Source organism: Ruditapes philippinarum, unplaced genomic scaffold (genome assembly GCF_026571515.1).
Source record: "Ruditapes philippinarum isolate M1 unplaced genomic scaffold, ASM2657151v2 ctg11601_1_1_1_1, whole genome shotgun sequence".
Classification (NCBI taxonomy): Eukaryota; Metazoa; Mollusca; class Bivalvia; order Venerida; family Veneridae; genus Ruditapes; species Ruditapes philippinarum.
Genome location: NW_026854279.1, coordinates 13,635 through 76,905, shown reverse-complemented (window position 1 = coordinate 76,905; position 63,271 = coordinate 13,635). Strand labels below are relative to the sequence as shown.

The window sequence follows — 63,271 nt, the reverse complement described above, 5'->3', positions numbered from 1 at the left end:
AATTATCATGTCATTGTTATGCAAGCATTGCTAGCATTTCTTTTTGAATCAAAAACTTAGAAATAACATAATTTAGCATGTTGAACAGATTTACTTCGGCCAAGTATCGTTTTAAAAGATACTTCTTGTTTCCACTGTATTGTCTGGTTCAGATGTATAATCAATTACACAAGTGACTCAGCGACATTTCTATAAATATCCTTCGGATTACATCGTTATCGTTCAATTAATAAATTATTGATAAAAATAGAATGGCAGTAATATTTTAGGCATCCTTAACATTTTTCATTATCAGTATTATTATAGCTTTTAATGCCACTTTAATAAGTATTTTAATAATAAATTCATTTTTAGACATAGAGAGAAAAATATTGTTCAACACATTTTTTTTTCCTTTCTTTATATTCAAATTTAATATAACGCTTCCTCGCCCCTGAAAAGAAAGATATTATGATTATTTTTATTTGATAGATAAACAACTCGAGCATCGAAATCGATGCAAAACTATCGATAGCTGCCGATGAAAGACCTATTCAAGAAAATATCCGCCAATTTGGAATCCTTCTACGAAAACTTGTTTTAAAATGTGAAAAAAGATTTGAAATAATGTGTGAGACGTAAAGGATAGCAAAGCAAGCGGTTGTTACTTTATTACAAATTAAGTAACGTATTTTTTATTTATTACTTTTTTTAGAGAATTTAGTTCGTTACTTTGTTACAAATTCAGTAACTCATTTCGCAATCACTATTTCGTTACAAATTCGTAATTTATTTTGCACTTGTAATTTAATCACAAATTTAGTAACATTTTTAATTTGTTATTTTGTTACAAATTTTAATTAGTAACATATTTTGACTACGATATTTTGTTACTAATTTAGTACATGTAAAATATTTTGTATTCTTTATTTTCCATTTGTTACTTTATAAGAAAGTTTGTTACATATTTGCAATTGTTATTTTGTAACAAATTTAGTAACGTATTTTTCATTCGCTACTTCGTTATAAATTTTGTGACATATTTTGCATTCGATATTTTGTAACTAATTTAATATATTTGCAATCGTTATTTTATTACAAATTTAATTAAGTAACATTATATATGCATTGTTCTACAGATAATGGGAAAGAAATTATTATGTATAATCATATTATTATTTTATTGTATAATTATATTATAATTATCATAACAGAAACATTACCATTTGTCCGTTTAAACATGTAAGTGCTGCTGTGTATTTATGAACATCGTGCTAATCCACAAACATCGTGGTAACCTACAATACAAATTCGCTTTATACAAATGTTTACAGCTGCATGTTTCCAGATGAGCCAAAAAAATTCAAGAAAATAAAACTCGAAAAAAATGTTCTATGATTTTAAGAAAAGTAAAGATATTCACAATTTCAGACATAATTTACATTATATGCTATCATGGCTGATTTTTCAGTATTCGTCATAATATTTTCTTCTATTGCGTAGTTAATGCAGTAAAGATTATGATCTATTGTTTGGTAATTTTCATATATTTTAAGGGTCATTTGCAATGTGTTTATTTCTTTCTTTGTTCATTTGACAATATTTTACTTTTTGATATTTTTTAAAAAAAAAATCATGAAAATTAGCATGAATTGGGAGACATGCTGCTTAAATGAACTAAAAGTGGTATTTTTTTATATTTTCTAAAACATGTCAACCGCTTCTTCTTCGTCTTCCGTTTCTTTACACATATTTGTATATGTTCAATAAATGTTCACGGTGTTGTCGATACATGTATTTAATAGTGTAAAATAATGATTGTTTAATGTTTTAAAGTGTTCTGTTCTTAACTTAAATTATGATGATATTAACTCATTTAATATGTTTCAATTGACATTGTTAAAAAGAAATACAAATGTTATGTCGAGTATTTATAAAATCACTTTTTATGTCACTTAACGTTATCATGGTGTTATCAAATTTTAATTATTTATTTCAAATTGATAACCAATTTTGACTAGATAATAACAAAATATGATTTATTCACATTTTACATTTACTTATGAAATACAATGTTCAATGTTGTTTCCATAAACTTTGTTGAAGATATTTCACATACATTTATTTATGCATTTATAATCATTTTGTTTAAATGACATGTTATTATCAGTGTTGTTACTGTAATGTCTCAAGGAGGGGAGAGGTGGCTTTGTAGGTCAAGATCTACTTCTCGCAACCTAGGAATCATGGAATCGAATTTTACTCCAGTCTTAAAATAACTAGTACGATCAAGAAGGCGGAATCAAGAGTGATTTAAACAAGACCCAAGCTTTTATTACACTATAGTTCAAAAATTAAATATGTTGTTATATTTTGCAATTTAACATTAGTTAAAGTTACATGCCTCCAGATGAGCCAAAAAATCAAGAAAATTAAATTTGAGAAATAAAGACCTAAGACTTTAACGAAAGTAAAAATAAAATTCAAGTATTATTTGACAGGTTATACGCGATTAAGGACTGGTTTGCACCAGCGTTTCTTACGTTTCTACTCCGTTACTTACGCAGCAAGGGCTATTTTGCTTTTTACCTGTTTTTGGTAATTTTCATGGACTGGAAGTGCAGTTTGCAATATGTTAATAATTTTCTTTTTTTCACTTCATAATGGTTGTCTTTTAAATTCGTTTTTAAATTTTTTATGAAAATTACCTTGAATTTGGGGGTATGTTGTTTTAAATTATTAAAGTGCTTGCACGTAGTTTTAAACAATAAAAGTATACTATTAATTAACTTGTTGTTTGTATCAGAATATCAATATTTTAATGAAAGATTAGTATGTCATTTGTAACTATATCGAGATGAATATGTTTGTTATATTGTTCCTACACTCAGCAACATTTTCCCGGATTTCAACATTGTGCGGAACGTTCACGCATTTCTGCGACGATAGATTCGCACCCTGACGACAGCATGACTTACTTTAAAGCGAGATTTGTCGCTGAAAATAACCCGACTCCGCTGGTTGCGTGTCCAGCGTAAGTGACAGTGTGCCAAGGTCAACCTGGCGACCCTTTGGCGGGGTATCAGTATATGACCAGTATATGGTTTGCGCGCACGAATTTGAATCTGGGATTGCATATAAAATTTTGATAGTTTAGGCACTGACACGTAGCTACCGAGCAGTAGCTGTAACAGGCAAAACCGGTTGCAAAGGTGATTCTGCTTAATGACCTGTCGCCTCTTAATTACGTCACACGAGGTGCACCAGATCTCGGACGATCATGAACGAATACAGTACTACCAAACCGTGTATTAAGATTATGAATAGTTTGCCTAAAACAGACAAAATGTTGTGTAGCATCCATTACCCTAGCACCCGCTAGCAGCACCCAAATAACCTGATTATGTTGATTTTCAGAAGTTTTTAGAACGTGGACTAATTCCTCTAATTTTCCTTGCATGAGATCTCTTAGACTTGGAGCCTTATATAGCTGTGAAGAAGATTCCCTTAACTAATAAAATCTACTAGATTCTTTTTAAGTACGTAGCGTTCATTTTGTAATGGCTATGTGTACATGAGATCAAATGGTTTTTAAACAGTAGGCTCGTGAAAATAATGTTTTTCCCGAAATATATAGGGAAAGACCAATCACCGGTCCAAAAATGGACAATGCTACGCGAAAATTTTCTAGACATTGTACTTGGGTTAGGGCTTCGGGCTTCATAATGTACAAAGAAAATACTTCACTGATGTACAAAATCGAATTTGCAACGGAATTGGTCAAATAGTTTGTGAATGGTAGGCTCGAGAAAATGGTGGTTATTTTTTTCGAAATTTTAAGCACTTTATATACAGAAAGAACAAGTCACCGGTCCAAAAAATGACCATGCAACGCGGAAATCTCATAGAGGTACTGCTTTGATGAGAGTTTTAGGCTTTATTATGTGCAACGTAAACCCTCAAAAGATGTACAGAAACGAATTTGCAATGGAATTGCTCATAAGGTTTTGGAACGGTAGGCTCGTGAAAATGATGTATTTCCTGGAATTTATATAGAGAAAGAACAAATTTCCTGGTCCAAAAATGACCAAGCCATGCGAAAATCTCCTTGGCGTATTGCTTAAGTTAGGGCTTTAGGCCTTATAATGTGCAAAGAAGACCCTTCAAAGTTGCAACGGAATTAGTCTAATGGTTTTTCAACAGTTACCAGGAGGAAATGATGCGGTTTTTACGAAATTCTTAATACTTTTTATGATTAAAGAACGAATCGCAGGTCCAAACAACGGCCATTGAATGCGGACCACTTGCTCTTATTTTCCTTGCGTTAGATCTCTGAGTCATTGAGTCTTATATAGCCGTGAAGAAGATCATCTTAACGAATACATTCTCCTAGACTTTTTAAGTACTTAGCGTTCATTTTATAATGGCTAACTATACATGAGATCAACTTTGGTCATTTTTAGGACCGGTGATTTTTTCATTCTTTATATAAATTACGGGATAAAAATCATTTTCACGAGCATACCGTTCAAAAAACCATTTGATCAATTCCAATGCAAATTCCATTTTATACATCTTGAGAGGCCGTCTGTGCACATGAAAAGTCTTAAAGCCCTAATCCAAGTAATATGTCCAGGAGATTTCCGCATAGCTTGCTCATTTTTTGCACAGTTCTATATGCAAATTTCGGAAAGAACAACATATTCACGAGCCTACTATTCTAAAACAATTTGACCATTTCCGTGCAAATTTTATTTTGTACAACTTGAGAGGGCCTTCTTTAAAAAGGCTTAGAGCCAAGGAAAATGTCCAGGAGATTTCCACATGGCTTAATCATGTCTTGCACCTGCGATTTGTTCTTTCTCTATGTAAATGTCGGGAAAACCATCATTTTCACGAGTCTACGATTCAAAAACCATTTGATTAATTCCATTGCAATTTGATTTTGTACATTTTGAGAGAGTTTCTTTGCACATGAAAATGCTCAAAGCCCAAGAAATATGTCCGGCAGTTTTCCGCATGACTTTGTCATTTTTATGTAAATTTCGGGAAAAACATTATATTCAAGAGACTAACATTCAAAAACTATTTCATCAATTTTGTTGCAAATTTGATTTTGTACAACTTCTGAGGATCTTCTTTGAACCTTGTAAGGCCTAAAGCCCTAACCCAAGTTATATGTACAGGATATTTCCGCGTGGCTTGGTCATTTTTTGCACAGGCGATTTAATATTTCTCTCTATAAATTTCGGAAAAAACATCAATTTTACGAACCTACCGTTCAAAAGCCATTTAATCAATTCCAATGCCAATTCAATTTTGTACAACTTGAGAGGGTCTTCTTAACACATGAAAAGGCTTACCAACCAAACCCAAAAAATATGTTTTCAGGATATTTCCGCATGGCTTGGTCATTTCTTGCACCGGCAATGAGTTTTTTCTGTATATAAATTTCGGAAAAAACATCATAATCACGAGCCTACCATTCAAAAACCATTTGATCAGTTCCAATGCAAATTAAATTTTGTACAACATTGGAGGGTATTTTTTGCACATGAAAAGACCCAAAGAACATGTCCAGGAGATTTCCGCATGGCTTGGTCGTTATTTTGCACCTGTGGTTTGTTCTTTCTCTATGTAAATTTTTGGAAAAACTTCATATTCACGAACCTACCATTTAAAAACCATTTGATCAATTCCATTGCAAATTCTATTTCGTACATATTGAGACAGTTTTCTTTGTACATGAAAAGGCTTAAAGCCCTAACACAGGGAACACATCCAGGAGATTTCCGCATGTCTTTGTCATTTTTACGTAATTTTCGAGAAAAGCACCATACTTACGAGCCTATTGTTCAAAAACCATTTGATCAATTCCGATGAAAATTTGATTTTGTACAACTTGAGGGGGTCTTCATTGCACATGAAAAGGCTTAAAGACTTAACCCAGGTAATATGTCCAGGAGATTTCCGCATGGCTTGGTCATTTTTTACACGGGCGATGTGTTTTTCTCTATGAAAATTTCGGGAAAAAAAATCATATTCACGAGACTACCATTCAAAAACCATTTGATCAATTCAGTTGAAATCTTAATTTTGTACAACTTGAGAGGGTATTCTTTGCACATGAAAAGGCTTTAAGCCCTAACCCAAGGAACATGTCAAGTACATTTCCGCGTGTCTAAGTAATTTTGCACCGGCGATGGGTTTATTCCCTATTTCAATTTCAGAAAAAAATCATCATATTCCCGAGCCTACCATTAAAAAAACCATTTGATCAATTCAGTTGAAAATTTAATTTTGTACAACTTGAGAGGGTCTTCTTTGCACATGAAAAGGCTTAACTTGAGAGGGTCTTCTTTGCACATGAAAAGGCTAAAAGCCCTAACCCAAGGAACATGTCTAGGAGGTTTCCGCATGGCTTTGTCATTTTTATGTAAATTTCGGGAAAAACATCAATTCACGAGCCTACCATTCAAAAACCATTTGTTCAATTCCGTTGTAAATTTAATTTTGTACAACTTGAGAGGGTATTTTTTGCACATGAAAAGGCTTAAAGCCCTAACCCAAGGAATATGTCCAGGAGATTTCCGCATGGCTTGGTCATTTTCCGACGATTTGCTCTTCCTTTATTGAAAGTGTATAAATCTTCGGGAAAAGACTCATTATTTCGAGCCAACCGTTCATACAGTGGTCTTATGACTTCATATAAATGTAAATCAATGCTTCTGTGTGTGACAAACACGCGCTTGAGAAAGCTCGATCTTGCAGGAATTTACCTCATGTACAGTAAGCCATTACAAAATGAACGCTACGTACTTAAAAAAACAACAAAAAACAATCTAGTAGATTCTATTAGATAAGAGGATCTTCTTCACTGCTATATAAGACTTAAAGGCACAGAGATTTACTTCATAGAAAATAAGAGCAACTAATCGACGTTCAAAAGCCACTATTAGCACCTGCGACTTGTTCTTTATTTATATAAATTCTTAAGAAATTTCGTAAAAACGGCATCATTTTCTCGTGTCAACTGCTGAAAAGCCAGTTTTCCGCGTGGCTTGGTCATTTTTTGCACCGGTGATTTGTTCTTTCTCTCTATAAATTTCGAAAAAAACATCAATTTTACGAGCCCACCGTGGAAAAGCCATTTAAACAATTCCAATGCAAATTCAATTTTGTACAATTTGAGAGAGTCTTCTTTGCACATGAAATGACCTTAAGCCCTAACCCAGGTAATATGTCCAGGAGATTTCGGCTTGGATTTGTCATTTTTTGCACCGGCAATGTGTTTTTTCTCTATGTAAATTTCGGAAAAGAAACATCGTATTCACGAGCATACCATTCAAAAACCATTTGATCAATTCAGTTTAAAACTCAATTCTGTATCACTTGATAGGATCTTCTTTTCAAATGAAAAGGCCCAAGGAACATGTCCAGGAGATTTCCGCGTGGCTTGGTCATTTTTTGCACCAGCGATTTGTTCTTTCTCTATATAAATTTCGGAAAAAACCTAGTTTACGAGCCTGCCGTTCAAAAGCCATTTAATCAATTAAATGCAAATTCAAATTTGTACAACATGAGAGGGTCTTCTTTGCACATTAAAAGGTATAATGCCCTTATCCAGGTAATATGTCCAGGAGATTTCCTCGTGGCTTGGTCATTTTTTTGCACCGGCGATGTGTTTTCTCTCTATTTCAATTTCGGAAAAACCCATCATATTCACGAGCCTACCATTCAAAAACCATAAGAAATAGATAGATAGATTTATTTCGGCATAGGAAGCGTAAAGATAGTTTACAACATAACATAGGATAGAATAATGAGCATTTATTATTAAATACTATATCACATACGAGAAAACTATGACATGCTCACCAACACCAAGGATAACACAAAAAAAGGCAAAAAAGCTCTTATTTCCATTTTGGTCCTTTGTATTGGCGGCATAACATAGAGGGGCAGACCTGAATATAATCATGTTTAAAAATACTAATAAAGTTATAAAAAATGTATATCACAGTCAAATCTTGTTTTAATGACATTTCTGTTTACAGCTAGGATTTAAAACAAATTACTAAAATTGTAAAAATATAACTATCAGACAATTTAACATCCTGAGCCGAAATATGTAAAAACATAGGAAAAATAATTAAATACTGTTCATAATATGACTTTTGATGGTAACCTTAAAACTGTGTAACCTGTTGATCTCCATTAACTCTACAGGTAAAACATTCCATAATTTAGTTCCAGAGAAAGCTAAGGATTTAGAACCTTGACCTTTGACCTAAGGTAGACAACACCCACCGTTTTGACTAAGTCTTGTACTATAATTAAATACGGAATCTTGCGAAATAAAGTGTTCAGACATGTTATCCGGAGACAGACCATTTTTTATCTTAAAAACGTGACACAACCTTATCTGTTCAACTCTTCTGTGGACCGGTAACCAGCTAAGGGACTTAAAGTGGGATGGGTCGATATGGGCTCTGGAATCCAAGTCAAGTACAAATCTCATTATTTTATTTTGACAAGTTTGATATTTATGTTTTAAAGACTGTGTCAGTCTATTATTCCAAACAGAGCATGCGTAATCATAGTGACACTGAATAAGAGACATAACCAGAAGTTTCTTGGTATGCTGAGTAAGAAACTCTTTATTGCAGTAAAGAAATTATAACCGAGAGTTGGCCTTCTTAAGAACAGACTCAGCCATGACAAATGAAAAATTTTGGTATATAGTAATCCCAAGATACTTGATAGATGAAGTTGATTTAATGGATGTACCAGAATAGGTTATATGCAGGTTAGATTGTGACCTAAGCTTTTGCCTGGACCCAAATAAAATTGACTCGGGTTTACCCAAGTGCAATGACAATTTATTGTCCGCTCATCATTGGCTGACCAATTCCATATCAACTGTCAATGCCTTTTCAACAACAGATAAACTTTTACCAGATACAAGGATACCAGAATTATCTCCATATACAAGCAATTTATTTTTGACCACAGCTGACATATCATTTACATAAATTAAAAAGAGAAGGGGTTCAAGGATTCAGCCCTGATGGACACCACATGTTATTTTGGAATTAGAAGAATAAGTACCAGAGACATCTACAAGCTGCTGTCTATCTTATAAATATGCTTTGAACAAATTTAGGACGTCAATACTAAAACCAGATGCTTGCAGTTTCAGTAAAAGAATGGAATGGTCGACTGGGTCAAACGCTTTCTGCAAATCCAGCAACACCATACCAACAACATTACCTTTATCGTTTTCATACATGATAAAGTCTGTATAGTGAATCAGACAAGCATCAGTAGAGAAGCCACTCCTGAAACCTGATTGAAATTTAAACAGCAGATCTTTATCCTTAAAATAAGCTTCAACCTGGTCATAAACCACCTTTTAAAGGATTTTAGATACAACATTTAAAATGGACACAGGCCGATAATTACTAACAGACAATTTGTCGTTCTTGTTATAGAGGGGAATAACTCTTGCAGATTTAAGATTATCTGGGACTTGACCTTGGATAAGGGATAAGTTTATGATATGAGCTAATGGACTAGCAATAACTGGGGATCCATCTCTGATAAAATGTGAAGGTATACCATCTAAGCCAGTAGCTTTTTGACACCTAATAAAGTTAAGTATTTAAGATAATTACTTTCAGAAACAATGGAAAAAGAAAGACTGTTTGCAAAAACACCCTTATTTGCATAAAAAGTATTAACAAAATGCGTACCAAATTTCTGCACACTTTCTGGCAACTTTTCAACAAGTTTACATGCAACTGTTGTATAAAATTTGTTAAATGATTCAGCAATAAGTTTCTTTTCAAAACACACATTATCATCGATATTTAATCAAATATTTTAACCGGTTGAAAATGAACCCTTCTTGGAAGGCAAACCAAGATTTTTAACAGATTTCCATAAAGAGGTTGTGTCATTTTTGTTCTCCTGAATGTATTAGTAAAATATTCCTTTTCTGCTTTGACAACAAGATACTGAACTTCGTTCTTGAGAGTCTTAAATGAGTCATAATTATCACAGTTTCTATTACAATTATATTTATAAAAAGCTTTATCTCTTTCATTCATCACAATAAGAATGTCTAAGTCAATCCATGGTTCTGTTCTCTGTTTAATTCTGGTCTGTTTCACAGGAGCTATATTGTCTATCACAGATAACAGTAACTGTTTAAATATATTCCAGGCATCATTTACACTATCACTCAGCAGAACAGGAGACCAGTCAGAAGCTAGAAGACAAGCTTGAAAGTCATCTTTGTTTTAATTTTTCAAAGATCTTAAAGTGACATTGTTATGAAAACAAATAGGAATTTTACTGACTTTTCTTGTACAAAATATTAAGCTACGATCACTAAATGAAGTATGAATTACGCCTGACAGAGTAATTTTATCATTATCAGACACCAATATCAAGTCAATAAAAGTTGCACTTGTAGTACTAACTCTAGTAGGTTCTGAGATCAATTGTTTGTAATGAAACATATTAATAAATGACTTAAAACATTGCAAAAGAGGATAAGACTTAACTAAAGACACATCTGAATTAAAATGTCCAAACATTATAGATTCACATTGTAAAAAGTCACTACTTGACGAGCATAAAGAGTCTAAAATTGTATAAAAATTTTGTTGCACAGGAGGTCTATAAATAACACCACATAAGATAGGTTTTGATTTTGGCAAAAGTACATCAATCCATACAGCTTCTAATTCTTCATGCTTGATATCATCGCGTGTGTTGTAGGATACATCCTTCCTGATATAAATACAAACGACACCCCCTTGTCTGTTTCGATCCCTACGCTGAATACAATAGCTGTCGATGCTAATTTACCAGTTCATATTAAATGTTGAATTCTGCTTAAGCCGGTGCTATGGGGCGTGGACGGTAGTTTGCACTTGACAGTACCGTCCATGAAAAGGCTCAATCAAACCGAGCCTGCAACATTTTCAATTTTGCCGTGTTGGGCTTTCTTTAGGGATTCTTATTCTCTATATTTCAGAATCTGGAACTGAGTCATCTAACCAGGTTTCGGAAACACAAATACATGCAGCTGTAGATCTACGAGCTACATAATTAATTTCATGTAATTTTGGTAAAAGACTTCTAGTATTGACATGAACAAAATGAAGACCACGTTTATTGAAAACTTTAAATTATATGAATTCCGTTGCAAATTTGATTGTAACTTGAGAGGGTCATTTTTGCACATGAAAAGGCTTAAAGTCTTACCCCAAGGAATATGTCCAGAAGATTTCCGCATGGCTTGGTCATTTTCCGACGATTTGCTCTTTCTTTATTTAAAGTTATTTTCGAGAAAAGACGCATTATTTCGATACAGTAGTCGTCTGACTTCATATGAATGTAAATCAATGCTGGTGTGTGTGTGACAAAAACGGGCTTGAGAGAGCTCAATCTTGCTGGTGTGTGTGACAATCTAGTAGATTGTATCAGTTAAGAGGATCTTCACTGCTTTTTAAGGCTTAAAGGCACAAAGAGTTACTTCATGGAAAATAAGAGCAACTAGTCCACGTTTTAAAGTCGCTATTCGCACTTGCGATTTGTTCTTTATTTATATAAAGTCTTAAGAAATTTCATCATTTTCTCGTGTCAACTGCTGAAAAACCAGTTTGCCAATATCGTTGCAACTTCGATTTTGTACAACTTTGGAGGGTCTTCTTTGAACATTATAAGACATGAAGCCCTTACCCAAGTAATATGTCCCGGATATTTCCGCGTGGCTTGAATTTTAAGTGAAGAAGATTATCTTAACTAATACTTTTGAGTCTACCTTTCAAAAGCTATTAAATCAATTCCAATGCAAATTCAATTTTGTACAACATGAGCGGGTCTTCTTTGCACATGAAAAGGCCTGAAGCCCTAACCCAAGTAATATGTCCAGAAGATTTCCACGTTGTTTAGTCATTTTTGTGCACCGGCGTTGTGTTTATTCTCTTTCTAAATTTCGAAAAAAAACATCGCGTTCACGAGCCTACCATTCAAAAACCATTTGATCAATTCCGTTGCAGATTAGATGTTTTAACACTTGAGAGGGTCTTCTTTGCACATGACAAGGCCTAAAGCCCTAACAAAAGTAATATGTCCAGAGAATTGTGGCTTGGTCATTTTTTCCACCAGATATTTGTTCTTTCTTTATATGAATTTCCGGAAAAAACATCAATTTTACGAGCCTACCGTTCAAAAGCCATTTAATAAATTCAAATGCAAATTCGATTTTGTACAACTTGAGAGGTTCTTCTTTCCAAATAAAAGGGCCTAAAGCCCTAACCCAAGTAATATGTTTAGGAGAGTTCCGCTTGACTTGGTCATTTTTTTTTGCACCGGCGATGTTTTTTTCTCCATATAAATGTCTAAAAAAACATCAATTTTAAGAGCCCACCGTTCAAAATCCATTTTATCAATTCCGATGCAATATCAATTTTGTACAACTTGAGAGCATCTTCTTTGCGAGTGAAAAGGCTTAAAGCCCTAATCCAAGAAACACATCCAGGAGATTTCCGCGTGGCTTGGTCAATTTTTGCACCAGCGATTTGTTATTTCTCTATATAAATTTCGGAAAAAAAATCAATTTTACGAGTCTACCGTTCAAAAGCAATTTAATCAATTCCAATGTTAATTCAATTTTGTACAACTTGAGAGGGTCTTCTTTGCATATGAAAAGGCTTAAATCCCTAACCCAAGTAATATTTCAAGGAGATTTCCGCGTGGCTTAGTCATTTTTTTGCACCGGCGATGTGGTTATTCTCTTTTTAAATTTCGAACAAAAAAAAAATCATTTTCAGGAGCCTACCATTCAAATACCATTTGATCAATTCAGTTCAAAATTTAATTTTGTACAACTTGAGAGGGTCTTCTTTGCACATAAAAAGGCTTAAAGCTCTAATCCAAGGAATATGTCTAGGTGATTTTCGCATGGCTTTGTCAGTTTTATGTAAATTTCGGGAAAAACATCATATTCACGAGCCTACCATTCAAAAGCATTTGATCAATTCCGTTGCAATGTTGATTTTGTACAACTTAAAAGGGTCTTCTTTGCACATGAAAAGGCTAAAAGCCCTAACCCAAGGAATATGTCCAGGATATGTCCGCATGGCTTGGTCATTTTTCGACGTTCTTGATCTTTCTCAATCTTGCAGGAATTCATCTCATGTACAGTTAGCTATTACAAAATGAACGCTACGTACTTACTGCTCAACGTTCAATGGCTGCGATTTGTTCTTTATTGATAAAATGTCTTAAGAAATTTCGTAAAAACGCATCATTTTCTCGTGTCAACTGCTGAAAAACCATTTGGCCAATACCGTTGCAAATTCGATTTTGTACAACTTTGGAGGGTCTTCTTTGAACATTATAAGACCTGAAGTCCTAACCCAAGTAATATATCCTGACGATTTCCGCGTGGCTTGGTCAGTTTTTGCACCAGCGATTCGTTCTTTCTCTATATAAATTTGGAAAAAAAAACATCAATTTTACATCAATTCAACATCGTTTAAAAGCTATTTATACAATTCCAATGCAAATTCAATTTTGTACAACTTGAGACATGAAAAGACCTAAAGCCCTAGCCCTAATTAAAATTGTGATCCGGTATTCATGAGGGTGAAAAGTCTCCACCGGTTTTTCGAACTCGTCGCGAAAAGTCTCCACCGGTTTTTCGAACTCGTCGCGAAAAGTCTCCACCGGTTTTTCGAACTCGTCGCGAAAGATAATTTTACGAAATCATATATTTTTTACAGGCTTTTGCAATATATAAATATATTGACAAATAATTTAATTATTGAATTTCACGCATTCACCCGGTGACAGCGGACTTTGTGTTTCTCCTGGTAAAATAATTAGTTATATTTTCCTTAATTTTTATAAACACATATTTGAAATTTCATAACATGCAGCACCATTTATCACATGTGCTAATATTCATTTTTTTGTCATAATACATGTAATTATGATCATTACATTTGAGGAATTTGCATGCATTCATTTCTTATTGAAAAATTTGGCTTCGAACTTATCAAAAATTAATTTTTAATTATCTCCCTTTATTAACATTAAATGTAAATTAGGTAATATCTTTACAAATTATGCTGTTTGGAACTTACAATATTGATAAATCTTCATTTAAGCATTATATTTATGATATAAAACCATAAAAAAATTGAGTTACAGAACTTCAAACTTTAGATATTGCGACTCTTAATTATATCCAAAGTGAAATTGTCTTTTTTACAGTTATCTATCAATGATTTGGATCACATGGCTCTTATATCTGAAGTCAGCGGTGCAATGTCTATGGTCTGCTGTGTCTTCTTTGCTTATTACCGTAAGTACCGTATTTTTTTTTATAATAATCCCCCTTTGCTATATTACATTTGCAAAAATGCAAAGTACCGTATTTTTGTAATAAGCGCCGTTTAACTATGGTGCATTTTCAAAATTGCACAGTATCGTATTTTCTATAATGAGTGTTCTTTACTGTTTGCAAAGTACCGTATTTCTTATAATAAGTCTCTTTTACTATGGTACATTGTAACATTGCTATAACTTACACAAACGTTTTGCTAAGTACCGTGATGTTATAAAAGGTGCCCTGAATAAGATACTACTGCTAATAAAATTGTTTATTTAACATCCAATATATAATTGTTTTGGAGTAAAAGACTCCTGTCTTAAATCTAACAGACAACAAAACACGTTGCGAAAATAAATGCAAGAATTGTATAAATATTACCCAGAGATGAATAATTCTTGCTCGTGAACGGTATACTTGGTTTATAGCATCCCAGTAGCGACAAGATTGTTTGGCGCCCCCAAGAAGAAGCAGAAGAAAAAAAGAGAGAAAGAGAAGAAAAGAGAAGAAGAAGAGAAAAAGAGAAAAGAGAAAGAAGAAGACAACAGAAGGAAGAACAGAAAAAGTAGAAAAAAGCCAAGAGAAGAAGAAAAGAACAGAAGAGAGAGCAGAAAAGAAAAAAAAAAAAGAAAAGAAGGAAAGAGAAAGAAGAAAAAGAAGAGAAAGAGAAGAAGAAGAAGAAGAAAAGAAGAAGAAAAAGAGAGAAAAAAGAACAGAAGAACAAAAAGAAAAAAGAAAGAGAAGTGAACAAAAAAGAAGTAAAAATGAAGAAGAGAAAAAAGGAGCAAGCAGACAAAAGAAGAAGAAAGAAGAAAACAGAGAAGAAAGAGGAAAGAAAGAAAGAGAAAGCAAGAGACAGAAAGGAAGAGAGAGAAGAAGAAAGAGAAAGAAGATAATAGTAAGAAAGAAAGAAGAAAGAAGAAATTAAATTTAGAAGAAAGAAAAAAGAAAGACAAAAGAAAAGGAGAGAGAGAAGAAAAGAGAAACAAGAAGAGAAAGAAAGAGAAAAGAAAGAAGAGAAAAGAAGAGAAAAGAAAGAGAGAAAGAACATTTTTTCTAAAATTTGAATTTGAAAAAAAAATCAAGACATTCTTAAATTGATAAAACTAATTCAAAATGTACATGAATATCTTAAAGTTTGTGGTTTTGTCATGTTTTGTGTCATAAGCCTTATTTTACGTCCAGGACCAAAAATGCTCAATCAAGGTGGCTCTCAGCGGTTACTTCCCCTGATTGTATTTTTTTCGAAGAAAGAAGGGGAGATCGCTACATGCAGATTGGCTAGACAAATATAATAAATGTTTATTTCAGAATACGGAGTGATGGAATGTTCATCACAAGCAATATGTGTGTTTTTCTGATTGCCGCACAAATTTCATTCATCGGGTCAGAAAACACAGGATATCCTGAACCGGAAATTTCTGAATTACCTCCCTTTTAAAGAACACATGACAATATAAGCCATCGCATTTTTTCAAAGCTGTCAAAAGTTACGGTTTTTGAATAATCAAAATAACTGTTTAAATTAAAATTAATTAATTAATTTAAAAACAGTGTTTATAATTATGTTAATTTTATCTTTTAGTAATTGTACAAATTCAGAAATTTTCTTTTTCCGCCAGAAAAAGAAAAGTAAATTTTCTAGCAAAAAAAAATTAAAAAGTCGTAACTGGGCTAGCTCACGCCAAAGCAATTTATTCGATATGCATACAATGACGATTAATTTGTTCTAGTTACTTTAATATACTCTGCAATATTTCAATTTCCAACTTGCAGTAAATCAAACTTTGATTTAACATTGCTTTTATCAGTCACTTTGGAATAGATTTTATTCAGTATGTCTTTTATCGTGATTTGCTGAATGCCATGATGTTTTGCCAATATTACATTGACGTAAGCCTTGCTCTAGTGATGCATTATGTTAAGCCATTAAAAAGTGTTGCTGATAGAATCGACATGATTTATATTTTACTCGTACTTTTCCAGTGTTTAAAAGTATTTGCTTGTTATTTGAATAGGAAAAAAAAAGAAATCACTCGTCTTACATTGAGGTGATTTTTAAACTCACCAAAACACCGTCATATTTTAATAATTATAGATAAAACAAGCTCATATTCTGTACATTACTATTATTCTTATATTATGTGTTTTTGTTTTCAGTATATGTGCAAGATAGCCACTTGCGTCATTCACTACTTCTTCATGTGTGTGCATTTTTCATCGTTTGCACACGCTCTCCACCTTTGGTCAAAGGTATGTCAATTAAACTAACCTCATTGTCTATGACAAGATGATGGCCTTTTTATTAAGGTGATGTCTTAGCAAATAAACGAGACTAAGACATTTAACGTGTTTTTGCACTGGTTAAGGTTTTCTAAAAAATGCCAAACGTATGTTTAAAAGTTTAATTTGAATAATGAATTTAGGACATTTTAGATGTTTAACAACTGAATAAAGTAGCGCTATACGTGCAATAATGTGTCAGAAAGGTAACAAAATGTAAATAAAGTAGTATACCCATGCACTGAAAAATTTACTTTTTTTCCAATAGTTTGCACCTATGTGTGTAGAGACATGCCGACGAAGAGGAGTGTATGTATTCACTATCTGGATTGTGCCGGCATTAGTCGTCATTGCTACCACAATGTTAAGCGGAGACTTGTATGCGTCGGAGGAAAGGTAAAGTTGACCTTTACGGTAAAAGTCACGATTTTCAATTCTCTTACAAAACGAATGATTTCGGAAAATTGTGCCACTTTCCGTTTTATTGTACGTTATAAAAGGGGCGCGTTGACACGGGTTGTCATGATGGCTGATTTAATACATTGCACGTTGCGTTGTCGATAGAGACAACGCAACCTATATCGTTATCGCCTTTTTGTCTTGTCGCTGTCGTCTTGTTGTCCTGTCTCTAGCGAAGCACGCCAAACAGCGCGTTGTCGTAAGGCGCGATGTCGCCCTGTCGCTTGGCTTATAAGCCAATCCTTCGATTTGGCGTTTGGCGTACATCGTAAGCGACAGGACGTCAAGACGAAAGTCCGACAACGCGCCGTTTGGCGCCTTGTCCTGTTGTCGCTAGAGCCAACACGACGCACAAAAGCATTCCAAATCAGCCACCATATGTTTTTCTATCTCATAGCTCTAACATAGACGCTGTATGATCTTTATGAGTCACAGGAAGTGACATAATAATCTGTAGGATCATGTACAATCGTAAAATAATTAATATATTTTTTCAAAAGCTGCAAAATGTTGCCCCGTATTTGTCTCAATGTTTTATAGTTTCTGGTCCTTCGTGGTTATTGTTTTTTATATTTAAAGTGTTTGATAGCGAACACTGCTTACATTAACCCGATGCTAGGGGAGGTAAGAGTTGTTGCGCAATTCAAAAACAAAATGTGCGCTCATTTGTATTGTTCATTGAACTCTGCTAGAATAGCCAGGCTTGTGGTTTCTCGTTGTAATATGGCCATAAGAAAACACGTTTAAAAATAATTCATATCGTCTACACTTAATTCATAATATTTATAAGAATGCAAGACCATTTTTGGCGACACTCATTGCAAAATGTCTAAATTAGAAAGAGTTTTCTAAATAAAAACTTATCGTATTTTTGATTGTTATATAAAATCAAATACTCAAACAGATCAATTGTTCACTGTCGCAACATATGCTACTAGTATTTACAATGATCATAGAAACTTGACTTTCTATGGCATTTCTAAGTGCAACATAGTAACTGTTAAAATGCCAATGTACCTTAATACAAATGAAGTACAACTGAGATGTAGGAGTGTTGAAGTGAAAAAAGAAAAAAACTTATCAATTTACTTTCAGGTGTTGGCTGCCATCCGAAAGAAACACGCGAATGGCGTTCCTATTTCCTGTCTTTCTGATTCAAGTGGTAAATATATATTTTAATCATTTAATGCTTAAGATTGAATTCCGCTTTTAAAGCTGGTGCTAATGGGTGTGAGAGATGTCGCACTTAACATTATCTCCCATATTAAACAGACTGAAATAAAATCGAAACTGCAATTTTCATTTATTTTGTTTCTGCTTATTGCTATCGCCGATGACAAATTTTCACACTGTAGTTTCTAATAGGGGTTTACGTTCTTTTGTATGACGCACAATGGTTATCCAACGCTGCTCTGTATTGTATCGTTTGTCACGATACAATATAATTTTTCCAACAAAAAAGAAAGAAATCATCGGTTATCTTTAGCAATCCTTTAGTCTGACAATCATTCTAACAGCCATTAGTATAGGAAAATAACCATAACCCATTAATAATTGATATTAAGTTTGTTTGTATAAGAATAGTCTAATTGTTTTGCATTTGGTATACCTTTTATGCATAATAGCAAGATCTTATGGAAATGTATGTAATGTAGTGTACTAATAGACTTTTAATTCTATTTACACATGTCCTTCAGTCGCGGAACATATAATTTTTGCCATGAATAGCAAGGTCAAATTAAAAAAAACATGTAATGAAATGTATAAATAGACTTTTTACTCTATTTAAACATGTAGGCCCATTTCAGTTGCGGAACGATATAATCCCTCAATTCATTTTCAAATGATTCCCCTATTTGCCCTTTTTTCTTGATTTTGTTTTGTAGTATTCTTTTGTGTTTGTTTTAGGCGAATTGGATCCTGTTTGTCATGATACTGCGTGCAGGGATTATGTTGGACATGACAAAAGGGAAAGACAAACGAACAATTCTGAGGTAAGATTTATTTGAAATTTGCACACCGAATCTTTAAAAAATTAAGCCTGTGATAGAATAAAAAAACTGTAGTTGATTTAAAGCAATTGATTTTATCTAAGTACAAATAATCACACATTGCACTTTGCCGAACAATATCGTCATATCTTGAGGATGTATGGATTTTATTCAGTCAGGTCATATCTTATTAATCTCGCAAGCTTTTGCATATGATTTATATATATTGGCCATTTATTTTTCATTTTTCAGACATATCTGCCTCTCTTCCCTGTCTATGTTCCCTGTCTTTGGACTGCAATGGACTCTTGGCTACGCTGTCACCTTTAACCTGCCAATCGCATTTCAGTTTGCGTTTGTGGTTCTTGCATCAGCACAGGTTAGTACAAATCTCTTGCTTCGACTCTAATGTCATGTGCTGTTTCTCCGCTATATGCTTTGCTGAAGTCATCATCTCCAATATTTTATCCATATATGTTGAGTCATATTAAATGGTATAAGCAATAACTACAACAATGGTATCAGCAATAACTACAACAACTTTATGATCTTCATGAGTATCATCCCTTTTGTTGACAATAAAGTTAAGACTTGAAACTTGAAAATTTGATTAAACGCCTTTTTCTATGTGCAAAACATATTCAATAGCGCTGTGCAATATCTTAAAAACATTAACATTAGTGCATAAAATACACACAATTATACATTTACATCATGGAATAAAAAGTATAAAAATGTGTTCGTTGAACAATATAGATACATAGAACAATACACGAAAAATCGGAACGAGTCACGCCGCAACCGGGACTCGAACTACGGGTCTCTGGATCATTAAAGAAAAAAGTATGTACAGTACTGAAATTATATACAACAATTCTTATCAAAGGTCAATATAACATAAATACAATATATACAATAACTAAATCCATTGCATCGAAATATCCATTGATGATCGGACCTCAAACGATATTATTTGATTAACCCTTTTGTCAAAGGGGACAATGTCAATAAAAATAATTACAAGTAATTATCAATGGCAGGATTGTTCCTCTGCTTTTGCTGATGTCACATTAGAAAAACATCATTTTCTTTACAGTAAGGGTTTTTGGTGATTTCCCAATTTAAACAGGGTTGCTGGCTTCTGGTTGTGTCATATTTTGACAAACAGTCAGATACAGAAGGGGGGCTTTGTTTCAAAATAGCCGAGAAAGGGCCCGCGTCACATCGTTTTCCTTTGCAACAGCGCAAGCGCCCCAAAAACAAACTGACTTTGCACGTGAAAATTCAGGGTTTTTCCAAAAACTAGGCCGTGGTGCAGCTTTGGATTGGAAATATACTTGAAACTTTGAGACGGTCAGTACAAAAAGGCCATGCATAAAGAGGGCCAATATCTGGACACCACACCGAATATCACACACAACGCGTGTTGGCTTATAATTTTACGAAATGTACTCAGAATTCATTATATAATAGCTATAAAAATGGGTAGGTATTTCGAGTAAAAATATGACAACGAAATGGATGGCAGTTTGTAATTCATGTATACCCTGATTCTACCGTCATCTGAATCGTTCAGTTGTTTAAAAATATACCTTAACTTGTGTCATATTTCTTTGCGTTGGTCTCATTAAAAACAAATTACAGGAAACAGAATGGATATTTCATTATACATAATAATATTTTGAAACTGGACAGTACAAAATGACATTACTCAATATGCGACTGTCATGTGTTTTCTGTCAATAAACAATGGAGCAATAAATATGTTTTCTGTGTTTTTTCTTTACAATTCAACGTGTCCTCGTGGTCAAGTAGTAAACACGTCGGTCAAGTAATCTAGGGATTGCTGGTCGCGAGGGTTCAAATCCCGTCATGGGTCAAGCCGTTGTTTCCGTGAGCGAGAAACTTAAAACTCATTGCATAGTTTTGGTTGGTTCAATCTTGAGTGTTTCAGTAAGCCACAATCGAACTAACAAAAATTAGTTTAAACTAACGAGTCTGAAGATCATGCTATATTTTTCTATAATTTCTATAAGTGACCATATTCTGCTTATCATAGAATGCTACTTACATTGACGGTTCAATACGAACGCATCTGCGAATGTTTGGGTTTTTTTTTTAATTAAAATTTTTACCTTATTCTGTTAAATGTTGAATTTTTGAAGCCGTCGCAAAAGGCGCGGACGCTAAACTATCCAACAAATACATAAAACCCACTTGATTAAAGAAACTTAATTATAGTATTTATTTGACGATACTAGTACATCAATATCAGCTCATTTTAAATACTTAAGATTTTGTGCATCTCTTCTGCGCTAGTATATAGTAACACACATCGAATTTCAATGGGGTTACACTTTTTTATAAAAAAATAAATAAATAAATAAAATATTTAAAACGACAACAACAACAACAGCAACAACAACAAACAAGCAAAAATATAGGAATGAATGTGTTTGAAACATTCAAACATTTTTTTTCTACTCATAATGTCACCATTTTCAAGAACAATGTATCAGCTTTGAGATATTATATCACATTAACGTTGTATTTTTAAAATATCTAACTGTATGAAATAAATCCAAGTTTGCGAACATGTTGACTGAGATTTTATGAAATAAAAAGTTTGAATTTTATAGAAAATAAAAATGTTTAATTTTAATAAGATAGCTTTTCCATATCATTCCCTTTTATAAATTTCTTCAGCTAAGTAGGTTATAAAAAAAAACATAAAAACATTTAAAAAAAAACGTATCACAATTCTTTCTTATTTTTTTACACATTACAATTACTATATGTTATTTCATGCTTTCCAGTGTTTTACTGTAATATATCAGATAAATATATTCTGATAAAACACAAATGAAATTTATAAGATATAATTTTCTAAAGTACAATGTACTTGTCTTATAACATTAAAAATGGGTGTTGATTGTTGAACAAGTTTTCAAAAATTGTCATTAATTTTAAATTGATTATTATGTAAGTTTGTGTGATAATTGTACTGTAACAGTAAATGGACCCAATTGAAAATAAGCTTTTAGCTTAATTGGCAATCCTAGGGTAACATAGAACATACTCATTATTAATCTTATAATTATTTTTCTTGCATTTATATGTGTGTTTTTATACATATGCAAGTTGATATATGTGAAAACATTGTATGTGTTTATGTCTATTCCCTGAATAAATCGATACGAACTATATTTCAAACATGATAATGGGACGTCATGATGTGATGACATCACAAAGAAGAATGCGCGACGTTGCGCGGCAAATGTAGTAAAACAAGAAATGTCGAACGACACATTTGCCCCCCCCCCCTTTCTAGCCCTTGACTCACATTTGTAGTAATTTCAATAGAGAAACTTGCCATAAAGGGGTACATTGAAGTATTCAATTATGGAAAAAAAGATAAATAATGAAGACTTTGCGATAAATAGTTTTCAAGATAATGAGAAATTTAAGGCCCCTGTGACCTTGACCTTTGACCTAGTGATCACAAAATCGATAGGAGCCATCTTCTAGTTATGACAAATCAATATGTGAAATATGAAGACTTTGTGATGAATACTTTTCAAGATAATCAGTAGAAACCATTCTGACATTTAAGGCCCGTCTGACCTTGACCTTTGACCTAGTGACCCCAAAATCAATACGGATCTTCAATGTACTAGTTGTGACCAATCACTATGTGAAATATGACGACTTTGTCATCAATATTTTTCAAGATAATCAGCAATAAAAATTGTCATTATGGCCCCTTTAACCTAGTGACCCCAAAATCTATAGGGATCATATACTTGGTATGATCAATCAATATGTGAAATATGAAGACTTTGTGATGAATACTTTTCAAGATAATCAGTGGAAACCATTCTGACATTTAAGGCCCCTGTGACCTTAACCTTTGGCCTAGAGACCCTTAAATCGATAGGGGCCATCTACTAGTTATGTCCAACCAATATGTGAAATATGAAGACTTTGTGATAAATAGTCTTCAAGATAATCAGCGGAACCATGTGGTCTACCGACGGACAGACCGATGGATGGACAGACAGACCGACAGACAGATAGACCGACATTATCAAAACAATATAGCCCCTCTTCTTCGAAGGGGGCATACAGTCAAATACTTAAAATCCCTTAATTAGCATGGGATAAAAAGAAAATTTATTTGTTTTACATATAAGATTGAATAGTATTTCATTCGTGAACATCAGTTTTTCTATTTTCACTCGTGGCTACGCCACTCATGAAAATATTGCATCTGGTGTTATCACTCAGTGACATTATATTCAAATCTTACATGCAAAACAAACAAATATCCTCTATATATCCAAGGCGGTAGTTCGGTTATCTACTGACAAGTATGATTTATGGGATAAAAAGGAAAGTAGAAACAGGTTTGTATGTTTGTCTTGTTTCTGCCGATTGGTCATATCTTGGCGGTTGGTCCACCTTGCAGGTTTTCGGTAACTAGCCTGTAAACAAATTTCATAGTTCTTCTTATAAGTCTCACTTTAGGTGAGAGACAAATGGAAGCCGAAAACAAATGTTAAAATGGTTAAATGAAGCTATTAGAAAATGTATCACATTACGCGATGCTGAAATATCATTTCAGCAAATATCATATATGAATTATTAAAAGAGATGGGCTATGCGGTTGTGTGTCCAATAAAAAATAACACGAACATGCTCAGGGACCATTTCATTAAAGATATTATTGATAATATATCAAGTATATTTTTTACACAAATATCACCAAATATCACCAAATTTGGAGAAGCAAAGCAATGCACGTAATGCAAATGTCATATAATTATGATGTTTTAAAACACATTAGAAATATCCCCAAAACGAAAAACATTGCACTTGACAGTTGACCAATGCATATGTTATATAGAATAATTATTCTTAATTGCTAGATAATGTCAATGCTTGACATTTATGGCTTGTCTCATATAAATGCTCGTGCACTGCTAACCAAGCTCTGTTTACTTGCAGAAAGCGGCATACCAAATTTATCCGCGGACATAATAATAAATAATTTTTGCTTTAATTAATGTTATACAAAAATTTGAAAATATGAATTGAGTTTTGTGTAATTTGACAATTACCTTCAACCGGCATGGATCTGAAGTGGATCGTCAACTTCATTTTTGTCATCTATGTAAATAAAGGTTAGTGATTTAATAATCTATTTGAAAGTTTAGTATAAAAAACTATGCCAACTTCAGCATGAAAACTGCGCAGGAAGGGGTAAATGAAAATAAATAAATATGAAAGAAGGGGTAAATGAAAGTTGAAGAAAGCTTTATTCTTAGTGTTTATTAAGTTTATACAGAAAGAGAATTTCAACTAGTGGACAAATATATCTTTAACTTTGCATCGATTAAGGTATTAGCACCCTAATGCATTACCTCCGCTTTGAAGAGTATTCAAATAGGCTAGAACTACTGTTAACTACATTGAAAATGAGGGCCATGGGTTCAATCCCCAGAAGGGTCAACTTTTTTTTCTTTCTTTTTTTCTTTTAACATTATTTATGTATCTCTCATGTGGAAAGAAAAAGTGTTTAATTTTGATTTTTTAATTTATATAGGTATTTATTGGCTAAATTATGCTAAATATAGTAATAAATATGGTACCTGATATTTTCAAAGTGTAATATAATCAAAACTAGACGGTAAAAGTATTTCATATTTTACAAGATCAACCAATATACCTTTTTAAAAATTTAGGGAAACTTTGAGAACAGGCACTCATTTGGGTGAATTTTAAGATTTTTTTAAATTAGGCTCCCTAAGTAGAAAAATGGTCAGACACGTGGTAAAAATGGTTGGGGTAGGGTAACATTTTTATACAGATTTCATAAATTTTAAGTAGAAACCATAATTTTGCTTATTTCAATTGTTAGCTGAATGGTACTATTTGTTTCTTACCAAACATTAATGGGAAAACATTTTTCATTAGAATTTTATTGCAGATTATTTAAAGGTTCCTACTTTCTAAAAAAGGGCCCTCATAACATCCTAGCTTGAGTTCAAAAAAGTGGCCATAACTTGATTTCAGTATGGTAAACTTTGTTTAAATTTTGCATACAGGTGTACTTTAAGGTATACATCTGACTTATGATGTCAATTTTTTAGTTCCTGATAGTGCCCATTAGGGTCCTAATACCTTAAGACAATCAGAATTATTAAAAATTATGAAAGAAATAGCGTGGTTTATATCTACCATCTTATTGTTTAAGTTTTCTACTCCTGAAAATAAGATGTTTTATTCATTTAAGTCATTTACAATGTATATAAGGAACATCACATTTTTTAGCTCACCAGAACAGAAGGTTCATGGTGAGCTGTTAGTATCCAAGGGGAATAGTCCGGCGTTCGTCGTCCGTCGTCATGCGTCAACAATCATCTTCTTCTCTGAAACTGCTGGGCAGATTTACCTCAAATTTGGTCTCCTTATGACAGTCACCTTTAAATTTGCTCAGGTCATTTTAATTGGCCTCTTTAAGGGGTCAACAGAGCTAAAAATAGAAAAACCTTTAAACACCCTTCTTCTACTAAATTAAATGACGGATGATCGACAAGTTTTAAGTTTGTCTGTAGCATTCTTAGGTAGTCTTTTATCAAATTTGCTCATATTATTTTGATTGGATCATGTTAGGGGCTGCTAAAGCTTAAAATAGAATTTTTTTATCGTCTTCTTCTACTGAACTAATGAGTGGATGAAACTTTGTCTGTAGCATTCTTAGGTAGCCTTATACATGTATCAAGTTTGCTCATATTAAGTTGATTGGCCGCTTTTAGGGGCCGCTATAGCTAAAAATAGTAAAACCTTAAAACATTTTTTTTGTACCGAACTAGTTAATGGATGATCACTAAACTTTGTCTGTAGCACTTTATCAATTTTGCTCACTATTAGTTTGATTGGCCTTTTTAGAGCCTGTAGAGCTATAAATAGAAGCACCTTAAACATTATCTTTTACTGAAGTAAATTATTATGGTCAACAATTTTTGACTGTAACATTCTTATGTAGTCTTTATCAAATTTGCTCATATTAATTAGATTGGCCATTTTTAGGGGCCGCTCAAGCTAAAATGCCTCAGGCCATGCCAGGCATTTCTTCAAATTATAGTTAAATATATACTTTGCTCATCCTTGCGTAAAATACTTTTATCACAGAAATATATTGAAATCTATGTTATTTTTACCCAATATGTCCAATTTGAACACAATAATGAAAAAAATATCCAGTAAAATTGGTCTTTTCTTTAAATAAACTGTCAGTACATTCATTTTGTAACCACCTATAGTGTGTAGAATTCAAAGCAGCACGCCTCCAGATTCATGTGAATTTTCATGAAAAAAAATTGGAAATGTATTTAAAAGTAAAATAATGCGAGGTGAACAAATGAAAGTTATTTACAAATAACAATCGGCACTAACAATCCACTAAAATTACCAACAAGTGGACAAGATATGAACAGCCTTTACTGCGGTAATACTATGTAGAAGAAATATATAGAAAACTACTGCAAAATCAGTTTTAAAATAGATAAATACAGAATCCCTAAAGAAAGCCCAACACGGCAAAATTGAAAATGTTGCAGGCTCGGTTTGATTGAGCCTGTTCATGGACGGTACTGGAAAGTGCAAGTTACCGTCCACGCCCCCTAGCACCGGCTTAAGCAGAATTCAACATTTAAACGTGAAATAGTAAAATTTTGAATTTAGAAACATCCGTAGATGTGTTCATACATAAACCGCACATTGATGTAAAATATAACTTGGACGTTGAATGTTCCATAATAAAAATGTTTATATGCATTCCCTCATGTATGTTCTTTAAGAACTACAGTGTTTATACACCTTAAAGACCAGATGACTCTTCTTCATATATATTCCATCACTACTAATGTATATTTACATCTAGATGGTTCCCTGCTTATCTAACATTAACCTCTAATGCATCTTCTATCAAAACTAGAGTATATGTTCATGTAGATGATCTCTTGGTCCTCTTATAATGTGATTCCTCATATATCTTTAACGAACATAAGTTAACATTGTGTACATGTGCATTCTGATGTTCCTATAATCATCTTACTTGATATCCTAACATAGGTCCATATGCTGATTAAATTATTAGGCATATGAATGAAAAACCATTATTGTGCAATTGTATGTCGTGAAGTTTAAAGCCTGTTTCCATTTTTAGACATATGCATATATTTATTAGGAGGATTAAGCATATGCATTATTTCACAGTGACTCTGATGATTTCTATTTTAATCAGGATGATAACACTTAATCAGAAATTCGTGCTTAATTTATAGGCGGGGCTAAATATGCAAAGTGTACTTTCACTCAATCCCTTTTTCCGTTTACCCATTCCAAAGCGCGCTGCCATATTGGAACGAAGGAACCACTGAGATTTGTTGTTACAAACTTAATTTAACTATCCCATAATGCTAATTATTGTCAATATAAATATTTTTAACGTTTTAGAGCATAAATATAATTTTATGAACATTTTTTTTTCCCATTTATTGTCCATAAATATTTTTTATTGTCCATATATATTTTTTTAAGAACATAAATATTTTTTAAGACCATAAATATTTTTTAAGACCATAAATATTTTTTAAGAACATAAATATATTTTATGAACAATTATTTTTTTCTAATTATTGTCCAAATATATATTTTTATTGTCCATAAATATTGTTGTATTGTCCATATATATTTTTTACTATTGTCCATTTTTAGTGTCCAAATGTGTTTTTTATTGTCCATATATTTATTCTTTTACCTCATAAATATGTATTTTTACAACATAAATATAGTTTATTAAACAAATATTTTTATATATAATTTTGCCATACTCCACACGCCATAGACAAGTACTATGGAAAAGTTCAATTGTATAGTAAATATATATACATGTATACTATAATTTATTGTTGTGTCATAGCATTTTCTTACACGTAAATGCAATGTTGTTAAGCATAAAATCATCAAATAACACTCAGCTCTAGAAATTTGGATACCCATTACATCATACCATGAATTTTTCTGCAGGGTCATTTGTAGGTCAGTGTAGAGAATTTTCCCCAGAAAAATAAAATAAGGCCAAAAAAAAACATTACATTTGTTTCCTGTACCTTACTAACAAAGATGAGTTTATGTACTCATTTTTTTTATTGAATTGTTGTTATTTTTTCAATCTTTGTTGAATTGAGTTCAAACTTGGACAAAGCACATTTTCGGACATACTGTTGAACCTGATGTTTCATATGCAAAATTGAATTTCAGTATCAGTTCTGTCAGCTGTAATTGAATTTTGATGTGCGTGTGTGTTTGTGTTTGTTTACCCTCGCCACCGGAAAGAGACCATATGGGCGAGCATATACTTCATTTATAACCTTTATAAAAAAAAGGGGGAGCTGATGTTTAATTACTAATTGTTATATCTGTACATGTGTTTATGTGCATACCATATCCCCCATGACAGGGTAGTCTCTACGTACAACCTCTGCCATGGGAGGAAGATGGGGCAATCCCATACTAAGTTTGAGAAATCTAAAATTTAATAATTAAAAGCACTTAATTTAAAATCGGCCAAGACGTTTATATAGATTACCGTCTTTTATAGCAGGACTAATATTTATTTAATATAACTAAAATTTTTTAGAAATTTACCTATAATTGTAGAGTTCGCATACTTATGTGCGAGAAGTCATGTCAAGAACGTTTTCTGACCATTTCATTGTGGGCTGACTGTTATTTCTGTTGGTTTCTATTTCAATGTTATAAACCGTATACATTGGGATGCATATAATTAATTACATGTTTGTAATTAGCAGAGTTTGTTTTAAATTTTGTAAATTTTGTAAGTTCTACCGAACACCCGCTTTATAAAGTTAATTTTGATTGGTTTAGAGAGGATTGCCTCCTTTGTTCTCATTGGTCTAAAATTTCTTCTTTCTAAATAAGGAGGTCAATCCGATTTTCTTGAAAGTTCTGCAAGTTTTTCTGTTGACCTATTTCGACAAGTTTGTCGCGCGGACTGGATAGAAATTTTGCGGGTGCCCGTTGCATTCCAATGTATACGAGTTTTTACCAACTTTATTTCTAAATTAAAACAAATATAATAATTAAAATGTGGTGGTAACGGCCTTATCTATTTATCACTGTCTCATGGTCTATAAATTATTATGCATCTAGATATCACACATAATAATTAATCTTCTACTATTTAAACAATTCATAGAAGAATAAGAAAAAATCTAAGTCCCAAATATGGCTAATAATAATAACTTGGTTACCCATAATGTGATGAGATAGTCTTTTGTAACATATTTAAGAAAATCTCATGCTTGAGTGAACCCGTGATAAACGTATTGCTCCATATGGGGGCACGGGTTCACGTTTACTAGTATTAAGGATACTAGTTTATATATACAGGAGTAAAAAAGATAGATAATAAATAACACGGGGCGGGGGGCAAGGGGATATATACAATATGGAGTCTTTTTTGACATTATGGGTAATCTGTAGCCAGCACCTCCCAATTTTGAAAATAACCATGAGACTGTATGGTAAAAATAGTCTAGTGCACTGCCTATTTAAGAAATTATTCAATTAAAATTACATGGCAATAAAAGTACAAATTAAATAAATAAATAAACTTCTCAATAGCACCGTTTCACGGCCACTTATTAGGGCCACTTTTAAAATAAACACTTAAAATAGGTTATGTACACTTTATACAATGGCTGTGCACTGACTCAAAAATTTAAAACCTAAAAATATATAGTCGAAACTTACATACAGTATCCTATACTGTAGTATATAACTTAGGCAACTACCTCTCGCGTAATGTTAATATGTTCGCGTCTTAACCTAATACATCAAAAAGTTTTGTCTAGTTATACTACCTTGTATTTATCTTATAAGAATTTTGATATCAACTGGCCTACTTTTTATGTACAGACTTGAAATTTGGACCAGGGATATAATTTGTGTAATTTTTGATGTTGAATTCAATTTTGATATCAGCTGACCTACATGTACTTCTAATATTATTGACACCATTTGACCTACTTTTTTGACACACATACTTTAAAATTGGAACAACTGACCTACTTTTGATATTTTTGATATTGCTTGACCTATTTTCTTGATTTTTGATATACAGACATAGAATTTGGACCAAGGGTGTAATTTCTGATCTCAAATCAAATTTTGATATAAGTTTATTTACTTTTGATATTTTTGATATCATTTAACCTTCTTTCTTGCTTTTTGACATAAAAAATTGAAATTTGGATTGATGGTGTAATGTTTGATGTTAAATTGGATTTTGATATTTGTTTACCTACTTTTGATATTATTGACACCATGTGACCTACTTTCTTGTTTAGTAACGTACATATTTTAGATTTGGACCAGGGGTGTAATTTCTGATGCTGAATTGAATTTTTATAGCAGCTGACATACTTCTGATATTTTTGATACCATGTGACCTACTTTCTTGTTTTGTGACGTACATATTTTAGATTTGGACCAAAGGTGTAATTTCTGATGGTGAATTGAGTTTTGATAGCAGCTGACCTACTTATGATATTTTTGATATCAATAGACCTACATTCTTGTTTATTGTCATACAGACTTTGGACTAGGAGTGTAAGTTCTGATGCTGAACTGAATTTTCATATAAGCTGGCTTTCTTTTGATATTTTTATATCGACCTAGTGTCATTTTTTCTAGGTAGATTATGTTATAGCATATATAAAAAATTTGTTGTCCCAACTGTAAATTTCAAACATCTACACTTTACATATTTCGCATGTGACATTTTGTGTATTCATTCACAAAAGTTATTAAAAGAATTGTCCCATCAATATTTACTCTGCTGTAGTGGTCATTTATTCTACATAGGCTCAACGAACCATGCTTGCAAAATAGCTATTTTTAACAAAGCCTTTTCAAAATATTAGGACAAAATATTTCAATTTATATAGCGAACAATGAAATGATGGGTCAGATGTTTGATCTAGGGCCATCTTGGCCCTATTGCTTATTACCAAGAAAAAAATCAGTGTTATGAAGGAATATAACTAGAGGGGCAAGTTAAAGTTGAGCTGGACTTGCCTTTTGGCAAGTTCATTCGAAAAATAACAGTTGTTTCTGTTGAGCGACCCAGGACAATCATGACCATCTTGTTTGTTTATTTTTTTTGTTGTTGTTTTTTTACATGATGGGACTAAAATCATTTTTCGAGATTAGTGTTCCATTTGATGAAGTTTAAGAAAAGTAACTTTTTGTGCAAAACTTCATATCAATCTCTCCATCCGTTTTTCCAAAATGATTTTTCCAAGTGTTCAAAATGACCGAAATTGAAAAACGTATCAACGCCTTTCACTCAAATTGGAATAAGAAAAACACAAAATACAATTTAAGTTTATTATAATTTGCACATCTTACTGTTTTAAGTGCCCCGTTGATCTTATGAAAGAAATTGCAATTTATATTTTAAGGCATTTGGACCTCAGTGGAGTTCTTTTAACATAATTCAAAACGTTTCGTCCTATTTTTCCTACTTTCCTACTCAAAAGTGAAATAGCACGACATTGCATGTCATTTATGAACAGAAGTAAAATTTAGAACTTAAAACAATTCTTGTTGTTATATAATTTCATTCTAAAATATGTAATACAATTATTTTTAAATTTTAAAGTTATGTTCTTCTCAATGCAAAATGACCTCTTTATTTTACACGACATATTTGTAAGAAGTAATATTGAATTTAAGAAAGATAATCTAAATAAGCAGGTCTTTTGTAATCATTATCCTAAAAGTAGAATAACCTCGGGTACAATATGAATTTGGTATGGATAATTTAGACTAGGAAATTAACAAGGCTAAATTTAATACAATATGGATTTGATATGGAATTTCCGGTCTCAGAACTTTAAAATAAAGGCTAAATAGGCTACATATTAAATTGATGCGGAGATGAGGAAGGAGTGGATGAGAGAATGAAAACGAATATAGATTAAGTAATTATTTATGATATTGGAATATCACACAGTGCAGTCATTGGTTACATTTCATAATGTGTGAAACAAAAAATTACAACTTGTTTATATGAAAAACTTTTGCTCGTTAAATAACTTGTATCACTACCTATGGCCACTTTTTGAGACATTTGGGGGCCTGTAAGAATTTTATGATTATATAATATTTATCCGGTATGATGATCCTATTAACATCACAAATTCTTTCTCTTTAAGGTTTGTGAAATTGTCTGTAAAATGTGATAATATTTCTATAGAAGCAAGTTATTGCAACTGTGTGTATAGTAAAATTAAAAGTTAGCTAGCAATCAATGAGTAAGCGCAACGGTAACGGATCACAGCCTTATATGTGTGTATGGTCTATACGTAAATTAAAAATCCTTCAAAAATTGACATAACTCGAAAGTAAAGGCAAATGTTGATTAAAATTCAGCCTAACTCCTCTCTCCCTAAGGGTTGATTATTTACCAACGCACCCACAGCTTCCCGCTATTTTTCTTACCAAGTTGCTGATGATTTTTTTTATCTTCATAAAAACATTCCAGTTGCTACTAGATGCATACGTTATGTATAATCCAGTCAAACAACCGTCTATACATAGCCATTATAACAAGTCACAGACAGCTGAACGTATTCATTGTCCCCCAAGATCATTGATTCTACAATCTCTAATGTTGAGAATTGAATACCCCCAAAAGCCGGTGCTAGAGGGGCAGATAGAATTCTTCTAAATCTGGTGGTAGGGACAGTTTGAATACTCCTTAATCCGGTGCTAAGAGGGACTTTTTGAATACTTGTTAAGTCGATGCTAGCGGAAGTTTGAATATTGCTAAAGACGGTGCTGGGCAAATTATATACTCTTAAAGCCGGTGCTGATGGGGGAGATTGAATATTCCTAAAGCCTGTGCAGGGGGCAGAGTGAATACTCCTAAAGCCGGTGCTTGGGGAAGTTTGAATATTCCTAAAGTCGGTGCAGGGCAGATAAAATATTCTAAAAACCGGTGCTGATGGGGACAGATTGAATACTCCTAAAGCAAGTGCGGGGATAGGGGGCGCATTAGACTGTCTCACGAACAGATTAAATAAAACCCAGTCTGCCGTTTTTTATGTTGGGGTGGATATCATGGCTTGAGGGATCTCCCTTTGAATTCATAAATATGATACTCCTTACTTTTTACGCAACACACAGGGTTATATAGAATACAACTATTAATTGATCATAGTCATATTTTTGTTGCTTAATTATCTGCATAATACAAAGATTATTATTATATACTCGTCATTTGTACTATTTCAGTATCTCTCCGACCCCGGGTTGTTTATAAACCCACAGAATTTCCCTACTCGAGATGCACTGAACACAGTACAAACCGAATGACGTGTGAAAAGCTAAATATCAGTAAAGGTTGGTAAAGATTTCTCTGAAATAATTTTATGATACTGAAGAATCTGGATTTTTCTTTTCGAAACACACATATTATACATGTTATAACATTGCACATGCAAGTATTCCGTCCGTCCGTCTGTCCGTCCATTGTCTTGTCCGGAGCATAACTTGAAAACCCTTGGAGATAATTTGTTTAAATCTCATACAGTGGTAGAGGGCATTGAGGGGGAGTGCAGTGTCAAAGAACCATAACTCTATTTTGCCCTGTTTTTGAATTATCTCCCCGTATAGAAAAATATTGTCCGGGGCATAACTCTAAAAATATAAGAGATATCAACATGAAACTTTGTAGGTGAATAGATCTCAATGGGTAGATGTGCAGTGTATAAGAACAATAACTTTTTTGTCCTAATTTTCGAGTTATTGCCCTTTGTTAAATTCAACATTTTGAACTTTGTCCGGAACATAACTCTAAAACTATAAGAGATATCAAGATGAAACATTGTAGGTAGATAGATCTCATTGAGTAGAAGTGCAGTGCAAAAGAACCATAACTCTGTTAAGCCTTATTTTTCAATAATCCCTTTTAGAAAAATCATGTACTGGACATAGCTGTAAAACTATAAGAGATATCAACATGAAACTTTGTAGGTAGATATATCTCAATTGGTAGATGTGCAGTGCACAGGAATCATAACTCTGCCTTGATTTGAAGTTGTCCGGAACATAAATCGGAAACCATAAGAGATATTGTTACGCTACGGTCCAGCTATATGGTACCAGGCCCCTTTAATCTTCTTAAAATGTGTGGTAACGTGCTCAAGACTTGGTGACCAATAATCGGACTAGACTGTAGAGAACGATATTGTATTTACGAACAATGAAACGATCGCAAATATAACGATGTTCTATATATAATAGAAATTGTTAGGGTTAGAGGGACTAATGATACTTGTTTCGGACGACTGTCAAAGTCTATATATAGAGATCTATTTAGCTGAAATATGCTATTACGACATCTATCAATAGTGGGCTACTCTGTATGGCTAGGACACTGTACTCCACAGTACTTGATAACACTTCCTTACTTCTGGAGATACGCCAGTTTAAGATTAAAATTGAGTTACAAAGAAGAAAGAATGTTCATAGTTTACTAATTTAATTAGTGTTAAACTGTTAATAAATTCAATTGTCAAATATTCAAATAACAGTATTGTGAATAACATCAACACATGTATATAATTCAGTCTTAAATATCCGATAGCTATGTCTAACATAGACTTCACATAAATTATTACTGCGACTGCCGTTTAATTTCTATTCAAAAATATGACAATGTAAATAAAAAGTTTGGTCGAGTCATTGACCGTATTAATGTGAAACAAAAATTATAAAGTTCTTATCAATTATTTATAGTTAAATGTAAAATAATAATCTAAAGACTCTGTTTTATTTTGCCTTAAAAATAAGTAAAATTTGCCGTTCAGAAGAACACAGCAATAATGTAGACTAACCGAAAGTTAAATAAAAACTGACTGAAGTTGATCGTTTTCTGGCCTATTTATACCAAATCTGAGAAAACGAACATAAGAAGGTTCGAAAAATGTTCAACTGTACGTTTTGGTCGGTGGACAATGTTCGACGTTCAAAAACTGTACATTTGACGTTCGGAAACGATCAATTCCATACACATAGAACGCCGCTGTCAACCAACCGAACGTCCGAACATCAACAATTCTTAGCTAAAGTTCTATGAAAGTTTACGTAAAAATACGATAAATTGATACATATAATATTTATAAAAATGACTAGTACCATGGATTGACTATAAGTTTGTTGCTTTTGATGAAACATAACTTTGAAACAATTTGTTTACTGAGCTTAAACAGCAATTGCTATTGACAACGGAAGTCACACAACCCATAATGCATCAGCGAACAACAACAACACCTGTCAAAGTTTATCGAGTAAAATTAGAATAAATGCAACTTTCTAGCTAAATGTACGCTGATTATACGAAAATATGTAAACAATTCATGAAATAAATCATTTTTCTTTATAATTCTGACATTATTTATAGTTGTCAGTCACTCAAATTAACAAATGAAGCGTTTATCTGTATATGCTAAATGTAAACAATGTCGATAATGACATACGACCTGAGTAAACAAGTGAGATTATATCAATATCAACAAGAAACTTTGTAGGTTGATAGATCATAGTAATTAGAAGTGCAGTGCAAAGAACAGTAACTCTGCCTTGCCTAATTTTGGAATTATTGCACTTTGAACTTTTTCCAGGGACATAACTCTGAAACCACAAGAGGTGTACTTTCCTGTGTCCAAAACCTATTCGGGGAGCATCATCCGGCTCAAACCGGGCTCTTGTTTACTAAGTCAAGAGCAAATTCCTGTAACTTTTATGACTAGGTCAAATACTTTTTGAGCTACGTGCGACACAAAATGACAACGGACGGACGGATGAATGGACGGATCGATGGACATGGCCAACATTTGGGGTTTATGTGTTTTTCTTTTATCTTTATGCGGCATTTTTCCCAATAAACCAGTAGAATTTACCACATAAACCAGCCGGTTTATGGAATTTCCTCCTTTTTAGCACGACTACTCGATAAGAATAAGTAAAGCTATTGTAGTCACCCGAGCATCGGCGTAACCACTTATGTTAAAGTTTTTGTAATAGTTCAAATATCCATTGACATATGGCTTTGAAACTTTGCACACTTGTTCACCATCATGACCTCAACCTGTAGACAGGTGGAGGTTACTGAATCAAGCATTTTGAATCAAGAATTATGCCCTTTTTTTCGATTTAGAATTTACGTAAACATTTTGTAATAGTTCAAACATTTTCAAAGTCCATGGACATATGGCTTTGAAACTTTGCACACTTGTTAACCAGCATGGCCCCACCATGAAGACAGGAGGAGGTAACTGTATCAAGCATTTTGACAGAATTGTGCCCCTGTTTTCGACTTAGAATTTACGTTTTGTAATAGTTCAAATATTTTCAAAGCCCATTGACATATGGCTTTGAAACTTTGCACACTTGTTCACCATCATGACCCCAACATGTAGACACTAGTAGCTCTATGATGCATTTTGACAAAATAATGGCCCTTTTTCAGCTTAGAATTAACTTTTATATACATATTCTATTGACTTATTTTCATATTATATTGATATCTGGCATTGATACAAATTGAAATTTTATACTTTTCTTTGAGAGCACTATAGGACTCTTGCCGTGGCCTATAACTGTAACATGGATTTAAAGAATTTTTTTGCCATTTTGTTAACTTTGAAAATTTTACATTATCAAGGCTCTTTTACTATCAACCACTAAGAATAGTCGAGCGTTGCTGTCCTACCGACAGCCCTTGTTAAACTAACATTGTGAACGGAATGCAGCTCATAGATCATTGGATGTTCGCCCGGACGGACGGACAAGGGTTAATCTTAATGCCCCCCTCCCCTATAGTGAGGGTGCACAAAAATCGACCGGATCTAGTATTTTTCGCGCATGCGCAACCTGTGTAGGGCAAAGCTCATCGCCCTACTTAGAAATGCAGTAAAGTTCATAGACATATCTGAATCAGATATCGGTTAAAAGTGAAACATATAAATAAATAGCTTTTTACAAAAAAGCAAAAGATGCCTTTATAGCTTTGTGGAAAAATTTATATAAAAGGATATGTAAAAGATGATTTTTACCCAGTCTGAACATGTCTGACTTGCAAATCATTTAGGTAATTGTTATAAAAATGTGGAAATATGTTATTTTAATCAAGAAAAAAGATCAATTTTATTCTTCTGGAAATGGTTCATGTGAAAATACTATTTTGATTTATTTACCATACGAAGTTAATTTGAAGTTAATTATCATTCTGATAAAAAGAGAACAAGTGATAATGCATGTTTATGAATATGTTTCTAGTATTCAGTTTACCTTATCTTATTTTTCATGCAATTGGCAGTGATGGCCAACAGTATATTACGTTTAAGATATTTTACAAAATATTGATAACTAAAGACAATTTACCAGATAGGTGGCACAATATCACATTTTATCCAGTTTATCGTCACACATTTTAAAAATCGAGGTAAATGCATTCAATACAATTTGTCACTTCACGAATATAACAAAAAAATATGGGACAAAAAAGCGTTGCACTACATAGAAATGTAAAAGACAGTTCATAAGCATTTCCGAGTAAGTTAAAGTAAAAAGTATGAAATTATAAAAATGCCTAATACAATTTCACAAAAGATGCCTGCATGGTAGCTTTGAGGCCAAGATTGACGTATATCTCGTCAGCAACTTGTATAACGAATTCATAATATTGCAGATTGCTATTGACAACAAGATGATAAGCAAATCAAGCACTTTTAGACTTTCTGTCAAAGAAGCGCGGGAATAAGATAACATTAGAGTACGTTCACCGGCTACGCGAACGTTGCGCAAAAGAAAGAAATTCAAGTATAAAGGCATATAGTAAATCTATAATGGTGTAACAAACTTACATCACATTTTGATAATCAAAAAAGCGTTGCACTACATAGAAATGTAATATAAAGTTCATAAGCATTTCCGAGTAAGTTAAAGTAAAAAGTATGAAATTATAAAAAAACCTAATACAATTTCACAAATTAAAGATGCATGGTAGCTTTGAGGCCAAGATTGACGTATATCCCGCCAGCAACTTGTATAACGAATTCATAATATTGCAGATTGCTATTGACAACAAGATGATAAGCAAATCAAGCACTTTTAGACTTTCTGTCAAAGAAGCGCGGAAATAAGATAACGTTAGACGTTCGCCGGCTACGCGAACGTTGCGCAAAAGAAAGAAATTCAAGTATAAAGTCATATAGTAAATCTATAATCGTTTAACAAACTTACATACACATTTTGATGTTCAAGTTCTTAGGATACTTTACACGTAAATGCAATCAGATAGATCAACTTGATCAGTTTTATGCTTGTCCATTCCACAGGAAATCAGGATCTTAACTGACAGGGAATACTGGGACGTCCCATTTCACCAGGTTAAACACCACTTTTTTTCGTTTAGGGCAATGACCACCACACTCCTCCCCGTCCTATCTGGATAGGCGTGCTGTAAGATCAGACCTTTCTTGTATCTAATTGAGCACTCAATATGAGCCTATTGAATGACTACCTGAATTCTTACCAGTACTGGTACTGTACATGTACTAAATAATTAGGTAATTATCATAAAACAATCACCTGAGCTGCACAACTACGACTTAATCACCAAAGCAACCAACAGTGTAGAATTCTACGACTTGTTAACATGGGGTTGCCGGGATATAAAATTTCCCCGTAAAAATCACTGATTCAGAGATATTGTTCGGTAAATAGTCGGCCACTTGCAGAGAAATTAGTTAGTTAGATCGACTTACTGCCGAGATATGATAAAAAATTGTGTTAACATTGGCTTTAATACAAAATATTTTAATGCATAAAATTTCTGTTCATATAATTTAATTATAACTCTATTCGGAATAGCATGAATATATACTTGTTGCTCAAAGGTCTACAACGTGTCATTTCTCAAATAAAGCCAATCATGAATTGTTTAAATTTGTTGGATTATGAATCTTTTTTTAATTATAATTAAATTTAATAAGCAGAAAAATAGTTTTTGTTTTATAGTATCGGCATATTTTAACAAATTGTTTGAAGATTCGTTACTCGCTATTGGGTTGTACAATAGTTTTAAGTATAAGAAATTTTAACTTATAGTTTTATCACGCACACGGAATATATTTTCCGTGATTGCTTAATTTCTATTAATTTAATAATTTATACAGTTGCTTAATTAGTGTGTCGGAGAGCAATTTACGGCAATCAAATACAAAAACGTCTAAAATTACATTCTGATATTCGATTTTTTCATTGACATTTTCCAGCAAGTAAATGGTCATGTTGGTAGGAAATACTTTTTACTCTGATATTTGCCAACAACAATATCTGCAGGCTTCAATGTCACACAAATGATATTTATAAACTAAACTCATTCTTTGTCATCGACTCCTGAATCATTTAAGGAACTATAGACATTGTTGCTTTGAAAAATGAAAGTATTTTCTCGCCTATGCGCAATCTGCGTGGGACAAAAAAGCGTTGCACTACATAGAAATGTAATAGAAAGTTCATAAGCATTTCCGAGTAAGTTAAAGTAAAAAGTATGAAATTATAAAAAAACCTAATACAATTTCACAAATTAAAGATGCCTGGTAGCTTTGAGGCCTAAATTGACGTATATCCCGCCAGCAACTTGTATAACGAATGCATAATATTGCAGATTGCTATTGACAACAAGATGATAAGCAAATCAAGCACTTTTAGACTTCCTGTCAAAGACGCGCGGGAATAAGATAACGTTAGACGTTCGCCGGCTACGCAAACATTGCGCAAAAGAAAGAAATTCAAGTATAAAGTCATATAGTAAATCTATAATCGTTTAACAAACTTACATACACATTTTGATGTTCAAGTTCTTGGGATACTTTACACGTGGATGCAATCAGATAGATCAACTTGATCAGTTTTATGCTTGTCCATTCCACAGGAAATCAGGATCTTAACTGACAGGGAATACTGGGACGTCCCATTTCACCAAGTTAAACACCACTTTTTTTCGTTTAGGGCAATGACCACCACACTCCTCCCCGTCCTATCTGGATAGGCGTGCTGTAAGATCAGACCTTTCTTGTATCTAATTGAGCACTCAATATGAGCCTATTGAATGACTACCTGAATTCTTACCAGTACTGGTACTGTACATGTACTAAATAATTAGGTAATTATCATAAAACAATCACCTGAGCTGCACAACTACGACTTAATCACCTGAGCAGCCAACAGTGTAGAATTCTTCGACTCACTGAATCACCTGAGGTGTACACTATGTAGAATGTATCAGAATGAATTGTTACCAGTAGTACCCAGAAAAGAATTAACCAAAACTAATATCTAACAGTCACCAACAAACTCAGAAACCTCCTTTAGGTCTAATTGATTCACTGAAGACTTATCTCTTACTACTGTCAAAACACTCTAACACACTCATGCACTGGTTCAAATTCAAATGCAAGGATATGCAGCCTATGTCTAGTTACTACTGCAATATCTTTCACATCTACCAGCTTAATAGCATGAGCATCCTGAGAATTAAACCCCAAGCGTAATTAAAAGAACAAAGACTCCTGACTCAGATTTATATTAAATGTCCAACAAGTAGCAACCTCCACACACAAGCTGTGAAACAACATTAAAATGTCAACACTGAATCATAAACCTCCAGTTTTATTTTCTTACCTCCCCAAAAAAACAACACATTTCCTTTGATAACTGTTAAAACTCTGACTTTGTTTCAAGAACGTAAACTAACATACTACACCATGACAATTACTACTTCTGTTATACAAGATGCTAATTCTATTTCTGCCATAAGAAACAACTAACAACGCAATCCCATATTGTACTGACATTTATAATGATCACTATTATTAGAGCCTGCATCCAAATAGGTGTTCATGCAAACTGTCAAAGTAATTGCTTGTCGGCCTAACAAGCAACGTACTAAATGACATAAAAGGTCCTCCAGTACTTGCTGACCTCATTCACGGCAGTGATCTTTACTGACCAGCAAGAAGCTGAGCCTTTTCTGCTGCTACCTATACCCAACTGTTTCTAACTGGCAAGAGGCAGGATTTAAGTCCCTAAGTCTTATTCTCACTACAAGGCATTTCCCTAAAGTTGATTTCTTACATGGCGCTCTGGGTCCAATCACCCTGATTACAACCTGACTTCCCGGATCAATATCCTACCTTATATTCATCAAATTCTCTTCTCTCACTTAGGTATTAAAAGAACAACACATTAGAATAAACATGATTTTGAGCCAACATTGTAGTCTTAATTAAAACTTTAAGGACTACCCTTTGACCTTAGCTTGGTCAACCTTGAAAGCTTTTTTGTGCCCCCCACTTTATTGGCGGGCATTTAGATTTACCCTTGTCCGTCCGTCCGTCCGTTCACTTTTGTGTCGCACGTAACTCAAAAAGTATTTGACTTAGAGTCATTAAACTTTACAGGAATGTTGATCAGCATGTGTAGTTGTGCACCTGGGTATTTTTGTCTCGATATTTTTAGTATTTTCAGAGATATTGCCCTTGACTTAGCAAAATTTTGCAATTTTCAACTTGTGTCGCATGTAACTCAAAAAGTATTTGACCTAGAGTCATGAAACTTTACACAAATGTTGATCAGCATGTGTAGTTGTGCACCTGGGTATTTTTGTCTGGATATTTTTAGTATTTTCAGAGATATTGCCCTTGACTTAGTAAATTTTTTCAATTTTTCAACTTGTGTCGCATGTAACTCAAAAAGTATTTGACCTAGAGTCATGAAACTTTACAGGAATATTGATCAGCATGTGTAGTTGTGCACCTTGGTATTTTCATCTGGATATTTTTAGTATTTTCAGAGTTATTTCCCTTGACTTAGTAAAATTTTGCAATTTTTAACTCGTATCGCATGTAACTCAAAAAGTATTTGACCTAGAGTCATGAAACTTCACAGGAATATTGATCAGCATGTGCAATTGTGCACCAGGTATTTTCGTCTGGATTTATTAAGTATTTTTAGAGTTATTGCTCTTAACTTAGAAAATTTTCAACTTGTGTCACAAGTTACTCAAAAAGGATTTGACATAGAGTCATTAAACCTTATGGGCAGGTTGCTCAGCATATTTAGAGTTGCGTCTGGGGTTTCACTTGTGGATTTATCCAGTATTTGTAGAGTTATTTCCCTTGACTTAGTAAAAAGATTGACAGAACAGTGGTGCGATTGGGGCACCCGTGTCCTATGGACACATTTCTAGTTCAAACTTATTTTCAAGTTCCACAACAGCATCCCAAGTTTCCCCCAAAGTCACAGGAAAATTTTAATCTTTTCAGGAAGACTGAATAACGTAACATCAGTACTGATTGAGGGAAAACCTTCACCTTCCACACCTTTTCATAACGTTTGCTTCCGTCCAAAATATGGGGCCCTCATGGATCTGTTGGTACTTCACGGACGCACTAATTTTGGGGCTTGTTCGAAGCCGTGGATGGATCATGTATGTAAACACAAAAACCCACAAGTTGGTCCCAATAAACGCAAATGGCAAAAACCCTACATTAACCTGACTGTTATAAATGGCTTTTATCGGCTAAGGCAGCAAAACTTATGTATAAAATCATCAAAGAGATTCCACCGGGTTTTTTGGACCCAAGCTTTGGGACAAACCCAAATTTTTACGAATATAAAATTTTTTTATTCCACTCACCTACACAATTCTATAATATTGTGCCTAACAGTAACTTCAATAGGCAATATTAAAAGAATATTGCGCTTTGAATTATGCAATTCAAAAAAAATACCGCACCTAAATGAGCAATATTTTGTTAATATCACACTTCAAAAATCCTCTGCAATTTCCTTTCAAAAATTGTTAGGTTTTGGGGATAATAATAGAAAAAAATGATAACGTTATCAAATATCCTTAAAAGAAACCACAATGGTACGATTACCTTAAGTTGGAACAGCGACTGGTAGTGTCTTAAAAATTAAACACAGACCCCAGCTAGAATCGAATCACCCCTGCCACCATTATAGTCAATCTATAATGGTATAAAAAAACTTACATAGATTTTCAAGTTCTTTGGATACTTTGACACACGGATGAAATTAGATAGATTAATCTGAGCAGTTTTATGTTTGTCCACTCAAAAGGAAACCAGGATGTTAACTGACAGGGAAAACTGGGACGTCCCATCTCACCAGGTCAAACACCACTAAATTTCGGTTAGGACAATGATCACCACAGTCATCATAGCGGTGTAACTTTTAACAATTTATTTGAAATAATGTCTTTCGAATCGAGAAATATGCCATTAAGAACAAAAAGAAATTCTAAATTTTATGCACCGTCTACGATGAAGAAGTACTTTGTTATTTGTGCGCAGGTATATTTAGCATCGTAAAGAAAGTGTTTAAGCCAATTCAGAATTCAGATTATTTATTTGTATTGTTATAGATATATGTATTCAGGAGACTAGCGGGGAGAACTGCAATAGATAATCTTTTTTTTATTTATTTCAAATGTCAGTTATGTTTATATAAACTTATGTGTACAATGCATTTTTGGTCACAGAGAGACAAGAAAAACAGAGCAAGTGGCCACCAGGTCCATACGCCATACCAATGTCGAGGTATGGTTGTCCGGAATCATGGTCTCGTGGATGGTCAAAAGGCTTTTTGAAGATCAACATGACCGTTTTAGATAATAGTCTTGAAAGTAATTCCTCTGTTTCGGAGTATAATTCCGTGAACATGTATGAAAACCATGACTTTTTCAATTCACCATTTCGATCTGAAGATGTGAAGATTTATTTTTGCGTGAAATTCCGGAATGAAGTCACACTTGATCAAGAACAATGGATTCCAGGAAACTACAGTATTTTTAAGATTGGGTCATCGTGTCCTACAGGTTAGTATACATTAAAATCTTTTTCCTACTTGAATAACGAAATTTAATTAAGCCGGTTATTGCCGGTATGTCTGAGATTGCACGTTCGGTTAGACTCAATGAAACGTGTCTGTCAGTTTCTTTTCCTTATTCAGTTGCTCTTTGCTCAGGTATATCTGCTAGAATGTCAAACGAGCAGTGAATGACCATTTTAATCCCTCTATCATTATTTTTCTAGATTTCGAAGAATCAAGCAAAACACTTCCTGTACCTAGCCATGTGTCGTATGGACTCGTTCCTAATATTACAGTACCGAAAGGTTTGTGTGCTAATCACATTACTTAATATTTGTTTCGTGATCTTTTCTGCTGTGTCGAACAAATAACAGTTATAGAAAGTTTGCTAAAAGGGCGAGTTTTCAAAGAGAAAAATAAGCATTTAAACTGTTTGTATCATTTCGTGCTACATGATATTCTTCCATTTGACATCTAAATGATAAAACGCCTTGTCCCTTTAAGCAACTGCAGTGAGGTCGAAATCTGAAAACATTAAAATAAATCTTACATTGATCAACTTGGGCATTTAAAAGAGAAAGATTTGCAAGAAATCATTAAGAAATGTGCTCAGAAATGAATTGAAAATCGAATTTGTGTGCTATTCTAATATATGTTGCAGTGAAAAGTGGTGTTAAGATTCTCAATTTTGGTCAAATTTTACAATTAGAATGATTATAATTATATTTTCTGAAACAGTGGGGTAAGCCAGTTATCTTAAATTTAATTTTGCACACAGGTTATTGGTCTAAAACTACATAAAATGGAACATTTTTCTCGGGAAATTATTTCCAGTTATAGGCCTGTTGTCAAAAATAAAATCTGTTGAGCCCTTTTAACGTAGGCTGCGTTGCATTTTTATTACTGATCTCTTATACATCAGACTGATTATATTATTTCTGTAAGTTTTGTTAATGGTTTTGTTTACTATGTACACTATTGTTATAAATATATGCCAAAGAAACACATTATTTTATTCTATTAAAGGTTCATCGGAAGAGTTTATCAACATTTCCATGTGTAAAAGAAAACAATTTACTGACACGAGAGACAACAACACAATTGTAACATTCAAAATGTTGGAAACCGATTTTATTCTTGAAAAGGCAATGTTAAATTATTTTCTTTTTTCTATCACTTTAATGCAAAGTGCAATATTTACAATTGTCGGCAAACTTAAAGATATAGATTTAGGAATTTGATATCACTCAAGGATATCAACAGCTATCGGAATACATACATGTGTTTTCTTTGTTCACAGTCTGAATCATACTTTCTTCTTGGAGGGAGGGTGAGGCAGGGGACAGCGACAGGGGATACATTAATACATTATGTCCTTTAAAGAACAAACCCCATTTTTTTCTCAAAGTTTTGTTGAATTGTAATATATTTTCATGAATTTAAATAAAATATTGGGGATTGACCCAATAAATTTATTTTTCAAATGTTTTAAGATTTAAAAGTAAAAACAATCTTAAAAAAATAAAAAAGGCTTTTTCCCCTTTTTTTAAAAAAATTTGAAGTTTATTTGGGTACTTTTGAAATGAAATTTTAGCAGTAAAAAATAATTTTTTAATGGACGAAATGGTTTTCCCCTTTTAAAGAATTGATTTTACAACAGGCCGTTTGGCCCTTAAATTTATCTGTATCAAATTGCGAGCGTTTTATTTCCTGTGGCGTGTTTCCCCGGCCCCAAAACCCCTCTTTTTTTAGCGTCAAAATGTTGTAAAAAAAGGAATTCATTATACTTTGTGGTCAGCTTAAAATTCACCATTTTCATCGTAGCATTAGTTTTATCTCCACCTCTTATTTCCTCCACCCAATAATTAGTGTAGATTATGTTCAATGTCTAACTTTTATTCTTCATGTTAATTTTGGCATAATCAAATATTTATTGTTACTTTATGTTTTATGATTCTAGTCTAATGCAAGGCGTATTTTTATGCCCAGATAAAACATAATAACATTTGATTGTGTACTATTTCTAGTCATAACAAAATCTAAAGGTGCACTGTATAATTTATATACCGGCTTTAATAAAAGCCCAATTACAACTTACTCATTTGTTTGTCTTTATTTATTATGTTTAACAAGCTTCGCAAATTCTAGAACCTCGTTTTATTGGACCGCTTGCTGGCCATAAACGATATTTATACAACTGTCCTTGTGTTATCGGATTTTGATTGATCTTTGCATGAATGATAGTGAAATATCAAATTGAACACAATTATGGCTAAATGTAGTTTTTTTATTTTACCTGTGCACTGACATGTCGATGGGCAAAATATCACTTTGATTTTTACAGGATCCAGATTCAAATTGCACTCATTTTGACGACGTTTCTGAAGTGTTTCAGGGAGCCATGTACTGTTTTTATAACCCATTAAGTATGTTTATTTTTATAAAGGCTTTAACAAGTAAAAAGTACTGAAAAAATATCAATTATTTTAAAATATTTAAGATATAAAATTCAGGTAATCACGAACAATTGAGCAAGTCTACATGTTATACCCTGAAAAATAAATATGTTTGTAATTTTTTAATTCCGTTTTAACATTATTTTTATTATTAGGCACATTATGCCGCAGAAATGATTATTTTTTTGCTTACCAAACAGAAGCTTAAACTTAAACATGTGTATTATAAAATTTTAATAATTGTTTAAGAACATGTTTGATGCCCATCATCTGAGGAAAATAGCGGTAAATCTTCAATTATTTGTCATAATTGAAGTAGAATGTAAACAAAGTAGTACTTTGACTTTCATGAAAAATACTTAAACAATATAACTGTACAATTTGCCACAAAGCAACGAAAGAAATCTATGGTCAAGGTATTTTGCCATTGAGCTTTTTTAAAAAAATATATCTGGACACCAAAACTTAAAAAAGCTTTTAAGAAATAAAAGTAAAAGTATTTCAGGGCATCTAGGGGCTTTAAGTCTATGTAAAAATATGTTTTCCTATAAAATGAGAGAATTAAGAATAGACCTACCTGTCAAAGTTTATTAGTACGTATTTACAAACATTAATTCGTCAGGCGCGGCATATATTTTATCCAGCTTAGCGTTTTAAATCTTTATAAACAGTCGATTTACTTGACTGATTCACAGTTTGCCGATTAACCAAAGTGTAACAATTCATTTGAAATACTGCAATTCTATTGGACAAAACGTAATTTAAAACACTAATATAACATAGAGCTCCTTATTAATTACTTTACTTGACCGGAAAGTTATATTAGAATTTTAACCATTTAATCATTATGTACAAAAAAAGAGATAACAAAACAGAACACACCACTTATTTCAGAAGTATGTGTTACGGTATACGGTATATTGGTGCAGTAATAGTTTTTTAAGAAAAGAATAGTTAATCTTATTTTTCTACTAGTTAATAACCTGTTCATAATTTGTGTTTCCTTGATGAAACTTCCCATCTATTTTCTTCTTTTGTTTTCAGACGACGGATTTGATTATGCAGGTATATTTAAATAACAGTATTTGATATATTCTACGTATAGATACTTGCTGCATCTTTTGCCATCTTAATTTGAGGCACCTTAATGGTTAATTGTTGCATAGTGGTCAGTTTATTTTATAATAACATATAGTAGAGTGGCGTCCGCAGTCGAGTGGTTAAGGTCGTTGACTACAAACCACTTGTCCATCACCGCTGTGGTTCGAATCCTGACAGAGAATGTTGATGAAACTTCCAATCTATTTTCTTCTATTGTTTTCAGGCTTCGGATTTCATGAAGGTATATTTAAATAACAGTTTGATATATTCTATGTATAGATACTTGCTGCACGCAATGCAAAATAGCTTATTCCATCTTAATATGAGGCACCTTTGTGAATGGTGACATAGTGGTCAGTTTATTTTATAATAACCTATAGTAGAGCGGCGTCCGCAGCCGAGTGGTTAAAGTCGTTGACTGCAAACCACTTGTCCATCACCGCTTCGGATCGAATCCTGACAGAGACTTTGGATTCCTTCATGTGAGGAAGTTATCCAGCTTGATTACGGAACGTCGGTGGTTCTACTAAGGTCCACGTTCGTGCCTGAAATAATGCACGGAAGGAAGGACACCTCAATCAGTAAAGCCGGAACGTCGCCATATGACCTAAACTGTGTCGGTGAGGTAAAACCCAAACAAACAGTACCTTTAGCAGAATCCATTGTTATGTATTTTTGTTGTAGGACTCTGTGCATAAGAACGTCTCTATGATATATGAAACTATCAAGCTAAAGAGTAACAATGTTTAAAACTTAAAATTAAATTGATGTTCTTTGTTCAAAAATATCAAACTCTCTGCGATAAATATACACATCCTCTCTTAGTTTCAGTAATGGTTCTAGATACAGAAAGCCTATCCAAATTACTACATGAAGGTAGGATTTTGCAATTAACAACACCTATGTTGGCTGATTTGTGACATGCCGTAGTTTCGCTCCGCTAAGATAACATAAAAATACGACAAAATAGTGACTTTGTCGATTTATCGTGTGTTTTGCACTGCACCCTGCGGAGTTAAGTACGACCAAAATGTTGACGTTGTCGTATTTTTTGTCCGGCGACCAGAATAAGAATAAGCGTCAACATGGCACGAATTAGTCACCAGATAAACCACATTGTTTCATAGATTCTGAACTAGATTATATTTTCAGTCATTCTTGTCTAATTTGTACTAGTACATATACATACATTTGATTCCAATATTTTTTTTTCCAAATACATGAAATTACATACTATAAAATTAGACGTGCGTGTTTCTTAAAAGTCTGTTCTTTATACTTATTCTGGGCAAAATGATAGACAGGAACCTATTACAGAGTTGTTGCTTTTTTTTAGAAATGGGTATGGAATGGTATTTCATTGACTGTTTGCGCTCAGTGGACGTTGGTATAATAATCATTGAGTCTTCAAGTTCAGTAAGAATGCCACCTTACACTACTGTAACCGAAAATGCGAAGCGTTAAATTGCAACCTGTCTAAACACATGTGCATTCTGTTTGCACCAAATAAATCGTTTCGCTTGATTGTGTTAACAATGGACTACTCGTCCGTAATAAGCACTGGTTAATTGTTTATTATTTAGATGTGTCATATACTCTGTTAATTGCATACGATTTTGGCCTTATTACTTTGAGTTTACATATCTAACAGTTTATAGTATTACTTATTATTTAATATACTTTGTGTCTCAATAAAAAATTTTTTGGGTCGGTTTTCAGTAAATATCATATGGCGACTTTCCAGGGTGACTGGTGGAGGAAAACCTTAAGTCCGCTCATGGCATAATTTTATGCAACGACCTTAACCACTCAGCCATGGACGACCCATGTGAATAGATAAAAAAGAGTAAAGTTTACCATATTTCACCTAACATAAAAGTAACATGCAGTGTATTGTAAATTACTTCATTCAATGTTAACATTATAAAAAGAGGCCGTTTAAAGTGTATACACACTCTAAAGGCATTAAAATCATAGATTATGCTTTCAATCATGTATCATATAATACGTCTTTGTGCTAATATAGGCATTACTGTTAAACCCCCTGTAAATCGTTTGAAAACAACACAGGTACATACAACTATTCGAGGAATGGTTGAAGTGTATGTAAAATGTACCTTCAATTAATTAAAAAGTTCAAATTTCAAATATCGCTAAACAGGAGGAAAGTAATTATGTCCAGTGTTTTGTCAATGATGTGCCCGGGAATTTACAGGAATCACGAAAATGTAACACAGACGGCATTCCCGAGATTCCTGGAGTACTTTCTTTCAGGTAATAACATTGTTTGGTTATTATATATGTGATTTTGTCACTTAAACATTTGTTAATTTTATATAGTGATGTTTTTTTTTTAATATTGCCCTTTGTGGCTGACGGGTTGTCTTTAAGGGTTGGTGGCATCATAATTGCAGCCACAGTTTATGTCTGCGTGGTCGAAAAAAACGACTAAAGGGTTCGAATTACTGGAGTCTATGCATCTCTTAGCTTCAGCAGGTGAGGTGGTTTTGACCGCTGGTGTTGCTTTTAGTTTGTAACACCTGAGGGTAGCCAAAATCATTTTCCTGTTTCGGCGCCTTATGACCTAAATAACACTGTGGCGCCGTAAAATAAAATAAAAAACTTTAACTATTAATACATCTTTGTACGAAATAGCAGATATACAATTATTGTTTTAAAACAAAAACAAAGAAACATCAAACACTATAGTTTGAATGATTGTATCCTGCCTATAAACATATATTCAATATACTCACGGTCAGATATGCACATTTCAATCTATGTAATTATGAATTGTTTCTCTCTTTAGTATGAGATTCACCTCCAAACAGTTCACGAGACTAACCACAAAGCAATAACAAAAAACAAAAAAATAATTTAAAAAAAATACATTAATTAAAACATCTTGAAAAAAATGCAATTTACCTATTATATAACAATTCATTTAAAAATTAACCTTAGATTATTAAATATTAATCAAATTTCAGGAGAACACGAGGTCGGTATTTCACATTTGCACTAACGGAAAACAAATATGGTGTTATGTCTTTTGAGGTGTACATGCCAATTGTTGAAGCTCGTAAGTATACTTAATGTCATTTCACAAAATATACTCGAACCTTTTTGTACAGAGAGATAGCTTACGGAACGTCGGTGGTTCTACTCAGGTGCCCGTTCGTGTCTAAAATTAATGCACGATGGAGCACCTTAGGTCTCCACTAGTAAAGTCGAAAAGTCGCCATATGACCTTTAATGTTTGGTACAGCATAAAACCCAGCCAAATAAAAGACAATATTCCATTTTAGAACAAGTAATCATAGACTGCCAGTAGAAACAGGCAGGGGGCACAACTGTACACTACCTTATGAAGACAGAAAGTATATGTTATGTTCACTAAATGACGTGGGTGACGAATATCACTATTTTCTTAAATGTCCCTATTTTACTGACGAAAGAATGAAATGTATCCCCAGAAAGTTCTGTTATAGGACAATTGGAATCAAATATAGGGAACTTATGTCCGCAGACTCTTTAGTGGTCCTAAAAAATCTGAGTACTTTCTTACACTTGATAATAAACTTTTTCCGAAATACTTGTCCCTAGAGAATATTATTATTCAGTTACTTACCCGTGTAGCAGATGCATGTTTAAACCCATGTTTGTTTTCGCCCTTTTAATATAGTACTTTATCTTTCGGATTTACTTACTATTGTCATTTAATGTTAACTTATTTTCTCTAGCACTTAAATACCATGTAGTACATAATATCCATTGTTTCTTTTTCTTAATTTCCCAGTCAATGACATACGTTTTTCAATGTTTTTTCTTGGGGTATAATTCACTGATCAATGAAATGCCATACTTGTTCATGCTTTCCACGTGGTCCAATTCTTCTAACATTATTTTGTTTTCTCTCTCCACACTTTACCCGTGCCGACCCCAATTCTCCCACCGCGCCTATTTACCATTTAAATTACAAACAATGAGGTTATTAACAAGTTCCACACAGTTTTAAAGATTGTGTTAAATTGATAGACATGTTACTTACTTATTAACTATGTATATATCTGTCCCCATCTATTTACGCATATTTCATAAGAAAACAAAATGAGTCATGTTATAACATGTTTGTAATCTGATATTAATAGAAGTAATTGTTGTTAATGTTGTTGTTGTAAAGAGAAAAAAAAGACTTACCGTTTCCTCTCATGAGAAACAACATTTAATCATATTTACTGAATGACAGGAATAAAACCTAACACCTACCTCACGTGGAAGATATTTCTACTCTTTTCATCAGCTGAATATTTCAAAATGACAACAATAGAACAAGGATAACAAATTAGCTTATGAGAACAATAACAACAATGCTTCAATAACCATGAACATATTTGTTTAGGAAATATGACATTAATGTACAAGTTATGACTATGTGGACCTAAAGCGGATTATTTATTTATTTAGTTATTTAGTTATTTATCTTTTCTGAATCTTTTTGATATTGTATTGCTTTCTCGTAATTGTAGAAAATGGGGAGACGTGCTTTGAAAGTATTGAAATCGACAACAATCAGATAACTGTATCGTCTGTGTACTCAATACAGATACCGTCAGATGTTACATACAAATCAACTGGTTGGATCCCTGACTTGACAGATATGACTCCTTGGATTATGGTTTGTTAAGTGTATTTTAAGATTCTCGTTCTCTCTGCACAACGGTAGTGAAAACGCATTTCCAGATATTGTGTTGAAACAAAACGTTTTTTGTTCTTTTAAATTTATATTTTTATTGTTTTTTCTATGTATTTTTATAAAAATTTGCCAATGCACGTTTAACTGAACATGATAACTGTGTGTGAAACAATTATTCTATTCCACCAATTAAGTGGAAGTATAGCGATATTTTATTATAAAATTAACGTTATAGCTTGTTGACATAGTACTGTTTAAATTGAAAGGTTGGTCAGGACTTTTAAACGTTCTAAATTTGTAGTAAGAAATTCAACTAGATTTTTATGTGACACATATAAACTCATTTTCCTTACATGGTACTTCTAGTACTAGCACGGCGGGGAAGCTGTTTGAAATGAGTTTGGAAAAAATGTCCAATTTAAAAACAATTATATAATTACATTTGATGTCAACAAATTTACTTAATGAAATATTTGTAAGTTAAAAGTGATAAAGTTTATTTGTTCGTTAATCAAGGTTTATTTTTCATAGAACATGGTCCTAGACAGTGTTTAAACAATACAACATAAATTAGAGATACATCAGCAGCATAAACTAAAGTATACGCTATTAAAATGACTTGTTTATAGTTCAAATTATGTTTATTGATCTAGGTGGATCTAATTCTCTCAACAACACTAGAAGGAATTGGTATCTATTTTTCCAAAGATTGTGATAGGTGGACCAATTTCAGTTTATCTTTTGGCACGAGAAAGGATCAACTACATATGTACAAGGACATGGTAATCGAATAGCGTTTGCCTAACAGTTGTGCACAATATAAACAAAATTCTTCATGTTGGTTAATCTTAATTAAGTTGATTCAGCATTTAATAAATTTAACTGTTACGCACTTCTTAACTGCTCATGCTTGACCATTTTGTATGCACACGTTTGTCAGAAGCTTTGATTCTTGCTGCGCTCAAATTACATACCAAGTTGTGTTTCGAATTTGGTACTTCGAGATAAATCATAAATTTGTGATATATTTAATGAGAGAATATAAATGAAACACACACGTTAGCGGATGAGATGTATGAATAAACTTTGATTTACGTTTGTAATACATGTATATCGTATTACTCTGTATAGTAAGCATTCAAATGGTCTGGCAACCGTTATCATCAAAAATGGCTTTCACTTGTTTTAAATAAGTACTTACACTTTTCATCAACAGTTACTGTTATCTTGTTATACTCCGGTAATATAATCTTCTGTCCTGTTTTAATTTGGTGTCCTGCTGGGCTCATTTCCCGTGGTCATGGTTGCATTGTTGTGTGGGATGCGTTAATTGAACGCCGCCTTTCTTTCTGATCTTGTTTTGTACAGCTTTCAATTATTCTCAGTAATGTTCTTTTCCAGAAACACTATACAGTTTTTTTGTATGTTAAGCTTCCTAACGAGTATTAGAGTATTTCATGAACAAGCTCAATCAAACCGAACCGACACTATTTCCTGTTTGGATGTTCTTAATGAATAATGTTTTTCTTTATTTCATCGCATCCTGTTAACTCATTTTAGCCTTCGTTTCTGTATATCGTTCTATCAGTAAGGAAACGTCCATTGTTTGAAACCATTACTCGTATTAAATGTAATGTTTCTCAAGTGTTACAAGGTGCAGCAATCGCAATGGTTAGGAAACTTCCCGCCTAAATGACTGAAATACTGTTTAGAACAGGCGTAAAATGAAACAAACAACCAAACAAACAAAACCTAGATATTTACACTTCATTATTATAATAAGATATTGAAATGGGTTTGTTCTATGTCAATTTCTATATTTCAAAAATATACCGGTATTCATGTACATTGTATATATTATGTAATACTTAATTACTCATTACTTATGTTGTTATATAAACAGCTCTCCGATAATATCTGTACTGTTGGATCTTAGAAGAAGAAACAAAAGTAGAAGGTATAATGGTGATGTTTGTTTTCTTCAGGAATTTAGAATTTTTCCACCAGAAGACTCGTTGTACAAAGATCAGATGTTTACTTTTCCTAGACCTATCAAAGCAAGATACGTAAAATTCAATGATTCAATTGAAAATCCAACGAACAAATCTAGATGTCTTATTTTTCAATTATACGGCTGTAAGTTAACAAGTAAGTTGATTATTAATGAATCGCAATAAAAGGCATAATTTTATTACCATAAAATTACTACTAACATATGAAATGTTTTAATTACATTATGTACATTTTTCATGTTTATTGAAGGAGACTAATAGACCCATTTGGCCGGGTTTATTTATCAAAATGTTTGTTATATTTGATTTGTAAAATATATTTACACATGTCACTATAGTAAATAAATTATTTACTTACTTAAATCGAATTAATATATATATTTCATTTTATCATGTGGTCGATAATCGTTTTATTTCGAATAGCATTTTATCTCCATATTTGTATATATCATACTTGTACATATTGAGTAATTTTCTCAATATTTATGTGTTATATTTCCTTTCAATCCGATATTATAATAACAATCGGCCATCATATCTATCATTCCACTTTTATCACTTACTTATAATAACAACTAATTATTTATTGCTCCGGAGCTATTTTGTCATTACTATTTTCGTCCATGGACCTGATTTTTATCAATAAATCCCTTCATTTGACAGCTATAAATAAATTCGGAATCTAGAATTCCTTCCTATCTCTATTATGAAAAGTCATATCTTGGTTTCCCCTTCGGTGATTCGCAGCATGTCTTATTAATAAACGAGAATGGGAGCAAATTTTACGCCTCCGTCGTAGGGAAGGCATTATAAAAGACAAAACAAAAAATAAAGTTTCCTTTTAAAAGGAAAGGCTTGCTCAGTTGTGCCATCATCCCTTCCCTTTACAATTTTTTAGTTTGTTTCAATTTATTATCACATTTTTTTTTGAATTACGGCATTTGTATATCATAAAGGGTTTATTTAGTTTTTTTTCTCGAAAAAAAATGTTTCACTTTTAAAGGGATAGGTAGGGTAAGCCTGGACGAGCACCTGTGCCCATTTGTTTGACCACCGGTGTTATGCGTGCAAATTTGGACCAAATAGGGACCAGAAGTCCACTGATTATAACTGAACGGGAACATGCTGACGATAACAGTAGCAACTTGTTTTGTAAAAACGAATATTTTTTGTCAAACACGATTCGAAATCTATTCTCTATTGTATAAAACTAATAAAGAAAATAAATCAATCGTAAAAATACTAACATTGGCTCTCACGTGGAGATCAATCTATCATACCGAAGGTAAACAAGTGTGCACATTTCATTTCCACTTTTTTCGCAGAGAGAGTCATTCGTTTTGGCAGTTGCTAATTTCATTTATATAGCAGCTAATGCACTAAAAGACTTCGATACGTGGTATCAATTAATAAGCATGTATCAACTATGTTACAGATCGACAACACAGGAGATCAGCACGTGGTAAGGTTAATGATATGCATGGGCTATTTTTAGATTACCTCACCAAGACGTTAAAACTCTGTCAGTAGATCTAAATATAACTTGATCATGCACAAATATTCTGTGTGATTCGGTCACGATCTTTTGGTAAGCAGGACCGCCCTTGGAGACGGAATACTGCTACAGTAATCATCCTCTATTGTATAAAACTAATAAAGACAAAAAACAATTATAAAAGAAACTAACTTTTGGGTCTTGAAAAAGAAATGAAACGGAAGCAAGTAAAAATAGAAATCCTATTTATATAAACAAACTGGGATTACCGAAGTAACTAAAACAGCTTAGATTTCCGTAATATTTCTTCGTCTGATTCCGCAGTTTGACGGAATCGCCCGAATTGTCACGATTGCAATCGGAACTACCTCGGCTATTATCATTAATCTGCAGAGTGACGGAAAGGGCCGAAAAGTTGCGATTGGCATGATTGCAGCTGGTTTCCCGTTCAATCATGCACTAACAAATGTAAGCAGGAAACCACCTAACCGGAACAACTAATCCAAAACAGATGGCTTGCAGCCGTGGCTGCAAGCCACTAAACTCAAATTCAGTAATTTATTTCTTACATTTGTATATTCTACAAGAAATTATGTATTATTTTGTAGTACACAGTGTATTATTATGTATTTTATGGCTGTACATAAATTCGAAAGCTGTAAATAGAATGATGACCTTAACATTGTGACAGTCCAAAAATCTATTTATAGAAGTAGTTTTCGTTTAGTGAAACGGTCATTCGTGTCACGCTATGGTGATAAATATCGAACTGGAGAATTTTGCAGGAAATGAAATGCAAACATATTCAAACAATAAATTGCACTTTTTATAAATTCATAGAATTTTTCTTAAGAAGGTCATTTAACGAATTGTTATATCATTATAGTATTATCATTTTGAAATTGTAGGTTCTTTCCGGTTTTCTTTTTATGGCCCTGGTTGCATTTTTGACATTACACCTACTTCTGGCTTCCATAACTTTGTATGTCGCTTTTATTTTGGCGTTGTGTGACAGTTAACAGGTCTAGTAGAATTATACTATAAAAAACTTTTCGCTATTCGAGACTCTTTAGCCAATATCGACCCTGATTTCCCAAATAATTGCTGTTCTATATTTTGTTTGAAGGCAATCGGTTTTATGATAGTTTTGAGTGGAATGTTGAATTTACATATGGCTATTTATTACCATTAGTTTTTAATATTTGTAGAAAATTAGTAGCATTAAAGTGTAAAAAGGAAATGTACATGCTTTGATATCTTTTGTAATTTAAAATCACTGACTATAGTAGCGACACAAACAGAACAATGTTGGACTACTATCATGTCACATTATAAGGCTTGTAAGTCTTGTTTGTGTTGGAATTATTTTTCTGACAAGGTAGGCTTCAATGAAACCTTTTTTAAAATTAAACTCTGGCCCACTCTCATGGACAGTACATACGATAAGTATTATTGTGCAAATTTAAATGACATCAGGATTAATGTTCAATAGTACTTAATCTAAATAGAAAATTACATGTGCGTAGGAATGATTTGGTAAGGTATCTGTAATGAGCGCATTCTTGCGCGGATCTTCTCACTTGCTGCAATTGCTGCAATTGCTGCATTGTACTTTTACTTTATTGAGACATAACTTGCATGCCGGGTCTCAGTTCCTACAAACTTCCCGGACAAACCATTTCACGCATGAGCACTATGATAAAATTGATTTCTATGGTTTCCACCAGAAATTGTTATTATTATTTATTTATATTATCAATGTGTATGTTTATGTTCTTAACCGGCATAAAAGTCTTTAAAAACAGACATTAGCAGTCGTTAACATACAAAGAAGAAGGAACATCTGACATATACATATGCCATTAGATATATATCATAATTCATATTGTTGAACAGGTATTACAGACATAAACAGCGAAAGTTCATCTGAAATGCTGCCTCTTGAACAAGATTTGCGATCTGGAGACTCATCGTTTCTTGTCAATAAAAGTGTGGAGGAATGTAAAAATCTTTGTAGCTCAAAAAACAGTTGCAGTGTTGCCAGTTTTAGTGAAGATAAACTTTGTTATCACTACATGTGTAGTGAACTTGGAATCTGGAAAAGTGCCGAGATTGCGAATGGTAGTCAGTGGTTTGCAAAACTACAAAATAATGGTATGTCAGCATTTTATCATGAAAAATATTTATCAACTTTTTAACTGTTTTTTAACAATTTAATTGTTGTTATATTTCTTTGAAAGTAACATTCATAACGGTAGAGCTTGTATAAAACTGCAGAAAAAATTTATATAACCCAAAAGCAAACGTAATCCTTTATTTCTTCTTCGGGGCCAACGGGCCTCGTAAAAATATGACAAATCGAAGTTTCAGTGCTCAATATCACACAGGCATTGTTCGCTGTATACTTTTTTAGCTTACTACTATAACACATTATTACCATATTTGACTATATTTTAAATGAATTGATCATGTAATTTTAGAAACGACGCTTTTTTGCGATGATTTTACATTTTGTGTCAACGCTTTTAAAGATATTGAATGAGTGTAGGTTTAACACTGAAGATGAATACAATCATATTAAGCGAGCCCTTAGAGTGCGTAATATTATTTTATTCAACAAGTTCAATATTTTTTACTTAAGCTACACAAATATAATATGTTGTTTTCCACATACCCAAAATGAGAACTTTTTTACACTGAAAAAGAATCTTTTTTTGTTCGAAGATTGTATTGAATTTTACACGAACGGCTAAAACAGGTACAGTCATCTTTGAACCGCGAAGAAAGTTGCTATTATACTATTTAGATTCACTCTCTGTGTTGATTACAATTAAGAATCAGAAGTCCGATAATATTATGATTAAGAATTCATTTTTGCGTTTTCGTGATATTTTAAAAGCTAAGTTTATCAATAAATGTTTGATTCCAAGCCATAGCCGTGCAATACCGTTTGTACATAGTCGAAAAAGCCGGACATGTATATGTAGATATCCTAGCTTAACAAGGATTTTGTTTCCAAAGTGTTTGTCACTTTAACAAAGAAAGGCACAAAAGATGTGTTGTTAAGATATGTTCTCCAGAAAAAGGTAGGGTAGGTCGGATTTTTAAACAAATTTCTTCAGTTCTAAACATCTAAATGCGGAGGAAATGTTCGTGACCTGTTTTGTACAGTTGTTGTTAGCAGGGTACGTAAGTATCGGCATAATTGCATAAGTGTACTTGTTTGGATAGAGCCCTTCTTTATATTTAATTACAGGTGAAACCAGAAAAAAATCTCCAAAATTTTGACGAACCAGAACGTCGTACAAATTGTTCTCCTTTATGGGATCTTGTCAGATATTGACATTGAAACCCCCGGATATATCCCTGGATAGCACAAGAACATCAATAATAACTCTTAAAATGTGCACCATTATTTTTAAATAAAAATTTTGACAGATCTAAAATAAAAAAGGGTCGGATATAATTTTAGGTAGGTAAGGGTGACCTTAACATATATATTTAAGGCCTAATTGCATCCAAGTTTTCTTGTTCAAACAGTTTATATGGTGCCGTTTCCGAGATCTATCACAAGAGGGTTGTTTTCTGGAAATGTACAGTATATAGATAGCGACTCGATAATAACGTCACTAAGTTACCCTCTGACAGTAAAACTGGACACTGCTATACAGTGGATTGTGTGTTTTGAACCCCGACAGTTTGTCAAATTTGTTTTCACAAACGTTTCAATATCCGAGGTAAGTTTTCATTTTTTTTCTTATTCCTTTCAATCCTCATACCTGCAACCACTTCAGTTTTTCATAAGTTATTTATAATTTCCAAATTTTTAGGACATATTTTGACGGTTTTCTTTGATATCAGATACTTTGACTCAACTTTATTCTTCTTCACTACAATTCTCAAAATCAAATTTGACCTCAGACATGTGTTAGTTTATTTTTCTAGGTTCATTCTATAATGATTAAGAGCATGCTGAATTTTTCTAAAAGAGGCAAAATGTAGAATCTATGACGGGTGTTATTTTGACTTCTAAACAAAAAACCAAATTACCGCGACTATACTTATGTTATTAAAACAAAAGAAACAAACGTACATAGCAAATGCGTGGTGTTTGGTAAAAAGTCAACAAATATAAAAAAAATTGTGAAATGAAATAAAGAATTTTAAGACGTCATGGGTTTTATTGCAGCCTGATAATATGTTATTTTAGAGTGCACTCATTGTAAAAACATCACAAGAGATGAACAGAGGATTTATCATTGACGAGAATCTCAACGATGAAGTTTTTGTTTTAGAAACAAACAAAAACCTGTTGTTTTTAACAACAATTTCTAAAACGATATGGTCACCAACGATTAAATTCCGGGCAATTGTAACTGCTGAAGGTATATTGTACTATCATATGTATATCTTGAAAACGAAATATTTAAATGATCAGCTTTTCTGTTTTTAATATCTTGTAATATCGTGTAATGTAATATCGTCATAAACAAAATTTAAGTCATTTTTTTCAGAATCCAAACGAATAAAATCGTCTTGACTTTTCATTCTGCTTATCTCATATCAACGAACAAATGATATCATTTAGTTAAACAAATGTTCCTATCAATCAGTTATGAAACATATGCTATTACGAACGTTTATCTGACATGATTCCGTTTCCTTAAAAATCAACATTTAATAAATTTAATATTGTGCAACTAGTGTAAACATTTGTAACATTTCCTGAGAAACTCACTAACTATTTGTTTGTCATATTTATTACCTTTCAGAAATCCCAGCCTGTTTTTCACTTGATACACTTTCTAAAACAAGAACAGAACTATGTAATGAACCAAGTATGTTCCTGACATCCCTTTCATATTTGAATCTTGATCAACAACTTAAGGAAGAAGAGTTTATAATTCAAGCCGGAAAACATCAAAGCCTTGACTTAATTTTCGTCGATTTCTACATGCCGTGTTATAGCAATGATTTTAACGGCAAGTAAATTCAAATTTATAATACTTTTGGAAATATCTTTACACATTCGTAAACGAAAAATTGTTCAAAACTTTGCAATATTGGACCAGGTTGTTACATTTAAAGGACAACAAATACAACAAAAAGTGTACTGGTACTTTATTGTACATGTAAGACTGTGGCAAGTTTCCGAACAAGAAATGTTGACGATCTTTATTGGGATACCTTATTTAAGTACTTGGCTTTCGTTCGGTTTGGTAAAATTCTTAAGAAAGTATGAGTGCATTAATAGCTTTATTTCGTAGAAATATGCCTAGTTTTAGGTTAAAGCAACCTTTTAATTTGAGCAGAAAAGATAAATGTTGTCAAAGTTAAACTTCTATTGACATAAAAAGGGAAGCCTACACTGATTTCTTTATATCTGAGGCCTGCGCCCCAATTTCATTTTGACATAGAGTACACAAACCTTTACTGATAACAGAAATGCTTTTATCCCAATGTTTATAGACATGAAGCTAATGTGCATAATTTTTCAGCAAATTTCTACTGAATGAAGTTTACCGCATGATGGTAACATTACATAGTATTTATATTTTTCTTGCAAAGTTCATTGTAAATAATTGCATAAAAAATGTTATATATTTAACATCATTTCTTACATAATTCTTGATATTTCAAAGCTTTTATAACTTGTAAATATTATCTTATTTTTCATTTTATGTCATTTTGTCGGTTTCAGTTGGAACTTTTAAAGGAGAATCGTATACACACGTTAGAGGTATATACATTTATTACATTATATTATATTTATTACTCATAACTTTATATAGATCTTATAGGTAACTATGTGCCAACTAATTATTATATAGCTGAACACATTCAGTTGTTGAATCGTTGTGTACGTAATTGAATAACTAGCAAATGATATATTTTTAGTAAACGTTTTAGATAACTTAGTGGAATTGGCCGTTATAGACTAAGCATATTTTTTGTAATTTATCAAATTGCTTTGACATTTTGAGATAGGATGTATAGATGCATTATTAACAAAAATTATTAATACAGATTTATGCCATTATATCACCAAGGACAAGTGATAAAGTAGACATTTAAGCAGTGAGGTTTGTGAAATAAAAGCTACTGTAACATTGTTATTATGATGTGGGCTAAACTGATATACTAATGTATTAAAAATGATTTGCACAAAATGATATTTTCATCTGAATACAATGTAACTAAGTTGCGTTCTTGGTGCATATTAAATCAGCTCTAACTTCTATAAACGAACCAGATGAAGAAAATGAAAAATTGGCATATATTGGTTGAACAAAAATGTAGCTTATTAAGGTTAAAAACGCTGATAAAGTTAAGCTGTCTACTTTCAACTTTTATGCAGTTTATTCATGATTGTAGAATTATAAATGTTTCTTGTATTTTCTTGAGTAAATTATAGTTTGGTTTGTTTTCGAGAAGTAGTCCACAGCGAAAGGAGACACGTGCTGATTGGAAAATGATTTAGATGTGCTAAATTGCAATAATAATCTCCATCTACGTTGAAACCGAGATGACATTTCCACTTCTTTGTTCATCTCATTGGAGGTTTCTCCATGACATAATGATCTCGTTCATATGAGATGTTCTAACGTTCCAACAAATCTGTACATTAAATAAAATATTATATTATTATAATTTTTATATTAAGTCCTAAAGCTTGGTTTAACTAAAACATCAGCACTATGTTTTTTAGTTCTAAAAGGTCTGATTTCAACTCAATTTTCTTTCAAATGCTTGCACTTCATCTAATAAAATTAATAAAGTAATTATAATTATTCAATTCTGTTCGATAAATCATATTTTATAACACTGAAATAGGCCCATTCAGATCAAAATTTGCCATCAAAGATGTCGGAAGTGAGAATGAGTTTTGTACGGGAGTGTTGCCCCCAGACACATACAAATCAAAAGGTTCTATAATTCATTTGTATTACCGACCGCATCATTTTCTGAAGTATCCACGTATAATTGGCGAAAGGATCGGGCAAAGTGAAGGATTCCGTATTCAATACAAAATATCAGAACATTCTTTTGAAAAGTATACTACTGTGGCTATAGGGAAGGACTTACTACCAACAAGTAAATATATTTATAATATTCTTAAATATAAAGCAAGTGCACAATGAACATTACCTACGGACATGTTTTACCATCAGTATTGTGTTTGCTACATATTTCAAGAAATTCCCTAATTTTCAGTATAGAAAAGTAAGAATATCAAAAGTATTTTCCAAGGAGTGAATCTTATAAGTTAAAAATCTGTCATGCCAAGGGGAGTAACTGAAACTATATTCTAGATTTTAAAGATATC

At 32.8% G+C, this 63,271-nt stretch overlaps 2 protein-coding genes across 2 annotated transcripts in view; both read left to right on the top strand.

The window, feature by feature from the left end:
• Nucleotides 1-2,948: 2,948 nt before the first annotated feature.
• Nucleotides 2,949-45,499, top strand: LOC132739638 (adhesion G protein-coupled receptor L1-like). Its single transcript, XM_060727389.1, has 13 exons — nt 2,949-3,013; nt 14,318-14,365; nt 15,704-15,803; nt 16,550-16,645; nt 16,944-17,071; nt 18,230-18,296; nt 19,043-19,128; nt 19,378-19,504; nt 19,882-19,968; nt 32,765-32,849; nt 43,859-44,194; nt 44,412-44,492; nt 45,214-45,499. Exons 1-13 carry the CDS (start codon nt 2,949-2,951, stop codon nt 45,426-45,428), a joined length of 1,521 nt encoding a protein of 506 aa, XP_060583372.1. The 3' UTR covers nt 45,429-45,499.
• Nucleotides 45,500-61,554: 16,055 nt separating this feature from the next.
• LOC132739637 (uncharacterized) overlaps nt 61,555-63,271 on the top strand; it is a 4,415-nt gene continuing 2,698 nt past the window's right edge. The window contains exons 1-2 of the mRNA XM_060727388.1: nt 61,555-61,684; nt 62,779-63,039. The gene's annotated coding sequence lies outside the window, so the exon portion shown is untranslated. The remainder of the gene's footprint in view (nt 61,685-62,778; nt 63,040-63,271) is intronic.

Bases quoted from the DNA above. Each gene is read 5' to 3' on its own strand.
- LOC132739638 (XM_060727389.1), top strand. From the start codon at position 2,949: ATGACTTACTTTAAAGCGAGATTTGTCGCTGAAAATAACCCGACTCCG. The intron at 15,804-16,549 runs CCGGAAATTTCT...TGTTTTTGTTTT, and splicing joins AAAACACAGGATATCCTGAA to CAGTATATGTGCAAGATAGC. The intron at 19,505-19,881 runs GTTAGTACAAAT...TGAACAATATAG, and splicing joins TGGTTCTTGCATCAGCACAG to ATACATAGAACAATACACGA.